At 40.0% G+C, this 53,955-nt stretch overlaps 1 protein-coding gene and 1 long non-coding RNA gene across 5 annotated transcripts; one reads left to right on the top strand and one right to left on the bottom strand.

Annotated features, from left to right (window-relative positions):
- Nucleotides 1-5,530: 5,530 nt before the first annotated feature.
- LOC146438785 (uncharacterized) lies at nucleotides 5,531-9,361 on the bottom strand. Its single transcript, XR_014851929.1, has 2 exons — nucleotides 6,909-9,361; nucleotides 5,531-6,766 (listed from the first exon to the last, which is right to left on the bottom strand). It is a non-coding gene; the product is annotated as an uncharacterized LOC146438785 (long non-coding RNA).
- A 255-nt stretch (nucleotides 9,362-9,616) lies between these two features.
- On the top strand, nucleotides 9,617-41,787 carry WFS1 (wolframin ER transmembrane glycoprotein). Of its 4 annotated transcripts, none has more exons than XM_085059770.1 (8): nucleotides 9,617-9,806; nucleotides 11,621-11,812; nucleotides 28,006-28,088; nucleotides 31,782-31,926; nucleotides 32,742-32,912; nucleotides 33,499-33,582; nucleotides 37,337-37,482; nucleotides 39,134-41,787. In XM_085059770.1, exons 2-8 carry the CDS (start codon nucleotides 11,626-11,628, stop codon nucleotides 40,940-40,942), a joined length of 2,625 nt encoding a protein of 874 aa, XP_084915896.1. In that variant the 5' UTR covers nucleotides 9,617-9,806; nucleotides 11,621-11,625; the 3' UTR covers nucleotides 40,943-41,787. The 4 variants fall into 4 exon arrangements, with proteins under 4 accessions (XP_084915896.1, XP_084915895.1, XP_084915898.1 ...); XM_085059769.1 differs by having other exon boundaries at nucleotides 11,618-11,812; XM_085059772.1 differs by having other exon boundaries at nucleotides 9,618-9,806; nucleotides 11,618-11,812; nucleotides 33,502-33,582.
- The last annotated feature ends 12,168 nt before the right edge of the window (nucleotides 41,788-53,955 follow it).

Raw genomic sequence — 53,955 nt, 5'->3', positions numbered from 1 at the left:
GGACTATTTTTTTTACTTTTGTGCTACTGTGAAGGAATTGAATTAGCCAACAATCAAAGTATTAATAATTTTTTTGTACCAATGTCCAGCTCCTCAAGCTAAGAACTTTTATTCAATTTTAGAAATCAGCATATTGAGCTGAAATAAAATTTTGTGGCTCTCAAGTTACTTAAAAATTCTTTTAAAGAGTCTGAAAATTCAGGTATGATCCTTGTGCCCATTTAATTTCATCTGCAAACACTGAATTATTTTAAGTAATTTTTATTTGATAAATCTTCCCTTTTATTATTAATAAATTGTGTTTAAGATTACAAAAGCTTTTAAAAACTTTTAAGCCTTCTGAAAGCCTTCCTGCCAGAGAATTCATGGCAGGCTGTTCAAAACAAGGAGGGAAGAATCTTGGGGTCATTTAAAAGACTTCATGTGTCTAACATCACCTTATGTCTGTTTAAAGTATCAGACATGTTTTCCCAGGCTGATTGGTTTTTTAAAGTACAGTTGTTCAGAATTATGAACTCAAATAGCATATGTTCATCAGGTGATTCCTTCTTCCTGCTTTTATAACTGGACCCAAATACACTCTGTACTAAATCAGCTAAGATCTCACCAAATCAACAGCCTGCTTTCTCCTGGGGCAATTAATTTGGCAAGCAGTTATGAAATATTCTCCTAATCATAAAGCATTTTTTAACTAAAAAAAAAAAAGTCTAGAAGCTGTGCTCTGAAATGATAAAAAACAGATCTATTTCTTACCAGCCATTTTCCATCTTCCATTCTAGAAGTCTGCCCAGCTCCCCACCAATTCTTCCTGCAGGCTTCTCTCTCTGATTTCTCATCCACCACTAATTTTCATCAAGAAGTTCCATTTCAGGGGAAATTAGGTAATTTAAAAAATAATCACAACTCTTTGGGTAGTTGTCACCTTTTCACCAGCTAAAAAATGGCTCTGATTCTAAAATTCCTCCAATCTCTCCAGCTCCCAAATGTTAAGGTGATGTTTGAGCCTGCAGGCTGAAATCCACCTGATGTTTACCTGCTCACAATGTTTGTTTACAATGCTCTTGGGCTGAAACTATTGCTGAATCCTGGTTACCTTTCCACAGCCCTAGCATAAGCCAGATCAACAAATTAATAGTGAGAAAACCTGAACAGCTTGAGAAGGCCAGAACATGTAGCATTCTCCCAGATCCATAACCAGCCACACGTCAGGCTGACTGCCTGTGTGCACACTGCAATGGACACAGCAGGGGTGCACTGCCATCCTGAACATGTCACCTCCCAGCTTCCAGAATGTTTTGATGTTTTGTGCATGTATGACAGTATTTCTCTCTTTCCCAAAGTCTTGCAATATTTTCCCCTCTTCCGAGAATTTTCTTGCACAACGTTTTGTTGTTCATTTCTAATCAAAACACGTAGAAAAGTAACATATGGGGGTGGGGAGGAATCTGAAGTGTCTATGGCTGTCTTATCCAAGCCTTCATGAAAAAAATTTTCTATCACCTTATAAGAAATCATAATTTTTGCCTTGTAATTAGTACATAACATATATTTCTACCATCTAAGATAATCGCAAATGCTTTAAAGGAGGAAGAGTGCTATTGCCACCTGGTGGGAGTCTTGTGTGTAACAGGTACTAATTACAGACAAGATTGAGATGTTGAAATAGCTCAAACTGACCAACACCATCCTGCAAGAATACAGTCTAACTTCATCTGGCATCATGAGAATAATTAAATTATTGCATTTTCTAAGAAAAAACAGCATTATTAGAGAACTGTGCCTACACTCCGTTTAATGTCAGGTAAAGGCACTGTTAAAGTTCGTAAATTCCAGTTCTTTTGATGTTAATCACCACATTTGGAGTACTGACATGTATAAATAAAATTTGAACAAGCTTTTAAATATTAAATATATTATAAAAATATAATTTTCATATTATATATTAAATATAGCAGAAAAAAATTGTATTTAAAAGTTTTTGAGAAGATAGCCTAGTGGACAAAGAACAGAGGTTTAAATATGCTTAAATATGTTTAAATATGTTTAAATTGGGTGAACCCTTTCTCTTTGTTTTTTTATGGAACTGACAATGAATAATATGAACTTTTTGGATAATAATTCTGAAATTTTCCATTTAATAATTCCTTGACACAGCAGAAGGAGGGGATGCCGTTCAGAGGGATCTGAGCAAGCTCAAGAAGTGGGTCCAGGAGACTATCATAAGTTCAACAATCCACGTGAAAGATGCTGTGCCAGGGTCAGGGCAATCCCAGACATGAGTCAAGACTGAGAGAAGAATTCATTGAAGGAAGCCCATCAGAGAAGGACTTGGGGATTCTGGTGGAGGAAAAGCTGGACATGCCACAGCAGTGTGCACTGTCAGCCCAGAAGGCCAAGCCTGTCCTGGGCTGCACCAAAAGAGGCACAGCCTGCAGGCTGGGGGAGATGATTCTCCCCTCTTTACTCTGCCCTCCAGAGACTCCACCTGGAGGGCTGTGTCCAGCTCTGGGGTCCTCAGAACAAGATGTGGACCTGTTAGAGAGGTCCAGAGCAGACCACAGAGAAGGCTGGAGCAGTGCAGATAGGCTGAGAGTTGAGGTTGTTCTGCCTGGAAAAAGCTCTGGGTAGACCTTGCAGCACCTTCCAATACCCAAAGAGAGCTTGTGAAAAACATAGAGAAAACCCTTTTTTACATGCCAATGGTGATAGGACAAGGGGGAACAGTTTTAAACTGAAAGAGGGCAGGTTCAGATTAGATATTAAGAAGAAATTATTTATTCAGAAGATGTTGAGGTACTGGTAGAGGTTGCCCAGAGAAGTTCTGGATGCCCCAACCCTCGAAGTGTTCAAGGCCAGGCTGGATGGGGCTCTGGGCAACTTGATGTCATGGGCATTGGAACAAGATGATCTTTTATGTCCCTTCGGAGACATTAAAGGCATTCTAGGGTTTTATGAGTGTGCAAAGAGAATTCACCTTGCCTGGACATTTTCCTGTTAGGAAATGGTTGCCACAGTAAGTCTCGCTTTCTGACTAAATGCCCAAAAGCCACAATATGACAGCATTTGATCTGACATGACTAATAGCATATATTTCATGTCAGAAATTAAATTTTCAATGTGACAGTTTTTCACAGTTTGAAACCTTAATTAAATTCTGCATAATCTCTAGTACAGAATTCTTTTATGTTAAAAATCCCTAAAACCGAGATGAAGAAAGGCAGTTTTTAAGACAGCAATTTGTATGCAATGTTTTGTGGTTGGAGAACAACATGTTTGCTGCTGTGTAGCAGGTGGAATCCTAGGAAGGACAGAAATTAGTTTACAGGAAAAAAAATTGCAGGGTCTTTTGCAAAGTATTGACAGTTTCTATTTCAAGCCATGTGAACTTGTTTGAAAAAGGAATGGTCATCTCCATTTGTCCAAAGTAAGCCCAAGATTACTTCCTTCTGAAATGTGTGAATATGCTTATAGCTTTATTTCTTAATAGTCAAGGACTGAATTAGTTAATTCTAGAGCTAAATTCTCTTTAACTACCAAATTGCAATTTAACACTGCCAACCATCAGTAATATTTCCTGCTAAAACTTACTTTCTATAATGATATCCTCCACTTTTTTCTCCTGCAAGTTTGGAGAAACCAAGGAGAGAAATCTTTGCTCTACAGTGGTCTTTTCCCCCTAATTCATGCACATTATTCTGCAGAAGAGAGGAGGGAAATGGTCACTTCAATGTACTTGGGTGAAGAAAATATATGTAATATATTGATGTCAATTCACAACTATTGAAGTTGATTCGTAGGTGTATTGGGGTCAGGGCTTAAAGAATCTGCACATTTTCCAGCAGTTCTAACAGAAATTGTTGCATCACTGACTCCTGATTTGTATCTCTCATACAAAGTCCAGTGCAAGGCTTCAAAGTAAAAGAAATCTCTTGCACTTGGGAATGCTGAAAACTCCCTGAACCTATTTCCAAATGTATCAAACCATTAATGGAGTTTTTTTGATAAAACAAAAATCTGATCAAAACGGCTCAGAAATGAAAAATCTTCAAATTCTTTATTCGGCATGGCTGAGGGAATGTTTTCGGTTTCATGGTTTCCTGTTCATGTTTTGCAAGCTTAACGCAGTGTGTCACGCAGTCAAACATATGGCACACACACGTGTCCCCTCGCCCTGGTGACTGCAGGGACACACACATGGGATGTTCTACGTGCACTGCCTTGGATCCATCCATGTCTCACCCATTCACACTAGAGGTCACTGTGAGCAAAAGATTAAGCTCGACTTGCAAAGGCAAAACCATCTGTGTTAAAAATGTTGTTTGAGGGGGACCATGGTACTTCTTAGTGCAACCTCATTTATTGACAAACTATTTACAAACTGTTGAGTGAGAAGTTGGACCAAATTTAATCTCTGGCAACACCAAACTGATTAGAGTTCCAGACTTGATACTTACTGCCCTTTTTCCATTGAGGTGCTGATCCTTCTCTTGAGGAAAACTGCCCTGCTTCCTCTAGACTGTAGCAGAATGGTACAACTTTGATTCAGGTACTGCTTCCGGAATTAAGAGAGTTAAATGCCATTTGTACTGTGGATTAGGAGTGAACTCAGTAGCTGCCACAGAGTGAATAGAACAAATCTAGAACATTCAAGGAACCAGAAGAGGAGTGCACTCCCCTTTAACTGTACCAGGGAATGCATCCAACCCAGGGCTTACCTCCCAACAGCTGCTGTGTCAAACCTTCACAGCCCTGCTTATCATCTGCATATGGTTGTATCTGTGCCCAGTCTTAAAAACTTTTCCTCTTTCACAAGGCACGTCCACAATTAGAAAAGATGGCTGAGCAGTAAGTGCAAAACTGAACATCTGATGCCACATAAGTCACCTATAGATTCCTTTAGTGCAGGTATTCATTTGAAAAGGAAAATGTTAACCCTTTCCTCATGGCTGAGAGAGCTAATGGGGGAATGATAGTGATGCTTTTCTATATAAAGCAGTGACAATGAACAATACTTCTGTGTTGCCACCCAAAGAGTATTTGGCACAAGGACAGTGGAATAAAGAGAACAGTGGACAGGGAATGATATTCACATTACCCTACATACTTTAGTGCATGAAAACAGTACTTATGCAGAAGCTACTCCAACCCTGAGGTGACAGAGACAAATTTAATATGCAGATCGGGGAAGAAGAATCTTCATCACCATCTTCACAAAACTCGTCAATTCCTATTTTTACCTGCTTTTTGTGCCCACTTTCTTGTATTTTTCCTTCCCCTTCCATCCACCCTCAACCTTTTATTAATTCTTTCTACTGTATGTCCATCCAAGTAGCACTAACATCTTAGTTGTTCACACCATATTATTAATTCTCTGGATTCTGTGTCCCTTGTCTCAGTATGCTTAATGCATTATGCTCTTTCTGACAGAAAATACCTCCCACTTCAGATTACACACTGCCTCATAAAAATAAAATTAAAAAGAAATCTGTTTTCATGGTCCTTAGTCTAATGAAACAATAGTACCCAGATGCTCATGAGGGATGCTGCAGCTTTTATTGCACTAATATTACGGTGATGTAATGCTTCCATCAATTAAATTATACTGTTAAAATGGGTGGAACAGAGTAAACAACAAAACCTATTATTTTGAAATAACAGCTCTTGTCTTAATTGGTAAGGTGTGGCAAGAAAAAAAGAGATGATTTTTGAGACAGGTTTTAGGACAGGTTACTTAGCATCACGCAGACATTTTAATTTCCATAATGTACTTCCTTTCATAACTTCTCAAGATGCACATGGCATTTTTCTATGGGTTTTTCAGCTCTTCTTAGTCTTACAAGAGCACTGCTGACAAGATTTTTGCTGGGATTAACATATTTCAAAACCATCTAGAGTAACTATGCCAAATCTGTTTCTGAGTGTACCATGGACTAAACAAATGGGCTCTTATTCAGAGGTAGTGTGAAAAACAGAGAGCTGAAGGCTATTCATTGGAATGAATCACACTTCATGCAGGTCTGTTTTCTTGGATGATCATTGCTTTCTCTCTTCCTTTTAGGAAGTGTGATTAAATAGTTTTTCCTTTGGACTGATGAGAAACTACTTGTATGCCAACAATGCTATGTGTGACTTCATTTCAGTAATATGGGTAAATCAGTTCAAGTTGATGGATTTAATAATAAAATGTTGTATTTAAATGTTACTTAGCATAATCTTTTGCTGTTACAAATTAATTTCCTAGAAGACAGACTCTTAAAAATTTCAATACTAAACACATGCCTAGGTACAGAAATACAAACTTTACAACAGAATGTGAAAATGTCAGTTTATATTACATGCAGTTTAACAGAGGCAACATATGAGTTGCTCAGATAGATATCCCAAGTATATTTCTAGAACTCACCGATGATAATATGGAAAAGCAGTTAATTTCAGCCTCTATCTCAGTACTGCACCTCAGATGTTCAGACAGTCATTCCTACTGCATTTCATCTTGAGTAAACAATGTTTACAGAAATCAGTCAAAAAACACACTCTGCAAACCTTCAAAATACTTCTAAAAGGATTACTGATTCTCTAATACAGAAAGGATGGCTTTTTTATTTTGTTCTTGTTGCAACAAGGTTTTCTTTTAATCCGGGCTGACAGCAACCTCATGCAGTTAAACAAGTGTCTAGTTCTGGACAATCTAGTACAAGGAATGTGGAGGCACTGGAGTCAGTCCAACAAAGGCCACTGAGATGATGAATGGGCTGGAACATCTCTCCTATGAGGAAAAGCCAAAAGAGCTGGGCCTGTTGTCAAAGACTGAAATGTTATGGTTAATGACTTAAACATTGTTATGAAGGAGTTTTGCCCGTTATGGGGAAGCTGTATGAAGAAGCTGTGATCACCAAAGCCTACTTCACCACGGATATGCCTCCTGAGTGCAGCCTTGGACTATGAGTTAAGCCACCTAACGCATCTTGAGATAAGATAAAGTGACACTATTGCTCAACCTGCTCAGGTCCAGGAAAAAGCAAACAAGGCTGAGGAAGAAGAATGCATCCACAAGATAGCCAAACCCAGCAGCTGTTCTGAAAATCATCCCTGGCTGGGTTTGGGAGGCCATAGCCCACAGGCTCATCTGCTGAGGCCAGGTTTGCACAGACTCCCCCCCAGCCAAGGGGGAGTTTGAGAGTTTTGGGTGTGTGGTGCAGCCTCTGGTCAGAGGCAGTGAATACCCATCCTCCCTTACACAAACTGGCTCAACTGTAAAACCCCCCACCCCAGGAAAGGCACATCCATGGGGCATTCACATGAGAGACAGCTGAGGGGCTGTCAAAATCCATCAAAGACTCCCCGAAGTACTCCCCAGACTGATTCCTCTTTTTTCTCTCTCTTGCTTACTGTTAAATAAAATCCATACTGACTTTGGCATATGGTCACATTTGCACCGTAATTTGGGGAGAGGCATCTCATTCTAAAAATTTCCAGAACCTCATCATCACACCTGGAGAAGAGAAGGCTCAGGGGGATCTATCAATGTACATAAACTCCTGAAGGGAGAATGCAAAGAGGATGGAGCCAGGATGTTTCCAGAGGTGCCCATTAACAAGACCAGAGGCAGCAGGCACAAACTGGAACACAGGAGCTTCCCTCTGAACATCAGGAAGCATTTCCTTTAATGAAAGGGTGGTGACCAAGCACTGGCACAGGTTGCCCAAGAAGATCCTTAGAGATACTCTTAAAGCCACGTGGACACTGTCCTGGGCAACCAGCCCTAGGTGACCCTGCACGAGCAGGAAGGAAGAACAGCCAACCTCAGGATGCCCTTTCCAACCTCAACCACTCTACTGATGCCATGAGTCATAATTGAAATTTAAATAGGTGCTGTGCCATTTTATTACAGTACTTCCATGTTTCTTCTCTGTGGCTGTAGCAATTCACAACTGTGATAATGCCAGATGGGAACTCATCATCTGTGATAAAGTAAAGCCAAAGTGAAATCAGTAGAGTTGATAATGGAAGTTGTCATCATGTCTGAGTTTGGTTAACCCTCAGTAATGTTATCTGTATTTCTATAACACATGAGTATATAAGGTGTGTGTGACAATTCATTTACTGCCCAGGTTTAGTTGGCCCTAACTAAGGACCTGATCAAATTCAGCAATGGCACTAGTGTGCATCTTCAATGTAGGATCAGCCATAAGCAACCACAGAATATTTTACATCAAGCCTTGCTGTTGTGAGTTAGCAGCCAGTGTGGCAATTTTACCCTTGAACTGAGCTCCTCTGGAACGGCTTCTGCCATGACTGTGCCTGTGCTGGAAAGCAGCAGGGGAGGCTTTATTTTACACTTCCTTTTTAGTTACTTTTCCAGCTACCACCCTCATTTCCACCTGTTCCCTAAGCATGTTACCCTTAAGCACACCCACTAAATATCAAGTCAATTGTATAAAATAATATCTTGAAGGAAATGTGAATAGCAGGGGGAGCAGATTGCAGCAGAACTTTGTCATCTCCGAGTTAAGTCACACTGTCAGTCTAAAGAAACAACTAAACAGGTAACATTTGGCTAGCATTGCATGTTCCTGATGAAACCACATTACACTCATGCTGCAAGTGATCTTCTTAGAAGTAATTTCTTTTTTCAAATTTAAGTTTATCTTGAAGTAAACAGAAGCTTAACCATGACTGTTAAAACTTGTTTTATGGAAAAAAAATTTTTTGTTTTGCGTTCCACAGCAAGGGAATAATGACACTGGGGACCACATTTTTGTGTGGGGATTAAAAAAACTCAACAGGCAGCGACCAAGTAGATCTAACATTTTAAAAAATGAAAGCTCCCCAGGATCTCCCGCTAACTTGAAACTTGTAAAAAACAAAGTAACATATGAATGACTGAAGTTTAAATTCACTCTCCGACTTCCAATCTGCAGGTTGGTTGCTTGGCGGAGTTTTTAATTAGCACCTATTCAAAGTACCATGTAGGCCCCTTGACTTTTTATTTACAGTAGCTCGAAAATAAAAATTGTTTCCAAAAAGTAGTAAGTTCACCATCAAAACAACAGCAACATCTCCACATAAATTTACAGCTCGCTTCCAGGCCAGAAGCCTTCCACATGTGGCAGAAAGGCTGGCAGATGCAGTAGCACTAACTTAGAGGGCATTTAGAAAATACCAGTTACGCGGTTACCGCCCTTTTACCCGCTGCCCTCGCTCCGTATGCTCTGTACCGATCGCACTGCTGGGGGAAGGTCTGAGGGAGCCGCGCTTCAGCCCGGGGTTCGCTCGCACCGACCCTTCAGCCCCACACGGCCGGGCAGCGCTGCACCGCTCCGAGCCTCCGCCCGCCTCAGCCGCCACCGCCATGTTGGAGCTGCTCCGTCCCCGTCCCCACACCGCCTCGCCCCGCGGCTGTGCGGCGATTCCCCTGCCCGCTGCCATCCCCTGCCCGCTGTCATCCCCTGCCCGCTGCCATCCCCTGCCCGCTGCCACTGCGCGGGGCGCGGGCTCACACGACAGTAACCCCCCGGTGCGGCTGCCCGCCCCTCCGCCCGACCGGCCCTGCGCCACCGCGATCGCCTCCGCCTCCTCCCGCCGGCCCCGCCCGGCCCCGGCGGAGCCTCGCCGGAGCCCTCCCCGAGAGCGGAGGGCGGTGAGTGGCAGCGGAGAGGGGCCGGGGCCGCGGCCGATGGGCGGGCCGGGGCCGCCCCCCAGGGCTGCGGGCTCCCGGCGGAGCTCACTCGGCGCCCGGCCGCCTCCGGAGCCGCGGGGAGACTCGTCATCGGGGGTGCGCTGCTGACTTCGCCCGGCCGGGCTCGGTGAGCGATGGGGCGGGACCCCGCGCAGGACGGCCCGAGCTGCCGGGCCCCTCCCGCCCCCGCCGGGGCTCACCGGCCTTCCGGAGCGGCAGGGCCGCCCGGGCGCTCCCGGACCGCGCGGGGTGCGAGGCCGAGCCACCTCCGGCGCTCCCGACGGGGAGCGGCTGGGGCGGTGGGTGCGGAATCACCGCCGGCAGCGCGGAGTCACCCTGCTGGCTCGTGAACAACCCGCGGGAAAAGTTGGTGGTGCCCTTTGTAGGACAATCGCAGAGTGACTTTTGGGACGGGAGTGTTGTTGCGAGCTGGCTGGCAGCGAGGTTAGCCTGCTGGGCTGGGCGGCGCTGGCTCTGCCCGTTCTGGAAGGAGCCGCACCGGACCGTCCGTGCGCGCATCCCCGGCGCGGCCTGCCTGCGCTTGCCCCTCTGCACAGCGCTGAGGTCAAGTGTAAAACTGGAGGCACAGTAACTTTTGTGATTGTATAATGGTTAAAAATACTCATGCTGGTTTACCGGGAAGGTATTTTAATCTCTGTGTTGTCCGAGGACTGTTTGAAGGTTGAACTGAACTGTGTTGGTTTATTTATAACTGGGTGTAGAAACATAATACAGAAACTCATTTACTTATATCAGTAAAATATTTGCTGGTTTAGGAAAGCTTAGTTTTGCCAGCCAAGTTGTCAATTTACAAGTAATGTGTTTGGCAGTGGCAGCACTGCTAGTACTCTTAGCACCCTGTTGTGATTTTAGTATCCTTTAAGGGGGAAAAAGTTTTTGGTTAAGTGGTATCTGTGGTTTTCGCTATACTACTTTCATCTTTACAGGGACATCTTCAGGTCGATATTCTGAATTCTGTATTTATGCAGAATCTAAAAAGATTGTTTATGGCCAGACACCTTCTACAGTGCTCCTTGGAAATTGCTTAACTTCAGGGAAGTTGCTCTTCAGCAGCAAGAGTTACTATGTGTTATGATGTGGTAGTGTATGCATATCTTGCTACTTCTGTCTTGTAAAAGTTAAACTTTTGCTAAGCGTTTTTATGCAAGTTTACTTATTTTGGGAGCTTTTTACTACAGAGCAGAGATCCCCTCATCATTTTGGAGAGGGCTTAGAGTTAAAAGCCTTCTCATGTAAGGCCTTTCCCTCCCTGCCACAGTGTGGCAGGGATATAATTTTTTTTTTATGGGAGGTAAAGGTATTTAAGCTTATTTTGAATCGTGGCTATTTCAGTTGATAATGTCTAAAACCAGCATCCTTGGTGGTGTCCATCCTCCTATTTCTTATGCAGAGTTCTACATGGGAAGAGTAGAAGTCCTCTTCCTTTGCCTTCTTATCATTATTGTCTTTCTCTGTCTCCTGGTTAGGTGATGACGGTTAACCAGGCCTTTGATATGAAATTAATTTTTCTATTATTATAAACTTCTCTGTAAAAAGTTAGGGGCTAGTCTTTATTTCTAGCATGTCTAAGCAGAGCATTAAATTCAAAGAAGTAATGTATATGCAGCATTCACGGGACTGATTAATTAGTTTTTGCATTTATTTACACTTGGAAACCAGTTATTATTAGTTAGGAAAAAAGCAGCCACTCTTCCGGCACAATGCTGTATATATGGTCAGACTTAGTCAGCAATAGCTGCTCATGCTTGGAATTACTGAAGAATGTATAAATAAATCTGGGAGTTGCTGTTAGCCTTCTTGCCCTTTTCTAGGCTTTTTGTTCACCTATTTATACAAATACACTGAGATTTCAAGTTTTTATTAAGTTTTGCACTGGAACCCTGCTCTCTGATAATTAATCACAATTTTCTTCTTTAGCAGCTAAAATGAATTCAGATCCTGATCCCTCCTCAAGTCCCTCTCACCCCCAGCAGAATCTTGGAAGGTCCCAGCTAAATGCTGCTCCTGTGGACCATAGTGAGAACAATCAGAGATCTGGACCATCTTCAGCAGATGCTACAACTTCTTCAGTTCCTGGGTACTCCCGTAGCAGAGAGAAAACGGAAAAAAAGGGTAAGTATGAAAGCAATTTTTATGCAAAATTTGCTTACGTTAAACATTGGGAGATTATTGTGTGTGTATGTATCTTAAACACTGTTTAAAGACGCTGTAAAGTAGGCAAATAAATTTCTACAATTTCTTTGAACCTATTGTTGTGGAAGAGTCTTTTCTACTGTAGCTTCCTTTGTGCATATTTTCAAGTTTTTCTATCTAATATTTCAGGTTTGTACAAAGCAATAGGAATGAAGTTTGTGTGAAAAATTGGCAGGGAGAATTAATTAAATTTAGCATAATATGTTTCTGTTTCATTATTTGGCTAGAATGCATACTAACTATAGCTTTAATATGAATTCTAATGTGGATGCACAGATACTACTGTAGTGTAGACTGAGGGAATAATAAGCTGCTACATGAAGCCAGAATTGAAGTTACTATTAGCAGTAAGATAAGAATTTGGATTTACAGTCGTGATACACCGTGAAAGGTAGGATGATGGGGTTTTTCTCCCCCACTTGCTGTGAAACCATTGAGTTTCAGAGATTGTGGAAACTGATGGGATGAGAGAAGTGTCTTGTTTTAAATGTGGAACAAAAAACACCTGGCTCCTGTATTCACCTGCTGAGTTCCAATTTTAATTCAGTTTGTAATCTAACACTTGTGCATGATGGTCTGGTGCTCAGAGTTTAGGAAAACTGCTGCTCTTTAACTTTCTTTAGCATTGGACTTCCAGTTGCGAAACTGCTTGTGTGCATGCTATCCAGGAGTTTAAAATTATTAAACATGTGAATATCCGTGTGGCACATAAAACTGAACTCTGCACATAGTTCAGGCCAATATTATGGCTGTTGTTTGCATCTAATCAAATCTGTTGTTTGCATCTAATCAAATCTAATTCAAAATTGACTGTTGGAACCCTTCTTAATATATGCAAGTGTTTAATGCGGCAGAATGAGCTACCATTGCCATTGTGTCCTGCTGGAGTCTGTAACAACCAAGATTTTAGTGGATTTAGATAAAAAATGTCTTCAATAACACAAAATACAGTATTTTCTTTTATGGTTATTTCAAAGTTATGCCATTTGTCATAGTGCTAACAGTTTCTAGAACTGATTTTTTTTTTAAAAGAAAGGAAGTAGAGAGTTTTTCTTACACCCACAGTGACACTGGTCATGAGAACTTAATAACTGAGATTTTAGTGATACTTCAGAAAGAAGTGTGATTCAAAAATTCAAAGATGTACATGTGAAAACAAATACAAAAGAAAGTGGTATCTCACACAGAAAATTGGCACTTCAGAAATTTTCAGAATATGTGAACTGACAGAAAGGGTGTTCCTTGGAATCACTTGAGTCTTTTCCAATAAATAACATTCAAGCTGCTGATAAATTTAGGAAAAGTGAAGGATTTGGACTCTCAGCCATGGCATGTTGTGGTTTGGTTGTATGGAAAGACAGATGTTTTGGGAAGGGCTGCTCTGACTTCCTTCTTGGAAGATTAAGAGGTTGGGTAGTGTTGAATGGTCACTAACTCAAGTGACTAACTCAAGTGATGTAAAGAGGACAGAAAAGACCAGCACACTGATGTACAGAAAACTGTCTCAAATGTTACTAAATGCGTAGAGCACTCTTACAGGATGACTTAAATATCTTGCTCAAAATTAAATTTTGTACTGCTATTACAAATTCAAGTTTGTATAATTTTTAATAAACCAGTGTTGATTTCTGTTTGAGAAGGGGAAATGTACAGTGTACATCTCAATTATCTGGAAAGGCAGTTTCACCTCAAAGCTATCTACTACACACCCGTGTGCCCTTCCCCCACAGAAGGTCACTGGTATTCTGGGCTGCATTAGTTGAAACATTGCCCAACAGGTGGAGGGAGATCCCTCCAGTCAGCACTGGAGTGCTGCATCCAGTTCTGGGCTTCCCAGCACAAGGGAGACATGGAGAGAGTTCAGCAAAGGGCCACAGAGATGGTGCATGGGCTGCAGCATCTCTCCTGTGGGAGACAGCTGGGAGAGCTGGAGCTGTTCAGCCTGGGGGAGAAGGCTCAGGGGGGATCTATCAGTGTGCATGAATAGCTGAAGGGAGAGTGCAGAAAGGATGGAGCCAGGATCTTTCCAGTTTTCCCCAGCAAAAGGACCAGAGGCAGCTGGCACAAACAGGAGGTTCACTCTGAACATCAGTAAATACTTTTTTTGTTTGTTCCTGTGAGGATGACCGAGCAGTGGCACAGGTTGTCCAGAGAGGTGGTGGAGTCTCCATCATTTGAGATAGTCAAAAACTATGTGGACATGGTCCTGTGCAGCCAGCTTAGGCATGAGCCTCTCTGCATGAGCAGAGAGGTTGGAACAGCTGACCTCCAGAAGTCCCTTCCAACCTCAACCATTTTACTAATTCTTGTAATATTCTTGCCAATGTATCTGTATTTCTGATCTGTGCTTTTTCTTCCAGTTTTTATTTGTATACACTGTGTTTAAGGCTGTAGCATCAAAGTGAATGTTAAGTAATTTGTTTCCTGGAAGCACATATCACATCATCTATTCCTGCAGCATTATCCATATCTCATAGTATAATCCAGCAATTTAATGAATGCTTTGGCTCTGACTCAGTAAAGCACTTAAGGATACTCATATCTTCAGCTTCACAGGGGCTTCTTTTGGATCAGACTCTTATACTGCCTTTTTTTCTTGGCAATTTTTCAGTCTATATTCTGCTAATGTATCATTAGGTAGTGTTTATGTTATTCCTTGTATAATTTCTTTCACAATGGGAGCTAACAGTGCTTTGAGAATTTATTGATCAAATCAAATCTGGATTTAATGAAAAAAATATTCAATCATTAGGATATTTTATACATACTGGGTTTTTTGTATTAAAAAACAAAAGGAGGGTGTTTCTACCCAAAACTCTTGCATTCTGCTTATGTGTGGTTTTGGGTTTTGTATATATAGTGATGGAATGAATATCAATACATCGGCTTTCATGTTTAAAAATAAATGAAAAAAAAATTGTTACTCTTTCAAGGACGTTTATGGACAGGCAGCTTATTAGGGAACAAAGCATATACACTACTAATTAGAGCTCCTGAAATTTTTAAGCCACTGAGTCATCAGTATCCATGTAAGCAAATTACAGGAGAGTTCACCTAAAGCAGGGAAGACCAGTGTCTGCTTGCTAGTGAACTCTGTTGAAACAGACTAAGACTCTAATCTCCCAAGACACTTTTATGCCTCTCAGGTGCACAGGCCTCTCAGTTTCTGTCTAGGTGCCACATACCCCTTTCTGGTTTTTGTGTTTCATCCACTCTGTAGAATCTCCTTCCTTCAGATACAGCTCTAAAGCAGTGTGGGAAGACGGAGTTCAGGTGAGAGCTCTGGAGCTCCTAAAACCAAATTCTCCAAGTAGGCTTAAAACCATCATTCTTGCTAGTGAAACCATTCCTTCTATTTGTACACAGAGCAGCAATAGCACTGCTGCTTTTCGTGTTTTTTGAAAGAGATGCCTGAATCCACAGTCCAGGTAAGTGTATTGCTGAGCTAGAAAGTAGAGTTCTGTGTCCCAGGGGATGCTTTACTTTTGATTCAGGTGAAAGGAAAGCAGAGTTGAAACTTTTCACAATATGATAGTAATTGATACTTGCCTGTGATGTCTGGATTCAAGTAACTGCTTCAATTCAGCCACAATGGTAACTTGAACCAGATGACTCCCACCCCAGGTGAATATTGTGCTGCAGGTTATCTGGAAAAGTTACCATTTCTTGTAAAGCTTAAGTACATTCAAGTATGTAAAGTATCTTTCTTAAAAATTGACTGCCAGACAGCAGGTAAAAGAGATCGTGCTAGGTTACTAGAGAAACTGGGGGCAGTGTGAAGATGGTAGTTTTTCATATGTGCATGAAACAGATTATTACTGGTTTATTACATCATTCATGCACATTTGCTAGCCAGTAAGGTAGGAAAGGAGAAATTGCAAAACTAAATTGCAGTGCTTGAAGAAAGGTCTGTTTGGTTAAGGAATTGGTTAGGTATTTTTGTGCATGGTTTTGCTGTTGTCTCTTGCTCTAGAATTGAGAACATATGAGAAGGTGTACACAGAGCTTTGCAGACAGAAATCAATTTCTTGTATTTTGTTTGTAGATATACAGAGTTCTGTCTATACGTAGATTGAGAGTTTTTTTATTTCTAGGAAGAGAATTAGTTTATTAATTGGCTGACTTCAAATTTGTAAATAGTAAAAAAAATCTTTTAAACAATTTACAACAGTGCATCTCCAAGGCATTGCTACATGATAGCTAACAAATAGGGAACCTCTCTAGTTTACAAATATTTTCCAATATTTCCAATATTTTTCCAATATTTCCAATATTTTCCAATATTTCCATTTACAAATATCTTCCACTTAAGGTTACAAAGAATCTTTGCTTCAGAGCTCCATTCTAGCACTTCTGTGTCTTTGCTTTCTGGCAGTTAGCTATTACACACTAACTCTTGAGGCAAAGTGAAATGTTTGTGCAAAGGTTGAAGAAATCACAGAAAAACCTTGAATATTGGAAGGGGAGGATTACGCCTTGAAGTATTAATTTCTGTCAGTTTATTAATGCCCCTTCAAACTTTACCTTTAAATACTCAGTCTCCTGGGAAGCTCATTTACTGGGCATTCCTTTGGGAGAGAAAGGATGCTATCCAAACAAAAGTTAATGTGACTGTATTTTCTGATAAAATGTTGGGACATCGTCATTGTTGGTGCAGAACAATGGAAATGAGTTTCTTCATATCTGCTGCTGTTGTCAATGTTATGCTGGAGTTTTTACCATATATGAGAAGAGGATTGAACACCTATTTATTGGATGAAACGTTCTCCCTCTTTCCCTATTCCACCATTTGAAATACATAAATGGGGTTTTTTGACTGATAACAAAGATACTGTAACTGCTAACATTTTTTTTTGCTTTCACATGATCAACCAGATTACAAAAAGCTCCCTAGGTCAGTCTTTCATCCATTATTTTCCAGGTGGATCAATTTCCTAATCTGTTTATGATAACAAAATTTCTACCATGGTCCCAAGGTTCTGGAAAAAAGGAGAGTAGAAAGGGAAGAGCTGCAGTCACATTAGTAAATTATGTCATGAAATGGGAGTGGCCCTATGAATTCTTTGGTGCAAAGGACTCAATGTTTCTTTTGCACAATTTAAAAAATTTAATCTAGTGGTTGGAATCCTTCAGTTTCCTTCAGAAGGGATTGTTCCACTGTGTAAACAAATCTCTGTTATAGGACAGTAATCCAGGAGAGACTTGGAGCTGTTGAGTTGCTGGAGGGTTCCTTGCAGCAGCAGGAGCCCTGCTTCATTGTGAAAGGTAGCAGATGAGACTGGGAACAGTAAACTGGAAAGTAAAGCTAATCCTTTGAAAAGTTAGTTAACTAGAAGTGGTTTTGACAGTGAATGAACTGCTGGAGTGTCAATGTGGTGAAGTGCTCAAACTGCAGAATTGCTGAAATTCCATGTGCATTGTGCAGGTTGTTACGATAACTATCCATCTCCACCTACAAAAAATATGTGGGCTTGGTGAGCTCTATGGTCTCAACTTCTCACATTGCTTTTCATTGCTTTCTCTTTTTTTTTTTTTTGTCTTTTTTTGGTGGAAAGGGTTAATATTGATGATTATCAACTAAAAATGACAAAATGCTAATTTATTTTTGACTCCACAGTTTTGGAACTGCAGATTTGTTAGATTTATCCCAGCTCATCCATGAAGGATTCAATCAGAGGTGCCTGCATAGAAAAAGCAGCAGGACTGGTTCATTAGTTACGTGTGAAATTATTTTAATGACTTTAAAAGATCATTGTACAATAATAGCTATGCTAGAAAAATATAGCTTTTAAGAATATTTTTCCCTCCACTTTTAAAATTTATAGTCTATAATATCACTCTTAGTCTTCCACCTACATACTTTTTTCTTTATTGCTCTCCTGACAATTTACCTTCATTTTGTGTGGGTGCAGAAGTTGTTCTCATTTCAATTGAATGCTATTTGATGACTTGCAGTTGTGGTGTGACTAAAACTATTACCATATCTACAAATGCATTGCTCCTCCCAAAGAAAGTAGAGTTGAGTCCTGGACTTGAACAGCTCTATAAACAGATGTTATTCCCTTCTTTCCCATCCCTGTTCTCACCTTTTAAAATAGAATGTGTGCCAAACTGTGCTACTATAAGAACTCCAAATTGTTCTTGGGACAAGTCGGACCCTCTTAAGATCTGACCAAAGAGGTTTAAGGGCATAAAAGAAAAACATGTAATGCACTCTTAATTGTAGCAAGCTTCTACTATGCAGTTAAGAATCTAGGAGGCTTCTGAATGGTTGAAAGGATTCAGCACTCATGGATGAGCAGCTAAGCATCTAAAGTTAATAAAACCTTTTTTGAAATCGTTGCTGCTTGTTGTGCAAAGTATTTTTTCTCCAGTCAGTTCCTCTGTGTCATTATATTTGATATGTACAAATCATGTTTATGACATGATGGTTGATGCCAGCTTTTAAGTGGAATGTCAGTCTTTCCAGAAACTTTACTCCTACATGGTTACTGCACACAATACCACTGAACTTTTGGAATTTGTGGAAAGTGAGTAGGAGGATTTCTCTAGAGACTCAGGCTGGCTCTGCTGAATGCTGAAAGCACAACAGTACAATCAGTGACACAAAAAAAGCTGTTAGAGTCTGCATTTATTGTTATAAAACATACAGGTCAACTTTTTCCAGAAGTACATTCATAATGCACTGCTACCATATTTTACCTGTGGATGAATGAAAGAGGTCTGACCTCTTTTATTTTGGAGATAAGCTTACACAGCATCCTCTAACAAAAGAAATTACTTTTATTTTGTCATTAATTGTGTGTGCCTTTACTCCTAAGAGTGTCTGAGATTATAGAAAGCTTGTTTCAATAGTGAAAACAAAATCTGTAATAAAAAACTGTATGATTTCCCTGAAACTGTTGAATTTGCTTGATTTTTAATTAACTTACAGAAAGAACTTTTCCTGCATAAAATCCTGTCACACTGTATCAGAATTACTACATACACTTCCAAAAGGGACAGGAGGTGTTATATAGGACATTACTCCAAAAGAAATACCTTCTAGGCAGATTCGACACAAAATGTGTTGTTCTACCTGTTTTCGTTGATATCCATGGGCAGGCACCCCTGTAAGCTTTCATCTTCCTACTTCTTCTTGACTATTTATTGCTTGACAAATATGCTTCCATTATTTACTTTGTATGTGCATGCATTCTTGTTGCCGGCTTCTTACCCAATATTATAAAATTTCCTTCATACTAGCAAATGAGCTATTACTGAAAATCCCCCCGAAAGGGTTTTTTATAGCTAGTATATTTAATTTGTGAAAATTGTTAAAGCAAATTCATTCACTTTTCTAACATAAATTACGTGTGTCATGTTTGTGACAGGGTGTTATTTGTGATGACTCAGGCATGCTTTGGGGTTTGAGTTTTGTTTTTTGTTTTCTGTTTCCTTAAGCAGCACAGTAAGACCATATGATTACAATACAATCCCTATCATAGTTTTGAACAGTACAGTAAGACCTCTCCCAGCTTTATGAGAAGCTGTAACGCTTTCTGACTGTCCTATAGCAAAGGAAAATACTGGATGAATAGAGAACAAGACTGATGAAAGCTGAGATACAAGTGAAGAATTCCCTTTCAACAGTTGTCTGAGAATCCCATTCAGTCATGCAGAGCTGAAAGATGACAGTGCCTCAAAGTAGTCTGCAGATAATGGAGTTTTTGCAGGTGGGTTGTCTTTGGCAGCTGGATGCTTGGTTTGTAAGATACCAAATGATGTTTTCTCTTTTAGTTCATTTTAGATTATTTCTACTGAAGGCATTGAAATCCAGGGAACAGAAAACATTTCAGTGCCCTGAAATGCAAACTGAGGAAATAAATGAAATATTAGTATTAAAAACTGACTGGTTTCTAGCAAGCTGATTGTCTTTGTAGATATTTGTGGTAATAGTTAAGGTGATGTGGGTCCTTTGGTGTGCCACCCTAAATTCTTTTGGCACAGGGATTCATAGCATGTTTTTTACCTGTTACTGGCTGTTTCTTTTTTAATCTAATTCAATGCTGGGTTGTATAGCTGCATTTTAATTTTTTTCTCTGATGGAGCTTGTGGCAGAGTGCATTTGTGATTCTAAACTCAATTGTAGAACAGTTAAACCCTATCTGCAAGTAATACTTAGGCACTTTTATTAATACTAAGAATGGGATAAGCTTTGCATGGTGCACTTCAGAGACATATTTTTATGGAAATCTCTAGACATAAAAAAAGATTAAGTGGAAGTCATAGAAGAGGCTTTTTCAAATACAAATAATTCTATATCTGTCTTTTCTGTGCCATGTCAGTCTCCACCTACACATTCATTTGTTCATCTTACCTTGTGGAGCATGGTGGGAGGAGTGGAGTTCAGCAGTGAACATAGTTTATTCATACTAGTATCCTCTCACACTAGAAGCAAGTAATTGTCTTTGTAATTCACACATTACTCCCTTTCAGATTCAATTACAGTAAAGCCTTCTTGGTAGAGCAGTAAGGTGATGTATGCCTGAAGCTCCATTGCTGTGCAGTGTGACAAAGTTCAGTTCAGACATCAGTGCTCTTCATGGTGTATAGAGAATTTGTTCATATGTGGGAGAAGATCTAATGTCAAAGAAGACATTCTTTGCTCCCTGCTCCCACCCCAGTAATTTAGCTGGTAGAAATGCCTGGGGATGAAATCTTGTTCCATACTACTCTATCAAACATCTCAATTACTCTTGTCAGTTAATAACATGCCACTGAGGGAGATGCCTGACATCCTGTGACTTCTTATAAGTAGAAAATCCACTTAAGTAGTGAACTTTTGGAATAAAGCTCATGAAAACATACAGTGCAAGTATTCTTCCTCTGGATGCCATCCAGCATTTTCTTACACCTGAACTACCGCAGGTGTGTTCAGTTTGTGAAAGGTCACAGAAGTTGCTGTCAATACTCTGTTAATACTAGAGATTGGTGACAGGCTTTTTCAGGGTGAAAGATTGCTGTTACCTTTCTCATGAGAATCCTTTACACTGTTATTTACAGCACACCTGTTAGACCCAGGGGGCTTTTTCTAAGTGCAGTACTAGTGCTTTCCTTACTATTTTATTCAGAATGGTCTTTAACTACTTGCAGCCTAGAAATTTTTAAAAAGCCTTTTTAAAGTTGTATACATATTTGGCATTGGCCAAATAGTTTTAATCTGTTAATGCCCTTTAGTTTTTGTATTTGGAAAGACATCAAATAGTCTCTCTATTTCTTACCTTCTCCATTTCATTCTCCTCAGTTCCTTCCCCAGCTTATAAAGCTCTGATAATAGTGTCTTATTAGCACTGAGCTGTGTTTTTCATAAAACACTGTTACAACCCCAAGGTGTTATGCTGAGTGATAATCGTTCAGAGCTTATCACTGTGTGTGCAATGATAAAGTGCCTTTGTGGTTTGCTGCATTTCATCTGGCCTTTTATCACTTAATTAGTCATTAAATCCTTCTGCAGGTTTTGGTTGAGTTTTTTGTTGTTGTTTCTTTCCCTGAATAACACAGAATCATTGACAGATTTTGGCACCTTGGTATTAGCCCCTCTTTATTCATTCACATATAAATCTATTTAATGATTTAGGCCTTATTTTATATCCCTGTGTGTCTAAAGTGATAATCTTTCCCTTGGGAGAATAAAAGCTGTGTTTTTCTAATCTTCATTTTCTATTTCTTAATCTCTCACTTGTCCATGTAACAGCCTGCATTCTAATTTGTTTAGAGGACTTTTGTGAGAAGCCTTGCTCCCTATCTTTGGAGATGGAAATACAAGCTGGATTCCCCCATATATATTCCCTAATATGTCTTTTTTTCTTAATAAGGAAAAAAATGGGTTTGTATCTTTTGGTTTCTCCAAATAATTAACATATAAAGTTATTTATTAAATATATTTAAAATCATATCCTGGTTTTGAATATATAATTTTCTGGGATGTAGTTGAGGTCATTATTGTTGCTTTCTGGCCTTTTTGCTGCTCTGATTTTTGTCTATGTGTCTTAGTCATGTTTATTCAAACAAAAGATTAAGGAAACTACATTTAAAACTCTATACCTAAACCTAAAATTTGCAAGATCATTTGGAAAACTGCCTACTTACCTTTGCCTGCCTCACTTTGCTGGGCCACCTTGGTAGTATTTTTCACCTGTGTCATTGGACCTTCTCATGGAAAAGTGAAAATGGTTACATATTTTCCAGGTGTGTGCTCAGTGAGCTCAGAGGTGTTCCCAATGGACTGAGCATATCATCTGTGTTGTGCACAGCTGTTCATCACAGTTTTCAGTCACTTCAGGAATACTTGCTGTACTACAAAATGGAAAGGCCAGTCTGGAATTCTTGTTTCATATCTTGTCATCTTGGATACTTTATTCTCCCCAAGACATGAGGGGTTTTTTCACTGTTCCTGCAGATCACTGTCACTTCTTTTTCTGAGCCCAAATTAATGCTTGAAGTCATGATCATATAAAGTGTGTGTGCCATACAGGTTTCCTTCTTACTCTTAGTGTGGGTGTTGCTTAATGCATTAATCTTTTGTTCAATAGAGTTTCCATGAGCTTTAATATTCACTTGTAAAACCTGTAATTTCTTTTAAACTTCCATATTTTGTATGAATGTTTCATTGTTGCTTCCTGTCTGAGAAAGTGCTTTCAATTTTCCTTTTATCCTGTTTTCACTAGGTTTTTACCTTTTCATTCTAAGCACTTAGAAGTCACCAGCTGGTGTTTAAAAAATTATTTGTTGTGCATGATAGCATGACTGTCATGGGGCTGGCCTCCAATAACTGTGTGAACAAATAAGATCTTAAACTCAAAAGGCATAAGAAATTGTGGTCCTTTAAAATACATTTTTTTGCTTTGTTATTCCCTGTTCATGGTCTTTGGCCTCTTGCTTAATCTGCAATTCAGGTGCTGTAGCTGTGACCTAAGAAGAAAACTGTGTGCACCTGGCCAGGGGGTGATACTAGCAGGCAAGGGGCTGAAACTCCCTTGAGCTGAGTAAATCCACTCTGCTGGGAGCTTTAATGTGTTTGTGTTGGTAGGAAAGTAAATCTACAAACACTTTTATTATTCAGCATGCACTCTATTGATTCTTTCTGCATGAAATTAGTAGATTTTTTTGAGGGAAGGCAGTGATTCCTGGTGGTTAGAAGAGCACTGAGAAAATTGAGGGTGTGTGTGTATGATTCACTTACATATATATTCAAGTAAAAATCTTTCTTTACATGAAAGGACTATTAGGTGCCTTTAAAGATTTCAGAATTGAAGAATGGAAGTGTCATATACAATGTCACTTAAAATGCTGAGGTTTTGGAAGCAATGTTTGTCTGAAATGTGTGTAAACAATTTTTCCTAAATATGTGATCACACACTTTGCAGCAAGTCAGCCAACTGCACTGATGCTCACCCAATGTGATTCAGATGTATTTGTTAAGGGTATTAGAAGGATTGGGAATCTGTTGCATCTATTGTTGATTTGTGCTAGAATATTGGGAAGGAAATCTTACAACAACCCCAGTTTATTTGTTTATAGAGTCTTTTGCATTGAAAATATTTCTTACCTAGACTGTGTTAATCCATTCTTCAAAACCTTGTATGAATGTTGAAGAGTTTGTTTGGGTTTTAATCTTCAATATAGTTTGAAGATGAGGCTCAGATATGTTATTTAATCTATATAATGGCATCTTCCTTTTGTGATTTAAAATTTTAAGCATTGGTATCTAGCAATCTCAGTTGGACTAATCCCCTACTGTGGATTGACTGCCTTTTTGTTTATTGGCTAAATTTCAGAGGTAAGGGACAATAATTGCATCCTAGCATGGTATTTAGGAAACTGAAATGTTTGCTTTTTAAATGTTTCTTGTTTCTTATCAAAACCTGACAGAAACAGTGAAAATGCCTGCCTATGGCAGAATGAGTGCTAAATTCACATTTGAGTTTATAGCAAAAAAACTGGAGTCTTACTTTACGTGGCCAATGTGCCAAGTAATGTGTAAAGTTTCAAAAAGTAAGTAGTTGTCTTTAGTTTTCATCAGCCTGTTTGCAGTCTCTCTACAGAAATACCTGTGTTTAGACTTCTATATTCTGAGTATTTTTCCTGGAGTTGTAAAACATACTTCTTACTAGCCAAACAGAAATTACTCTATAGTTATGTTTTGCTAGTACCATTGAAGTCTATCACTTAATAACAGGCAGTTTTAGCTTAGTCTTCCTCTGAATGCTGTATGACTGAAATGCATATAGGTCTTTATCAGTTTTATTGTAATGAGTCTTTTTTAATAAAGGCTTTCATAAAATGGGTTTTTAGAGACAGCTTTAACTTGTTCAAAGAAAAGCTTGAATATCAAAAGTCAGTATTTTTGTAGGCCTTCAAAGGTTTAAATGCTTTCTGTAGTATGATGGCATAAAAGCAGCAAACTCAGGAATACATCTGCATCGTACTTTTCAGATCACAAATAATATTTTTCCCTTTTTTCTGAGTGAAACAGAGGAAAATTAAGGTGTACAGTGACATTTCATATCTTAAACATAAGACTATCACACAGAATAATAAAAAACCCAAACTGTTAAAACTTAATTAATGTTATTGTTACAGTATCCATGAGCTAATTTGTGTTGAATGATCTGTCTCTGGGAAGGTGGAATTAACTGTATTGGGAACTGAGTTATAGAGCAGCCTGATGATGAACTAAGCTTTACACAGTCTTGAGGTTCTTGGTGGCAGAGTTGGAACAGCAGCAAATATTAAGTTCTAACCACCCTTCTACACCCATGGTCTTAATTTCTTTCTCTTAGGAATGCTATGTGCTGCCTAAAACTTTTGTGCTTTCACTTGCCTGCTTTCATTTGAATGACTGCAGTGCTTGTGAGCCTTGAATAACTGATAGACTTCATTGGCTTATGTTAATGCACCTGACACAAAACAGCTACTGAAGTCTATTTTAATTGTCATAAAAGATGTATGAAGTATTGCAAGATGAGTGTTCCTGTCTTCTGGAAATTTTTGTATTCAAGACAGAGTAAAATTTGACATTAAAAAGGCATGAGTTTTTAGCAAAGCTGGAAAATGAAAGCTTCTACTGACAGCATTTCCATTGCAGTACTCATATGTGGGAGGAATACACATCAAGACATTCTCTGACTAAAAACATGCTTAAGAACGAGAGTGATAAGTTATAGATCATCACTTCTTGAGGTATTGTTATGGGGGTGCATATACTCTTGTGTGGTGTGGTTCTGGTGCTGAGCTGAATTGAAAGAAAATTTGTTGTCCATCCTTGTCCTAAAACACACCTTGACTGTGTTTTGGACCTTTCACCTTCAGAGACAGACCTATATACCTAATGAGAAAGTAGATTGGTAATGGCAGCCATGCAGCTTGAGTCATTCATGCTTTACTTACCCTCTTGATTATATTTAAAGCAAAGGAAAAATATTGCTGGTTACAAGAACTGTATATGTTAAGATGTTCTAAATTTGATCTCCACAACCTCTTCCACCTTTGCCCTACAACTACAGAATCAACCCACAGGCATACTTTTAATTAACTATCTGTTATTTATATTCGTAGATCACATGTGCAAGTACATAGAATTGATAACTGGGTGGGAGGGGTTAGGCAGTAGGTTGAAAATAACAGCAGAAAGTGTTTTTTTCCCCTGGCAGTCAGCTCTGTTAGAACAAACATTTCAACAGGTTTACTGCAATAACACCACTTTTTCTTTCTTTTTTTTTTTCTAAAGTTCACCATAAGGCTCCACATTTTAAATTTTTCTTTTTTCCCCCCCTATCTTTGCAAATACCATTATGTACACGTTAATCTGCAATGTAATTGCAGTAAAATAACTATAACCTGGTGTTTTAAAACATTCCCATTTTGTTTCTTCAGCTTTCTGTTGTAGTAGTTTTCTCATCTAACACTTTCTTCTGAGCAAGAAGAGCTAAAAGGGGTCAGAGCTGTGCCATGCTCTTATGTGTGCCAAGTGGAGCAAGAGAGAAAGGAGGAGACTTTGCCATATCAGCTGACAGAGAACTGCCTTTCTTACAAGGGTTTTTATCAGTTTAGCAAACTGCTTTCTGTAGTTTGGTTTTTTTTCTTGTGTGTGTAAATTCCATTTAATTAGCTAACACTGACTTCTGAATGGTGCCTCCTATATTATCCAGAGTATCACTGAAGTGTTTGTGGTGTTCTTAACATGTAGGAAACCTGGAACAGGAAAAAAAAAAAAAAAAGGCATTCCTAACACAGCTAGTACTGAAATTTTGATGCAAAAGGCCCTAATGAATTTGAAAGCACAGGAAGGAAAAGAAAAGTACTGCCTTGCCCAGCTTGCTTCATCTGAGTGGAGTAGGTGGATGAATACTACATTTCTTTCAAACAATATGCTCTTTCCTGTAACTTCTTGTTTGTTTTTAGCAGAGAGCCCCTGAATCCCTGAATGATGTTTGCTGGTGTTAATGGTGCCATCTGGAAAACAGGCTTCTGGCTTGTTTAGAGTTCAGGTTATGTTGGTTATATATCAGGGCAAGGAGATTAAGTAGTTAATTTTGCTGAGATGCTGTTTGCCTATTTTACAATAATATTATTACAGCTTTCTGAAAAGACCAAGTACTAAATGAAAATTATTTTTCATTATGTGCCTTGATTAGCCAGACAGCATGTTATAATCTGGCAGTAGAATTTTTCCAAGTGGAGCTTGGCAGACAAAACTGTGACACAGTGAAGAAGACATCTTACTTCATGGTTTGCTCTTGTTAAATACATCCATTTTAATGAAAGTGTTAGCTTGTAGCCTGTTCTTGTTTGAAAATACTCCCAGTACCAGGGACATTAAAGAATGCAAGTAGCCCTGTTCTTCAGGAGATCATGTGCAATGGGGTTTATTTCTTCCTTCCTGCCATCTTTGTAGGAGAGCTGGTACCATCACCTTTCAGGGCTGCTCAGCAGCTTTTTGCATTGCTGCTGCCCCAGTCAGGCAGGGATGTAACTTGGAGTGGGTGCCTAAAAGTCAGTTTCCTCCATGTGGAAATTGCTTCCCAAGCACACTTCTCACGCTGCCACTGCCCTCAGGACATAGTACAAAGTGTCACAGTGTGTTTGTGTGGGGTAGTGTGGTAAATAGGGGTCAGACTTTGGCGCTTACTGTAGAATTTGGAACTGCCTTTCTAACTATAATTGTAGTTTTTCGGTATAATAAATAATAATAAAGCTGCAGCTGAATCAGTGGGTCAGTTGTCCATTCTTACCCAACTTAAAACATACAAGTTGTACTGATTTTTCTTTTTAAAGTTTTCCCAAACTAATTTATGAGAAGTCATCTCATAAAAAAGTAGAAGTCCTGGCTTTTGTCAGCTTTTCCATTTACTAATTCTTCATTCATCAAGTAGCATGCAGCATGATGTTGTTTATAAACACTGGGTATCAGATAAAGCTCTCAGGAGATTTTCTTTATGGCTGACTAGTGGAGCAGTATGATGCTTTTGAAGAAAAGCAATTGTTTAAGTCTGTATGTGTTCAGTAGATGGAAAAGAAGAAAAATATTAGGGGGAATGTGGAGCAAAACAAACAAAAAAGATTTAGCGAGTGTAATCATTGTTCGTTTCTGTATGCTCTGGAGACTGAGGAACAGACCTTTCAAATACATTGTTTTAAAGGCTGATTAATTTTTCAAAATTCTAGACCAGGCTCCAGTGCTAAATATGGAGATTGACAGGTGAAAGCCAAGTGCTCTCAAGAAAAGTGATAGTACACAAGCTGATCCAAATTATGTGTTCCTCATGTGCTCATATTTATTGTAATGAATATTCTGTTGAGAGAGGAATTTTGTGGAAGTAAATGAGAAACTGTAAACTGTCATCCTGTGACATGTACCAAATAACAAGTAAGGGTAAATATGCTAAAGTACAATACTGAGATGGAGGGTAAATATTGTAATAAGTTAATTTCTGCTGTTCCTGGCAAAACACTTGTGTTGGATTTTTTCAGTTACAATCATTTAATTCTTCAACCACAAAAAGCAATGATTTTTAAAATACTTCAAACTACTGGCAGTAAAAAACATTCTTTATCAAATTAATTTGTAGGGGGCATGAAGGAAGAACCTGAAGTGCTCTTTGAAGAACTGCTTGAGAGGGCCAAAGCTGGAGAACCGAAAGCACAAACAGAGGTAATTTTATGTGGTTTTTGTTTGGTCTTGTTTGCTCTTAATTCCAAAAATAGCACTGCCTGCTGTAGAACTATTAGCTCTTCCTCAGCTGAAATCCTGCTTCCTTGAGAGTGTGAATGGCTTCAGGTCCAGCTCTTTAGCATGGAGAAGGTACAGAACTGATTTTCTTTTCTTTTGTTTTAAAGAAGCATGTTTGGATGTGTGCAGATAGGGACTGTTAAATGCTGTTGGTTGAGCACTGCACTATATACAAAGATATCAGGGCTCTTATGCTGGGCTCTGTGGAGGAAACTGCCAGTGAGGTGCTTTAGCAGAGCAGAGGTTGGTTGGCTGATGTTTTGCTCATGTACCATTTCTTTGTTGAATTAACACATTTTAGAAAAGAAACCCTTTCTTGTTTATTGAAGTTAGCTGTGTTTACTTATTTAATGGCAAATAAAATTGAATTAATAATAAAAATTCTGTCCCTGTATTTGTTAGCACTTCAGTTTTTCCCTGAGGTTTTAGAAAAATTTTACAAGTTTTCCACTGCATTGCATTGTCTGGTGTATTGGTGTAGTATAAATAGCTTCAAATTTTCTAAAAGGGTTTTAATTTGTGTTTAACTTGGGTAGTGTTTTACTTGAGCATTCTTTTCCAACTTCAGCTTTGATGCCCAATGGGAATGGTTGCAATCTCCTACATGCTCATTGGTGGTTTGGATTTTTCCCCAAGGATCACCACTCTTACTGTAAATAAAAATCAGAGGTGGGGATGGGAAAGTAATTCTTTTAAAGCTGGTAAAAAAAAAAAATACGGCAATGCTAGGCTTGTACCCTGTTCCATCTCAACTTGTTTGAGGAGCAGGCTGACCTTGGAGTTGTAACCTGAGACAGTAACAAATTCCTCACTTTGAAACAGCTGGGGTAGCTTTGTGGAGGATGAAACATTATCCTTGAGGGAATCATTGCTGTAAAATCCATCTTTTGGCTCTACTCCTCCGTAGGAAAGAAAGCAAACTCCATAGTATTCTTTCAGGATATAACTTCCAGTTGAGTAAGAATGCTCAGAAATACTTACATAATCTAAGCCTATGATGCATATGTATGTATATAAATGATGGGGGTTTTCTCCTTCGCAATTAATTCTACTTTCACTCCCTTCCTTTATCTCTTTAACTGTGTACATTTTCTATTCCCACACAATAATAGGGTTCTTATCATAAAGAGATACAGCATACAATTTTGCTTCAGTATGCACTCAGGATGAATTGACTGCCTGAAATGAAACCCAAAATACAGTAATTTCTTTTCTGTGCAGTCACATTTCTTGTAACTTGTGGAGAGAGAATTAGCTTTTAGTTTTTAAAACCGTAAAAGAAATTTATTTCTTATCTGTTGTTGAATGCATTCCTTTAAAATCAATTAGAAAAATGTATTTTTATTTCTTACCTTTGCAGTAGTGTGAATGCAAAGCTGAGATGCCACTTTTGTGCTGTTTGTTAACAATTGCAAAGTCAAACACAAGAAACCATCTGGTTCAATGGCTTGTAGTTATTACTTTGTGTTTAGTCAAAAATAATTCTGCAATGACTGTGGAAATCAATGCACTCTGAGTGGCTGTCAACGTGTATTACTGTAACTTTATGTGTATTTTTTTTAATCGAGAAATAACTGTATGGCAGTTATGTAAAGGAAACACCCACAGCTGGAATTCTGTCATGGAGAAAAGGCAGTTCTGTGTCTTTAACCAGAGGATGTCTGCAAGGGGACTGCTTGAGATGACCACCTCACTTAGCAAAGCCAGCCTTTGGAGAAGTACAGTGTGAGGGTCTGTGTTAGGCTGTTACCAACTATGACTTTATTTCACCGTTTCAGCTCATGGGAAAGAGAGAATCACAGATTGCTTAAATGACACATCTGAGGTTAACACCTTTTCCCATCCATTCTTCCTCCTTTGACTGCTGCAGGCCAGAGCTTGTAGCCATTTTCAGGTGGTTTGATGTAGGAACTTGGCTGTGAAAACCACAGACAAGCCAAAAAGCAATTCAGTCATAAAACATGTGTTATGCAATCATTTTGCTTGTGCAGTAGTTAATTGATGTTGCAATATGTGTTTCTATGTCCATGAGGTCCTTAGAAACTTACAAGCCGCTTTAAGTGTTGCTACTCATGAAGCTTTGCTCAAAATCTGAATTGCTATAAATGCAAACATGCTTAAGAAACAGCTGTTTTTGTCAGATGGATGTTGTTTGCCATGTAACTTGTTCAAGCAATTCCTTTCTGAAATAAATAGCTGAAGGTACGTCTGCAGTTGGGTGATAGATTACCATGCCATTACTGAATTTTTTTTTCTTTTTTTGTTTCATACACTCTCTTCTTGGTGTGCACCTCCCATTGAACTCTGGCATGACTTTGTAATCAATGTTTGGATTTTCTAGTCCAATTTTCTCCTTATTTCTGTATAGTTTTGGATAGCTTCACTGCATGCTATGGATTTAATGTTTACCCAATAACTGTCTGTGTGGAAGTTGTTGGGGCACTCAAGTGTATGAAACCAGTTAAATGGCTGGAGAAATAACCTTTACTGGAAGAAGAAAGGCACTCATTTTATCAGTGCATTTAATCTACATAGGGATAATGTGGTATATTAATCTTTCAACAGTATTTCTTTAGTCACCCTTAGTAGCAGTAACAAATGAAAGTTTCAGAGAAACTTTCAAACAGTTGGGTTCTTTTCCCAGCAGATAATACTGTGGAGTTATGAAGCAATACTCTTAAGGTATTGCACTAATTGCTCCTAGAATGTAGCTGAAGTGACATTAGGGGGAGAGAGAGAGAGAGAGAGAGTGCAGTGAGCCAAGCAAAAACATTTCCCAGGTTCTCCAGGTATGCAGATTTGGTATTCTCCAGGTATTTAGCTTTGGTCATTTTCTGCCATTTAAATTTTTATTGCCTTGTGTTGTGATAAGCAGAAGTGTTTCATACTATTGCATAAATATATTTACTAGTATATTTTCATATATTTTAATTTTTAGAAGGAAAAAAATGGTGTTTTATTCTTAGCTGTAAAACAGTAATAAAGACAACTGCTTGGTTATTTCTGTGATCCTGAAAAGGAAAATTATTATAAGTTTTTTCACTGAATTTGCTTGATGCTTAAGCAGTATTAGTTTTATTCTGTTCACCAGTTAATCATAAGTTTGCTTTGACCTTCAATGGCTGAACTGCTGTGAGTCAGAGATTGCCCTGCTTGAAGCCTGCTTCCATGTCAAGTCCTTGTCAATAACTTCATCTGAATTTCTGATTGTCACTGGCTCCAGATTATATTACACTTACTTTTTCTGGCTCTAAAGTAAGGCTAGCAGTATTGTCTGGTCATTGATGTAGGAGGAAAAGAATTCAAGAAAACTTTTAACACTGGGAGCTTCACCTGGTCCTCCCAGATGCCTGAACACCAATGGCAACTAAATTCACTGACCTGGCCAAATGTGTTGCAGTTCCTTCTTGCTTCCAGTCCTTCCAGATCTTTCCAATCAGAAGATCAGTTTACAGCTATGTTCTTTAGTGCTAGTAGCAAATGCTTTGACCTTTTGTTCAGAGAGAGTTTATCTTAGCTGAGTTCCAGAGGGCGGGAGAGAAGAAAAGAGAGATGTAGACACAGAGTAGAGTATATTTCAGTAATTGAAGGAATTTTGTTTCCTATTTATTATAGGTGGGGAAGCACTTCTTGAGATTAGCAGAAGAGGAGGATGAAGAACTTAACAACTGCAGTGCAGTTGACTGGTTCATCCTTGCTGCTAAGCAAGGTCGAAGAGAAGCTGTCAAACTGTTGCGTAGATGCCTGGCAGACAGAAGAGGTATGAGTTCTCTGAGGCTTTCTGCTTGCACTTCCCACATTATCTGAAATGACACTGTACTCACTTTAACCCTAACAAAAGGGGTTAAAGTATGATGGAAATGATCATGGCAACATCGCATGAGTAGTTGCTAACAGACTGTTCCAATAGGTAATTTAAAAAGCATTAATTACCAATGCTGCTTATTAAACCATTTTATTAATTATGTGCATGAATTCCTTCATGAAATCCATGCTTGTTCTTCTCTTCCTCACCTTTCATTGAAGCTTCTTTTCATTGACTCTGAAGATCATATATAACCACACACCACCTACGTATCTGCTGTTGTTTCATTCTTTTGCCCCTTTCCAACCTCTCTTCTAATTGTTCCCATTTTAGGATTCTCATCTTCCTTCATGCTACTTCCCATGCTTGGAATAGTCTCATCTGCCAACTATCTGAACTCTTACAGTGGGGGGAAACCCAACAAAACAAAAAAGAAAAACAACTTTTAATTCAGTTCTTGGTGCCTTTGCTTGTCACTCATACATACCTGCACTACCTTTAGCCTGATATGCTGTACTTCAAAAGCTGAAGCAAGACATAGTATAATGCATGTCTTGCACATCCTTGAAGCAGTTTAAACTTCAGCAATGTGCTTAGATTTTGATAAGCAGTGGACACAGAAAGGCATTTGAGTTATTTACTTAGGGGGTCAAAATGTGACCGAAACTTCAGAAGTTTCAGACTAAACTGAGAAAAATTAATTGTGAGCAAATCTATAATTTCTGCATGGATGTGGGGTAAGTGTGTAATGTATTTTTTGTTTTCCTGAGGCATCACTTCTGAGAATGAGGAAGAAGTGAAAAAGTTATCGTCTGAGACTGACTTGGAGAGAGCTGTGCGAAAAGCTGCCTTGGTCATGTATTGGAAATTAAACCCAAAAAAGAAGAAGCAATTACCGGTTTCTGAACTACTGGAAAACGTTGGGCAAGTTGATGATGGAGGTTTGTTTATGAACTGATTTATGGTATTGATAAAATACAGACTTACAGGCACAATATAACTAGAAACCTAAAGGGTTTATAAATGATCAGGCATGAGATAATAGTAAATATATGATCTACTTAAGATAATGTAACTCTCTCAATGACTAACCCTCTTTTAATAACTTTCTGGACCAACACTTGCTGTAAGTTGGTGGGTCAGTTAAGCACTTGAATTCAAGTGACCAGATATTTAAAATACCTTCATTTAGCACGTATTGTCTTTGGAAAATAGGTATTCTATGGCTTTGCTGTATTTGATCAGTCATTCTGATGATACCTTACTAGATGTTTCAGTTTACAAATTCAGTCTTCAAGACACCTGGTTCACTCTGCCACTACAGCACTACATGTTAGCTATGGCAGTCCTGTTTCCTTTTCTAATACTGTAACAGGAATATAGAAAACTACATAGCCACTTCTATCTGTTTAAATGTAAGTTTGTCTTTTCCTTACTTTGAGGAAATACTATTGCCCAGATGTGGCTGCAACTGTTTGATCACTTTAATTGACTGCTTTGACTTTCCATAACCTTCTGTTCTTGAAGCAGATGGTGAGAAGCAGCCTGGCCCAGTCCCAAAGTCCGTGCAGAAGCAGAGGAGGATGCTGGAGCGATTGGTGAACAGTGAATGTGAGTGCATGCTGCTGCTTTCAGTCTTTGCCAGTGGTTTTATTTTCTGGTTTCTTTTGGTAAACAATTTTGTGCTGCCAGAGTAAGGATGTAGAGAAGGCTTGGATTGTAATAAACTGATAGTGTCAGTTTATTTTATGTGCTAGGCCAATAACTGACCTATGTGAGAACTCACAGAGGACAGCACCATTACAGTCAACTACTAAGGAGAGTTTGCATGTCATTTGTTATTTTTATATTCTTGCCCTTTCAGCACTCAAATTTCTATTCAGCAAAAAAGATTTTACACTTTCAATATTTTTTTAGTTCTAAATGCAGTAAGCTTTCTGATTACAATAAGGGAATTAATTATGCACCAATTTAATGCACACAGATCCTCCATTCTATTTGCCTTGCTTCTGTTTGCCCTTCCCTTATAATTAATATTTGTCTTTTCATATTTATTCAATGACTGATTTAGTGAAGATGCACCAAGATACTTCTTCCATTATTTACAGCAGTTTATTTCATGTATTGCAAAGAATTAAACCCCTTAACACACAGGGGGTCAGATTGTAAACCCAAACCTGTGAGTTTTGTAAGGTATGGTGGGGTGGGGATTGGAACTGAAAGTTCTTCTTAGTGTGGCTTAACTAAGAAATGCTGATGTGTTGTTGGGCTTTTAGGAGGAAAGTCAAAGTGTTAAGAAAATGAATTATCAACAATGCAGCATGTGTAGTTCTTCAGGAACAGTATCTAACATAAGGTTTAATTATTCATTGTGAGGAAACTTCAGTTTCTTGAAATGCACTAAGTCACATGGAATAGTTCATATGCAATCTAGATCAGTACTTGAAGAGCACTTCTAAATGTCACAAAGCATATTATTTACTAATACATCTGTAGTTGAGATTATGTGTAACTAAAGTGTCATGCATGAAATAGGGAGCCAAATCTGGGGGTTTGCAGGTTTCAGCTTCTTGTAGGATTAGATTTACATTTCATTAGATAAATTTGGCCTTTACTTTCAAGGATTGTGTTTGTTATGCTGGTGACTTGAAAAACAACATTCCTAAGAAGAGTGGAGTATTTCAGTTTTACATTAATTTTGACAGAGGTAAAAGAGGAGCAGAGGCATGTGCCTGTGTGTGAATAAAGGGAGTAAGTGATGTGAGAAATAATATTTTGGAAAGCAAGCTTGTGGTCCTGTCAAACCTTCTGTGAGAGTATGTCAGCTGTTTTTGTGAGTTGGCTGCCATTTCTGGCAAGCTAGAAACAGTCCTTCAAGGACAAGACTGTTGTGTTTCGTTGTCTGGTCAGTGTATCATCATGCAGATGTATTTGGGTTCATTAAAGCTGTGTTGCATTGAGTTTCTTCCCATTCCTTTAGATGAACTGACATGTGCTTCTACTGTTTGAGTGCACAGCAAGTCATTTTGTTCTGGATTCTTCAGTAATTCAGAGAGTTATCAGAAAATGAACTGGCAAATATGATTTTTTTTAAGGCTTAAATTGCAGTTAAAATAACAGGACATCAAATGAACCTGTATGTAAGTGTAGGCAGAAATTGATGTGAACATTTTTCTTTTCCTAGGATGGATGGGAGGAGGCAGGAGAATTTGTCATAACCAAATTGAAAAAAAAAATCTTTGAATAATAAAGTAGAATCTACAAAATACACTTTTTATATCAATTTAAGAGACACTTGGGTGACAAAATACCAATGACATTTAAAAATGAAAAGTTTTCATCAAATACTTAAAGTAGGAGTTAAGCTGTTACCTCTTCTCTAGAGAGCTTTTACATTTTCATGGAGGAACAAGAAAGCTGTTACTCTCCAGCATTTACTTCTCTGACTCACTGGGTTTCTTCATTTACCTTGCCAGAAGGAGATTCTTCTTTCAGTTTCAGTACACTGCCAATACTTGGAAGGTAACTTTTAAGCCAGATATGTGTTTGCAGATATCTGATCTGGGTTGTCTTAATGGAGGTATAAACAGAAAATTAGAGGTGACATTGTCAGTGGGCAGTTGTTGCATGCCTGAGATGATGCATGTCATTGCAGTGGATAGGCTGTCTATATATAGTGAGTTAATAACTCCTTCCTTCTCAGGATGTCCCATGATCCTGCAAAAGCGCTGTTAAGGTATTTTTGTGAGGTTCTGACCATGTCTGCTTGCTGATTCTATGTGAATAAGAGTATTTCAGCCCTGTATATTTCTTCCCAATAAGACAGTAAATTTAAATGACACATATCATAGTAGGCTTAATCTGAACCCCACCAAGGCAGCTAAAGAATCTCACAGATTTCTTGGTGTAAGTAACGTTGCCCTACAGTCTGTGAAAGATAAGAATAGTTAGCAGAAATAAATTCTTTCTTGTTTCTTGGGAGGCATGCCAGATGGTATTTTGTGGGACATAAGGGTTCATGTATGGAGGAGGAGGAGTGGTAAAAGTCCAAGCAAAAGGCAGTATCCATATTGTGAGATTAAACCAAAAGATAGATTGTAAGATGCTGATTTTCTGTTGAACCCTTTGAACATTCTTCTTCCTGTAGTATATGTCTTGAGACAAATACTTTATTTTGTTCTATATCTCCAGTGTTTTCAGTATTAAATACCGAGCTATTTATATGTTGCTTCTATAAATGTAGCATATTTAAATTAAAAATTTTCTGGGCTCAAACCCACTAATCCTCTGATTTTAAATTTGATGAAGCAGTTCAGTCTTCTGTCTCTTTAAAATCTCAAACTAGTATTAAGCAGGCCAGCTTTCATATCTTTGTATCAGCTGACTAGTTAAATTTACTGTGTAGGAGGTGTATTACAGATTTTTGTCATTCAGTTCTTTCATGGATACAGCAATGTCATTTGCTTTAGTGTATGGAAAAATAGCACTGTTAATTATCCTCCTTTACAAACTGCATCAAGTTTGTCTGCCATAGAAACTATTTAATCCATGCTAATGTAGAGAACTGGCTGTGCAAAGAGTTTGAACCAGTGCATAAATCATCTTCTGTCCTGCCGTTTCCCTAGAGTTTTCAGAAGTAACCTCATGCTTCCCTTATATTCACAGGAGTGGATAAAGATCTTCCAGGGCAGAGGGATGAATTTTGTGTCTGTGTAAACTGAGAAAGGTCTCTTTTGTTGCTGGCTATCTGTTTTAGATCACAGTTGATACAGTTTGGGGGAAGCCCTTTGTGTAGCCACATAGCATATTAAATTACTACACTGTAAGTAATCCATATTTAGTCTCATAGATATAATTGTGTATTTCCCATAATTATATGTCTGTAACTTTTGAACTCAGAAAAATTACTGTTAAATGACAAGTCAGAAGTCAGTTTTTCAGTTGATGACATACAGATAATTCATTACTGCTCCTGTAGAAGTTTTTCTTTTCAATGCAGCTGTTAAAAGATTTCTCTGAAGCAGATAAAATAGTTTATTATTTAAAACTGGGACCTAATCCAGTAGTCTTTTTGCTGTGGAATACTTGCAGATAAGCTACATTCACTGACTCTGTTCTCCCACTTACCAGTATAATAGATTTAACTTCCTGGTCTGACCCAATGTAGAGTAGTCATATATGGCTGGCACAAGGAGCTTGCTGTTTTCAGCAGAGATCTCAGGGCAAGTTGCAAGATAAACCTGTGTTGTCAGTAGCTCAGTCTTTGTACACTAGATTCTGGCAGGAAAGAAAATTAATGTTCCAACTCATAATCAATACAGTGTTGTGATAAAATTTACTCCAATTTTTCATTTTATCTTTTTAGCTAAAAAATTTATTGCTCTGGATGACTTTGTTGAAATTACCAAGAAGTATGCAAAGGGAATCATCCCATCTAACCTGATTATGCACGAAGAGGAAGATGATGAGCTGGCAGGGAAGAGTCCTGAAGAATTACCCCTACGACTGAAGGTAAAAAGGCAATATGGAACAGGTTATATTGAATGGGCTCTTGACTCAAGCATCCCAGACAAAACAGGAGTGACTTGCACTTCTCTCTCAATACTGATGCTTAGTCTGTATAGATCAGTACAAGAATTGTTGCTGCAACTTCTTTTTGGACTTGACTTCATATATATATATGTTTCAAGTTTTGTATCTATGAGTCATATTTAAAAGAAAGGGATAATGGTTTTCCCTGTAAGAGGACAATGTACCTTCATTACATCTTCAGTGAGGATTTAAAAGTACCTGTCATCACTGCCCTATTTTTATTATAGATGATGTTATATGTTTCATATCTTTTTAATTTAAACAGGAGCAAGCAGGTGGGGAAAATTGTCCATAGCGTGAAAAGGTTCAGTTATGATGGAATTCAGGAATGGTGAAACTTGCTGTTAGCTCTGATACTTCTCTAGACAGTGAAAGGAGAAGGAAAAATTAAGGTGTATGCCTTCAGTAGGGCATAAATTTTAAGCAAGGTAGGGGGTGTGGCTGCTGACCTGAGAGTTTCTGCTGTAGTTTTGTTGTCCATTATCATATTGTAGGGGTGGGGAAAAAAGGAGTGGAAGGTGTCTCTTTCTGAGCTTTCACATGGCTAATTGTCCGAAAGAGATGCATTTATGAATAGAGATACCTTCATAAATAGACAAGCTTTTGCCCAAATCACTGGGGTGTGTGTTGTCCCAGTTCATCACAGTGCCACAGGTATTTCCTGGAACATTCTTGACCTTTCCCTTAAACTAATTAATATAAAAATGTAGCATCTGGGAAAACATAAAAACCGTCTCTTTACAGGGCAAGGAGGATTGATAGCAGCATCTAATGTCCCTAAGCAATATTTGAATGTGTGTTTGAAAAATCCTGTACCTTTTAATTGATCTTTTGTAAAGTGTGTGGTTGGTCTTAGGGAGATTATTCAATCCAGCAGTTTCTCTGTTGTCCAGTGACTGTGTTGGAAAATACCATGTAAAATAGGTAGAACTTTAGGATCCTCTACAGGTACTGTTGTGAGGTTAAAAGCATCCATAAATGTGTAGTAATTTAATTTAACATGCTACTACTGCTGCTTCCAAAAGAGGTTTTGACGGCTGCATCCCTAGATGCTTGGGAAGAATTGTTTAAAGATAAAACCACAACTTTGAAGACTTCCTGTATGTGTATATGAATCACAGGCACTACTTCCTGCAGTGTATATGTGTCAAATGTATAGCATAATCTTTGCAGAATGTGGCAGTTATATGCTTTAAAGTACAGCACTTGCAGCTCAAGTAATGACTTAAGATAGTGCAGGACTGTAGCCATGTAGTTTATCTTCAGTATGAAGTTAGCAGAGCAGAATATTTGACTAGGAAGCCATTTAATTATATGTGTCAAAGGTAATGAAATACATCTTGCCTGAAATCAAAATCGCCTCTAAGCTTCGTCTGACTGAATTAATCAAAATGGAGCTAATAATCTCAGACACAGTAATCTTATTTTATTGGCAACATTGATCTGAAATATAAATCTTTTCATGCCAGCTGAGGTTAGGCAACTGGCTGCTACTGCTGCAGCTAAGAATATCTGTAATGTAAAGATACAAAACTGCTCATTAATAAAATGCTTCTTTCTCTTTTTCCAGGTTGTAAAATACCCACTTCACGCCATTATGGAAATTAAAGAATACCTTATAGACATTGCATCAAAGGCAGGAATGCATTGGCTGTCTACCATTGTTCCAACACACCATATCAATGCTCTCATCTTTTTCTTCATCATCAGTAATCTGACAATCGATTTTTTTGCCTTCATTATTCCATTAATCATATTCTATTTGTCCTTCATTTCTATGGTGATTTGCACACTGAAAGTTTTTCAGGACAGTAAGGCTTGGGAAAACTTCCGTGCTTTGACTGATTTACTGCTTCGTTTTGAACCAAACCTAGATGTTGAGCAAGCCGAGGTGAACTTTGGATGGAATCACTTAGAGCCATACATTTATTTTTTACTCTCGGTATTCTTTGTCATTTTTTCCTTCCCTATAGCAAGCAAAGACTGTATACCATGCTCAGAGTTAGCTACTGTCTCGGTTTTCTTCACAGTGACAAGTTACATGAGTTTAAGCACGTGTGCAGAGCCTTATACACGAAGGGCATTAATAACTGAGATGGCTGCAGGTTGCTTATCCCTGTTGCAGGTATTACCTGGGAATTTCGGCTACTTGAAATTCTTAGGTAAAACCTTCTATGCGGTTCCGGTAGGCCATTTCTTTGTGATCAATATAAGCATCCCGTGCCTTCTCTTTTTGTACTTGTTCTATCTTTTCTTTAGAATGGCCCAACTACGGAATTTTAAAGGCACCTACTGCTACCTGGTGCCATACCTGGTGTGCTTTATGTGGTGTGAACTCTCTGTGGTCATTCTGCGGGAGTCCTCTGGCATTGGGCTCGTTCGTGCGTCCATCGGTTACTTTCTGTTCCTCTTTGCACTCCCCGTGCTGGGTGTAGGCATTGCACTGATGTGTCTCGTCCACTTCATTAAGTGGTTTTTGTCTCTGGAGCTCATGAAAATTGTAGTGACCCTGGTTTTGTGTGCCGTTCCTTTGCTCTTTCGGTGGTGGACAAAGGTTAACTTCTCTGTAGTGGAAGTGGTGAAATCGCTCACTCGGAGCTCGATTGTGAAACTCATTCTGGTGTGGATTACAGCTGTAGTGCTGTTCTGCTGGTTCTATGTGTATCGCTCTGAGGGAATGAAGGTTTACAACTCCACCCTGACGTGGAATCAGTATGGTTTTCTCTGTGGACCTCGGGCCTGGAAGGAGACCAACATGGCACGTACTCAGATTCTGTGCAGTCACCTGGAAGGACACCGAGTGACGTGGACTGGGCGGTTCAAATACGTGCGCGTGACAGAGATCGACAACAGTGCAGAATCTGCCATAAACATGCTTCCCTTTTTTATTGGCGATTGGATGAGGTGCTTGTATGGTGAAACCTACCCTCTTTGTGATCCCAAAAATGTTACACTGGAGGAGGAGGAATTGTGTCGTCTGAAATATTTGACAAAGCATAAATGCCACATGAAAATGTTTGATCGGTACAAATTTGAAATAACTGTGGGCATGCCTTTCAGTAGCAAAAATGGAAGCAAGCCTATAGAGGAGGATGATATAACCAAAGATATTGTGCTGAAGGCAAGCAATGAGTTTAAAAAAGTGTTGTTGAACTTGAGGCAAGGGAGTATAATTGAATTCAGCACAATTCTGGAGGGTCGTCTTGGCAGTAAATGGCCTGTCTTTGAACTGAAAGCAATCACTTGCTTGAATTGCATGTCTAAACTCTTACCTGCAGGGAGGCACGTGAAAATAGAGCAGGACTGGAGGAGCACAGTGCATCAAGCCATTAAATTTGCTTTTGATTTTTTCTTCTTCCCATTCCTGTCAGCTGCATAATGTGCTCACATATTGGTTCAGTGGTATTTTCAGTGTCCTCTGCATTTACACTACCAAAGGTTTGGCATCTTAAGAGGTAAAAAATCCCAACAAAAATCTACCTTGCTGTAGCAATTCTCAAAAAGTATGCTAATATAGAGGATTGGTTGAGTTTTGCAAGTGTACACACCGTATCCTGACGTTAAACCCTGTATGACTGAAGTAATATATACTTGTTTAATACTATAAATGAACGCAGGGGATTGCTGCTGACTAATTGCATGGAAACTGTTTTGTCCAAAATGGATATATTGCCTGTGGTACAACACTAGATGGATGCATTCACTTGCTTGATGTTAAAAGCACTTTACTCTTTAAGTATTCACAATGTGCCCATTTGTATTTTCACAGGTATGATTTAGAATAGGTAGCTGACAGCAGCTTATGTTGAATTTATTGCTTGTATTTATTTGGTGTTTTCTAGGAAAAAAGTGATCTTAGAATCAGTACCTGGTGGTGATATTTGCGTACACAAATCACTGTTTCACTACTTGTCCAGAAGATAGTGACCATTGTATTTTGAGAGGGCACAACATTTCACACCCCAGCAAGGTTTTAAAAAGTCCCCAGACTCCTATTTTGCATTAAGTATTGTGTACAAAATTTGCTATTTGTTCTGATGGGTTACACTAAGGTGTAGTCCATGCTGGTGTGTGAAAGGCAAATACCAAGGCTGGTGTTGAGATGGTACCAGTAAAAGCCACAGCAACTGAAATTGTACCTAAAAGTCTATCGTGGAAACTGAAATAGAATGTTTGTTTAATTTGTATTTTGCAAATAAACCTAAAGTACAAACTTGAATTAAATGGGTACATTTGTTCATTGTGCTTTGACATTGTGAGCAGTTGTGTTGTGCTGATAGCAGCTTTCACTGAAAACCACAATTAGAATGTTTAAAATATTCTGGTGTGAGATACTTGTACTTGACGGTTTTGAAGCCATCAGTAAAATGTGGTGTGCCAGGTGAAGTTTTTGTAGCTGTGAAGTCTTGCACATACTGCTTCCCCGTTTCGTTGTAGCTTTGGACCTCCTCTGGCCACTGGCTGCATGCCAGATACATCCTGCCATTGCCCTGACTCCTCCACTGAGCCTGCTTTAGACTCCTTTTTGCCTTTCTGTGTCAGTCCTCACCAGGACCAGGGAGAAGGGTTAGCACTGAAAACCTGACATAGGAAACATCTGGGGCCAGTTTTGGGAGGCAATGGCTGCACCCCAGCTGTGAGCACCCTCTGAGCATGACCCAGAGCTGCAGCTGGGAGGAAGCCAAAGGCACCTACAGATGTGCTGCCCAGTGCCCACAGCAGAAACTCCAGCTTGCTTCAGCCCATCAGAAAGTCTGTGAAGTAAAATCATGTCTTCAGGGTGCTTCTGGCTTTAAAAACTTGTCAACTATCTCTGTTTCTACCTGGGGAAAAGAAAAGGAGTAAGACAGCAAGTAAATGCAAGTTTTGACAGCTTCCCTTACCCACTCCCATTTTGGCTGGAAGTAAACCAAACTTAGCCCTTTCTCCTCCTTTTGTTAGAATATCCATAGGCTCCTTTTAAATACCCAAACATTCTTCCTGGCTCTGAAATTTAAGCACAAAAGATTTTAATTTTTTAACTTTTTTCCCTTACATATACACGATTGTGAAACTTCTATTCATATGTTTGTCAGGAGAAGAAAAAAGGTAACAGTCTTGGGATTCAGAACTAATGTTAAAATTTCTCCTTTTAGCTTTTAGCCTTTGTATGAATGTCAACTTAGTGACTTACTGTGGTGCATTTTAAAGGAGTTGTTACATATCCTGTAAAGGAAAAAGTGACTGAAGTCAGGTGTGGGAAGTCTTGCAAGAGGAGGAAGAGTACTTGAATTCTTTGGAAAGAGTTGCTTTTTAAGAGATGAGAAAAGGCTTATTCCTGGTACTTCAGTTTCCATCTGTATCATAATAACAACTCTGAGACTTGTATTTTAGCCTTTATTGAGGAAGTTGTTAGAGGATACTAGCATGTAAGTGTCATTAAATTTGCAAACTTAGATTTATTAGCTAAAAATCTCTGGTTACTTGGGGGAGAGTTCCCTTAAAGATATTCATATCAATATTGGTCAGATTCTAAGTTAAACAATTACTCTTTATGCACTTATGTGAAGAAAAAAAAAAACAAACCAGCCCAAAACCAAACCAAAAAAACTCCAAAACCAAACTCTGAATTAGCGAGATCCTAGGAAAAAATAATTTATGTGCCCTGTAGTGATGGGTTGATGGGGATGCTTGAATTTGTCAGGTGCCTCCTTTCAACACAGGTGGGAAATTCTCCACAATAGCACATTGGAAGTAATTTTCCATACATTTTCAGTTCTTCAGCACAACCAAAAGGGACAGAGGAAGCAAATTTTACTTCAAGACCTTTAAATAATGCCTTTTAATGCTACTTCTCAAGTGTTTCTCCTTGATGCTTTTAAATTTTTATGGAAAAACAGGCTACATTAATAGTAACATGATGGATAGGTGTTCCATTCTCTTGTCGGTCTAATGTTCAGTGTTCTGAAACCTTTACCAAATTAGATCTTTCCTTTCTAAAGTGTGTCTTAGCTGACAAGCACAAAATTGCAGAAACTTAATAAGCAAGGTGTTTTTGAAAACTTGCCTCTATTTACTTTGCACCTTGCAAGCAAATAGAGCACAAAATGACTTTGTTCCTTTCCTGCCACAGCTCTGTATTCCAAACCAGTCCATCTTCTAGACTGGGGAGACACGGAATGTGGCAGCTGCTGTTAATTATTCAATTAATCCTGCATTTATTATTTTCTTACTCAGGTTTGAATACATGATGAATTATAAACAGTTCCAAAGACAGGTGCCCTTTCTCTAGGCTGGTAATTCAGTCTTTTGAATTAGTAGTATTTAACTGAAGAGGGGGATGAAGATATTACATGGCTATTGACACTTCTAAATTAGGTTCAGCTGTTCTTCTGTAAGTTCAGCTTTAGCATTTAGAATATACAGAATTTAGAATAAATACTCATTTGAATTTCATCTTCAATGTAACATGAAAAAGTACTGCTTGTTCTCCAAACTGGTACATTCTTCCATAAGCACAGAAAAACAACACAACACATATAGAAATTCTGAATAACTTAAGGGCCCACTCTGTAATGACTAACAGCATCTTGCAGGAGGCAAGAATGCAGAGTTTTGCCCTGTTCTCCCAGAGAAAAGGAAATTGGTAGATCTTTAGGAATTAAATGTGGTTTTATTTCTTGGGACTTATGAAACTTCTATTAAGTGCCATAAAATAGCTGTTACTAGTTGGAAATTTGTTTGGAATTTTTTGGCAACACAGGGTAATAAGAACATTGCCCAGAGATGCTGTGGGTGCCCCATCCCTGGAGCTGTCCAAGGCCAGGCTGGATGGGGCTCTGAGCAGCCTGCTCTAGTGGAAGGTGTCCCTGCCCATGGCAGGGGGGTTGCAGCTGGATGATCTTGGCAGTCCCTTCCAACCCAAACCATTCCATGTTTCTGTGTTACCATTGGGGTACTTCAGTGCTTTCGTACATTCCAACACCAAGCTGTCTGCCTGCCTTCTGGCTTTTCTATTGCCACTGGAAAAGACAAAAGAAGTTTCCAGACTCTGAATACCTTTTCAATATATTGAGAACCATTGCAGCCTCTCAGGGTAAGGCTCATGGCCAGTAACAGCTGAAGGAGGTAGAAAGAGGCTGCACTCCAACCTCAGCTTCACAGCTGCAATTGTTTGAACAGCAGATGGATGCAAAGGAAAACCAGCAGCTATGTCATTGAGTTAGAAAAATATTAATCCATGCAGTGAAAATTAGGTGCAATTTGCCAGCTTGTAAAGAGGTAACATACCTGCTCTGGCACCTACATACAAGCCAATGTTGCGTGCAAATAGGAGGCCTGGAAACCAAACACCAAATCATATCACTGTTTAAATGCATTAAGATGGTTCATTTATTTTCCTATTATTACTCAGAAACTTTGATTAACTTTTATTCCAGGAAAAAATCATTAGCATTCTGCAATTCCTCTTATGATAGCCTGATGTGGAAAAGATGAGAGTCACCTTCCCCTTAAGGACAAAATGTTTAGCACTGAGAAAACTTGTGTTTTGCTCACCTCTAATAAGCTTGAACTTCCAAGTTTTGAAGCAGAACAGAAACCTAGAAACACTGCTTATAGCCTTCCTTTAAAATAATATTTTACATAAGTATGGAAGAAAACTGGGTATGTATCTGCCCACTGACAGCTACATGAAGCAGCTTCTGTAAGATTGCAGCTTCACAACACTAATTTCAGTATTTTCATCCAACAAAAATTTTCATTTAAATCTGTTCAAAAAGTGATGATTTTTACTGCACGATGTAATTTGAGTGCTAAGTTAGTTGGGTTGCTTTCTCTGGGGCAAACTGCTGCTGGTGGAGCTGAGGATCTTTGCAGTCCTACTGAAAAAATATGTATGTGTATATATGTATACATAATCACACTTCTGATAATACAACAAAATCAAAAGAGCAGGAGGTTTTGATGGTCAATTTTGTACCCAAATAGCAGTTGCATGCCCAGCACATGGCCCTGTGGGCAGTATTTCTGTATGATACACACAGCCAGTCCACACCTTGTTTTTGCACCAGAGCCACCTGACCCTGCAGTTTGTCCATCCCCAGGTAAGTGTGTCCCTGGAGCTGTCCTGTCTTTGAGGCCCTCAAGAGCAGATGTAGCTGTCCCTCCCTGACCTCTGCCATCTGGTAGACTCTTTTAGCCCTAACTCCCTGTTTCCCAGATGAGCTGTGGGTTGGAATGTGAATTCCTCCTTCCCTGTCTGTCTCACTTTGCAACAAGGAAAACAAAGCAGTGAAACTCCAGTGCATTCTGACTCATTCACACTTGCTTGTCCTTCAGGATGAGCATGTTTTCCTACAGTTGTGTCCAGACAGTGGACCACTATCTTCAAACTCACAAAAAAAGGAAGATCTTTCCCAGTGCAGTGACAATACCAATAATTCATTACTTGGCAGCCCAGATATCTACAGCCTGCTGTAGGCTGATGGGTGTATACCTGAAGATGTGGCTCTACCTGCCCAAAGAGGGCTTGCTTTGTTTCACAAGCTGCAGCAAAGACATCCCCTCTGCTGGGTCTGGCTGGATCCTCTGCCCCAACACATCTGCCTCCTGCATCCTCCCCTCTGCAGGTCCCCACTACAGAGGGAAAAGAGAGGGCTCTACCCAAAGGTTTGTGGATGCTCCAGCATCATGGTATTTACCAAGGGAGGCTGCATTCCATTAGTTTTGAACTTTCCCATGTGCCAGTAACAAAAATTGGCCCAGCTTACATGCAGAGGTGCCCATTCCAGTGCCATGGTGTGCTGGTGTCTCTCTTATCCTGCATCCATTGCCAACAGGAGCTCTCCAGTGGGAGATAGTTTGTCTTTTGGTGGCACAGCACAGGTGGAATTGCTGCTGTGAAGGTTGAGTCTCTGTGCTGAAAAGGCACTGTATACAGCCACAGTGAGGTGACAGCAGCTTCTGCTCCAGAGAGCAGAGTACTTTGGTAGTGCTGGGTTTTCAGGGAGATCCTGAACTACCAGGGAATGTGCTGAGCTGTTTTGCCAATGTGCCCACCTTGTCTTCTTCATCCCTCCATTGCATCATCACTAAGTAACAGGAATATATTTCTGCTCTGAACCATGTGAATTTCAGCCACATATGTGATGTGCACTGGACACCATCTGGGCTCTTAGGGAATCTCTTGCCCTCTGAAAAGATGATTTCCAGCACTGCTAATTTCCTTAGGCATCGGATACTTTGCTCCATCGTGTTCCACTACCTTTGCTGCACAAGGAGGTCCTCCTTACAAAGGTGTCTTTCCCTCACACTTGCCAGCTGTCACTACCAGAGGCTGAGAGCTTCCTGGGTTCTCCTGATCCCCTGGTCAATGACCACATCCCAGAGCAGAGATCCCAGTTTCCTGGCCTCACTTTGGTCCAGAATGGTGTCATTGGCTGTGGTGTCCCAGATGCAGAGCAGCCAGGTCAGGATGGACTCGTTTGCCTGATGAGTGAACTCCCTCCACAGCTCACCCAGGGACAGAGACCAGGTGATGATCTCTGGTTCTGTCTCTTCCACTGGGTGTGAAGATCCTGCTGTCTCCTCATCAGTCACTGTGGACTGACTTGGCCTTGGGTTAACATAATATATTAACAAAGCAATTTTGATTTCTCCCCTGGTCTTAAAAAAAGTGTTAAGATGGGTAAATAGTTCCCCATATGCAGAAATGTATATGGGGTAAAGTACAGCATCCACATGAGTACATCAAGCACCATGATGGTGAGGGAATTTTATACCCAAATACACAAAAGCCTTAAAACAAAATTGTAATTCTGATTTCTCTCTCAGGTCACATGTCGGGTGCCAAAAGATGTGCTGATTTAAAAGTAAACCAGTGGGAGAAGCAACCCCCACTCAATTACATTAAGAGAGATTTCAGGTCAGAAATACAATTTAATATAAAGATTATAATAAATGTGATGCGATACAGAAAACTGGCTTAAGCCCACAAAATCAGAGTACAACCAGGTACCCTACAGGTCAGGGTGGTGGTCGCTGTCCTGTCAAGCAATGGTTGTGGTCCTGTGGGTGTTCTGGTACTACTCTGGATCCATCCAGTGGCGGTGATGTCCCCAGTCCCCAGTTATATCTGCTTCAGGTTCGGGGAGAATGCTCAGTACCACCCCCTGGGGCGGGGAGTTTCACAATGGAATGATGTAATCCTGTGAGTCACCGGATATTTTGGGAGTCCTTGATGGTTTTTGTCGTTGCAGCTGCCTATTCTGCTGATGCCATTGAGTCCACGATGGCCCAGAGAGAGCTCCTCGGGATGGGTGGGACTGCTCTGGGGCTTCCCGGAGGGAGTTATCACAGCTGAGCCATTGGTGTGAAGAAACACTGCCCTGCCTGGCGGGCTTTGCCTTTCCTTCCTTATCTCATTTAACACCAGCCTGTAGCCTGAGGTGTCGGGTGTGCCCTGGGCAGCGACTGCAAACATTACAGTTTGTCAGGAACAGCAGCCTGGGAGAAAGGCTTTTGTGGGAGTTCTGGCATTTCGGTGCAAGAGGAAATGTAGATCACTCTGTGAGCTCTGGCTGTGCCAGCGCTGGAGTCCTGGGGGTGCAACTCTGTCTTCTGCAGCAAAACACTCCCTTGTTTTCTCTGCAGCTCCACCAAGGCACAGCTCTTGCCACAGCTGCTTTATTTCCAGCTGAGTTCCTGTGGTGTTGCCAGTGCATCTGATTTTATTCACATTCTCATGTCAGCTGATATTTCTCTTAACCCTGTTCGTGAATCTTATAATACCCTGTTGGTGTACATCTTAGAAAAACAAATTAAGTTTTATGAAAAAGTGCTCTGTATGGGCTAAAACCTGAACTTCACTTAAAATGCCCTAATGTCATCGCCAAGTTTGTAGCTTTTGCCAAGATTGGTTGGCATTTTGTTTGTTTTGAGGCTGGATTAGTCAGTGTTACTGACATCTGCCTTGGCTTTACAGAGACGTCAGTGAATGATGTACAAAGGTAATTAACAATTCACGTTTCCAGTCTTAATTACTGGCAGAGTTTAGCTCTCATCTGCAGTTTGATGTCAGGTGCCAGAAGCATCACAGGGCATCACCCACCTGTGGATGAGTTAGACTTCAGCATGTTCTTTAAAAAGCCAGAAATCTCAGTCCTAGGGCAGCCAGGAGGTCATGTAGAGGCATTAACCTCCAGAGAGAGCACACCTCTGTCTGGAGCCTGGCAGCGCTTGTTTGCTGTATCTATTGAGGATTTTTGCAAGATGGTGGGTTTTCCAGTTTCTCAGGGGGCAGATGTCCCCCGGCTGGCAGAGATCAGGTGTCCCCCGGCTGGCGGAGATCACTGTCCCCCCTGGCAGAGGTCAGTGTCCCCGCTGGCAGAGCTGTCACCTGGCGCTTTTTCCTCTCCTGTGCCATCAGGTGGCACTCCAGGCTCACGCTGCGCTTTCCTCCTTCTGCCGCTGTCTCCAGAGGGCACCGCCAAGGAACAAAAGAATCGGGGTCTGGTTTTACTCCATTTCGAAGAGGAAATGCAGTTGGAAAAAAAAAACCTCTTATGAAAAATAGATAACCATTTGTGAAGCCGATTCCCTGCCAGAAACAAGCGAAGTTAAGCAAATGCCAAGCAACGGCATCACTGTGGAGTGTGCCTGCAATCCAAGACTATGGAAAGGGAGGGAAAAGATCTGGTTTTTGTGTGATAAAAAACTGTACAATGATAAATGAACAGCATATGAAACCATGCATGGCAAACTTGTGAAAAGTGCAGCCTGGCTGCTTTGCAGCTCAGCAGGTTTTTAGCAGGTTCCTGTCTCTAAGATCTTATAAAATAAACCTGTCAGCATCAATCTGCATTGTCTGATTCTGTAGTAAAGTGAGTAGTGACAAAACACAGTCCTGATGGTGCTGCTGGTGGAAACCCTGTTTTTTATTTCCTGCGTCTTCATGGCAAAAAAAAAAAAAAAAAAAAAGAAAAAAAAAGAAAAAAAAAAAGTCGTGGTGAATCAAATCTTAAACCTTTTTATTAACTGTCTGTTATCTGCACAAGAAGAAACAGAGAAAATCTGTGCCAAGAGTTTAATAAAAACTTAGGTAGAAGCCATGCTGATTTAAGGGAAATTCTAACTGCAACTCTTGCTTGATATAACCATGCACTGTAGTTAACACAGGGCTTTGGGGAATGCAGAAGACTTGTGACAAGATCACACAACAAGTAAGGGCCAATAATAAAAACCCTGCAATACTGATTTTTCATCTTTTACAAATCAAATAGATAGATGACAGCAAGTTGTTGAAGATGTTTTGTTCTGTTTTTGAAGATGGCAGGGTTTTTGTGCAATAATAGCAAGTCTGGCATCAGAAAGCACCCTGCAAATGCTGCTGTTAACCACGGGAGACAGCAGTGCCTGACAGCTGGAGCTGTGTCACACAAAATTAGAAAGGGCTTGAACCAAGCCCACAGAGCCCGTAATATCCTGGGAATCAGTGTGTGTTGATCCCAGCATGGCCTGTCTTCATCTGAAATAATTTTGTCACTTTAAAGAGCAAGGCATTTCAACAAAGCATCTCCTCTGTAGTTCCTCTCCTGTTCCTCCCTCCCTATTCATCGCTGGTGACAGCAGAGATGTTTCCACGACAACAAGCCATGCTGTTGCCTCAGGTGACAAACTATAACTTCAATAAACAATCATTGAAAATGGCTTCAAACAATTAATTAGGTAATGGAAATGTTATTTTAATAGGGCTTAGATGCTTTGGAAGCAGTCTACAGACCAAGTTCTGATCAAGAATTTGTCTACAATCAAAGCCAAAGCTGCCATCTGAAGGTCAGGATGGATATCACTGCCTGAATATTCTAAGAACCCTCTTTAAAAAAAAAATCCTTCAAGATCAAAATATATTCAACCTAGAAGATGCAATGCAAAACAAGCTGGTTTGTGTTGGGTTTTTTTGATGCTAAATTTTGTTCAAAGCATGTACTGGCAGGAATTTACCAGCTTGCTCACTGAAGGCAGTCCATGGCTGACATGCTCCCCGTCTGTGTGCCCCTGCACCCAAGTGACTGATAGATGATGAGCCCAGCAATTGGTTTTGCAATAAATGGATTTTTCAGTTTTCTCTTACAGAAGATGCTTTCCTAGAGTTGTAAATGGATGATTCATAAATCTCTCCCAATACTGCTTCTAGTAACAGTTCAATTGATCTTTAATCGTTGTTTAAAAAGTGAATCTCCACGGAGTGCTTCAATCCTGAACAGCCTGAAGTTTCTCTAGCCCAGGGCAGCTCTTCTGTCTTGCAGCTTAGACATACACAGTCTAAGCCAGATGGATACACTGACTATGTGCCTGTGCCTTATATCACAGTCCTCATTAGCATGGGCTCTCTTTGGGGCTGGTAGTCATCCTGGCAGAATTTCTTTTTTGCTTTATTCATGATATTAAGTTTCTCCAGAATAGCACAACTATGAAGCAAGAGAGAGAAAGACAAGGGCTGCCCCATTTCCTGTCCCATCGAGTCTGTGAGCTGTACAAACACCTGGCTTTGCAGTGCCAGATGTGCTCCTACTCTCCTCAGAGGCTGGTTATGTGTTGTGGTTATGGGTTAAGTCCTACCTTTCTGTGCAAAATATTTTCAGTCCATGAATGAGGGACTCTGCACCAACCACTCCTACTGCATGTTCCTCTCAGGCAGCTCCCTTTGGAGGGATTAACAGCAGCCCTTGGAGCTCCCTTGGCAGGACAATGGGGTTCATCCCTTCACACACCTGGGACCATTGAGAACAATGTACAGTGGAATAGAATGTGCACTAAATACTGGCAAGACAGAAAAATTTTGAGGCAGAAAATGGTGATTTATGTAAACTAACTTTTGCAGAGATGGCCTGTTGTTTTTGTTATGACTTTGTCAGGTTTGCTTCAGCCATGGTAACAAAACCTTGCCACAGCTGTTGTATGGGGTGTCCACATATAGCAGAGAGAGGCCTGAGTCTGGTCACACAAATCCTTGGAAGAAAAGAACTGAGGGAAAGGTGTATCTGAGGATTGATAATTAAGGTACTACCCTGGAAGGGAAAAGATTGGAATTCTGAGCAGTACAAATCAGGGAATACATCCTGCATCACAGCAGCTCTTGTGAAGTGATCACAGCCCTGTGCCTATCTGCCAGAGACTGAAACAATTCATGCCTCAAACATTGATATAAAGTTTTGCTCATAAGAAAAATTATAAAGAAGCTACAGCCAAAGAAGCCTCCCTGAAGACACCTGACTGGGACTTTGGACTGAAAGTCCAACTGCTGAGATTAGAGAAAGGGAAACCTGTAGTTCAGTAATCTCAGACTGAGGGAAAGGAATGCATCCACAAAGGCCAAACCTCAGCTGCACTGAGAATCATCCCTGGCTGAGTTTGGGGTGGGGGAGAGCACAGCTTACAGAAGCCAGGTTTGCACAAACTGGCCCAGCTGTGGAACCCTCAACCCCACTGGCCACATCCACGGGACTTTCATGTGAGAGGCAGCTGAGGGGGAGTCACAATCCATCACAGACCCCCCAAAGTGCTCCCCAAAGGCCTTGTACCACAGGAGTGCATGTGATGCAAGCAGAGTCTGCTGCAAGAGACTGTCCCCTCCCCCGGGGGACATGCCTGGACATTGCCACCTGGTCTGAGTATATATTAACCCATTCTATTCTATTCTTTTCTATTCTATTTCCTGGGGGACCATCACCACCGAGAGGACCAGCTGGAGAAGATCAATGCAACATCATTGGGATCCATGGATGGTGACATTTTCTTTATTCTGTCTCTGTCACCCTCTTTGTGTGTCCCCCCCACACCTCTTTTCCTACTTCTCCTTTTCTCTCTTTTCCTTTCTCTCTCTCATATTTACTATCAAATAAAACCCATACTATTGACTGGCATTTGGTCTCATTTGCACCTTAATTGGGACAGAGGTATTTCTAAGAACCTTAATAACCAGATCATAACACTATTTCACTCTGAGTTTTCACTGTAGGACTCCTTTATTTTCCTTTGGAAATTCTTGAAGGTCTTGCTTTGGTCCTACTGTTGGAGAATATACCAGTTTAAAAAGTTTTGTACAGCTTTAGTCAGAGGTTTTGTTTGCACTTGCCGTGGGAAAAAGAATTTTAGGTTTCTTTCCAGGGCATTGTTCCAGCAGGTGGGGTCTGATGAATTTAATATCTCCACAGACTGAGAGTAGCCCAAAAGATAAAGGCCACTAACGAACATCAGCTCCAAACCTCACCCCTGGCGTGGTGTGGTGAGAGACAATTTGCCTAAGAGAGATAAGAAGGAAGACCTAATTAGCATCGGAGGTGCTATCTGGATCCAACAGGGTCTGGATCCAACAGAAACCAAATACCAGAAACTACATAACTTGGAGCCAATGAACCAATCAATTTCTGTGAGTTTTGACTGTATAAAATATCTGACAAATCTTGTAAAAGCCATGTGTCATGGAATGATTCTCTCTGCACACCCAGACTATGTGCGAATGAGATGATTTCTGTGGCACATCATGGCCAGAACAACACCCTGGCCAGAAAATAAAGTAATGCCTTGACTCTCTAACATTAAAAACGTTGTTGGAGGGTTTTTGTTTTTTCCACGGTTTCGGTGACACTATACTGAAGACCAAAATACAAAACCTCAGGTTTCTCTGCAAAAAGATGCCTTTGCTCCACTTCTCTTCTGGCAGGACAGCAAAGGATGTGGGTGTTGTCCCTGACAGCATCCTCTTGTTTGTGCAGGGAAGGGAGAAGCTTCAGCCAGGTGCCTTTGGCAGATGGATGTGCTTAGGGCAGTTTTACCCCTCTCAGGGAATCGCTGGAAGGGCTTTGTGTCTCATGCACAGCAGCTACCTCTTTGTGGTGGATTTTATAATTGAAGGTTTAAACGGTTAAACTGCTTTCTTAATGCATTGGTGGTTGCTAAGATACAACCTCTCCAATTCTGTAGATCTTCCAGTTGAAATATAGCTCACTGGCACACGGGGCTTTCCCCTCTGACAGCCCAGGAGAGGGGGAGCTGGCAGGGCACTTACCCTGGTGCCAGGGAGAAGCTGCTCCTGAGGGGCTGGGTTTGGTCCAGCGGTGGGAATCACCAGTGGGTTTCACTGACTTGTGGCCACTGGATGTGGCTGAAGGAGGAGGCTGAAGGGGAAATGTGGAGAGTCACAGGATGTGGTGGAAGGAAAGGCACAGGGAGAACAGGCACACAACGGGCTAGGAGAGTGTGTGGGGTAAGACTGGGGACTGACTGTATAAAGGAAGCATGGGAAATCTTTCTGTCTCCTGCTTTGGATAGCCTCAGGCTTCAACTGTCCTTCCCAAGCAAGAATCATCTTCTTTGATAATGAAGAGTGACTCTCAGGAGGGTCTGGTTTTG

The sequence above is a fragment of the Lichenostomus cassidix genome, chromosome 4 (assembly GCF_008360975.1).
Source record: "Lichenostomus cassidix isolate B80296 chromosome 4, HeHo_3.0, whole genome shotgun sequence".
Taxonomy (NCBI): Eukaryota; Metazoa; Chordata; class Aves; order Passeriformes; family Meliphagidae; genus Lichenostomus; species Lichenostomus cassidix.
Note: the sequence above shows the minus strand (reverse complement) of the source record. Positions and strands in the feature narration are given on the sequence as shown.

Coding starts and splice junctions, on each gene's coding strand:
- WFS1 (XM_085059770.1), top strand. CDS start 11,626: ATGAATTCAGATCCTGATCCCTCCTCAAGTCCCTCTCACCCCCAGCAG. Junction 28,089..31,781: donor AACCGAAAGCACAAACAGAG/GTAATTTTATGT, acceptor TATTTATTATAG/GTGGGGAAGCACTTCTTGAG. Junction 31,927..32,741: donor ATGCCTGGCAGACAGAAGAG/GTATGAGTTCTC, acceptor TGTTTTCCTGAG/GCATCACTTCTGAGAATGAG.